Source organism: Myodes glareolus, chromosome 24 (genome assembly GCF_982192425.1).
Source record: "Myodes glareolus chromosome 24, mMyoGla1.1, whole genome shotgun sequence".
Classification (NCBI taxonomy): Eukaryota; Metazoa; Chordata; class Mammalia; order Rodentia; family Cricetidae; genus Myodes; species Myodes glareolus.
In genome coordinates, this window is record NC_142049.1 from 13,247,161 (window position 1) to 13,308,108 (window position 60,948).

The window sequence follows — 60,948 nt, forward strand, 5'->3', positions numbered from 1 at the left end:
GAAACAGAAAGATCAGGAGTTTGATGCCTTTGACATAACAGGTGTGAAGCCAGCCTAGGTGTCCTGAGCATGCCATGCCAGAAGCATAGATGAACAGATTTGTCTTTTCAGACAGGTGAACAGGCAGTGGAGTGGGCTGCAGCAGCAGGAGACTGGGCCAAGTTGGGGGTTAGATTTTCTGGTTTCTGATCTATGACAGAAGCATTGACAGAGGGTGGAGAAAGAAGCGAAAAGATGACACTACCTGCCTTAGTTACTGTCCCATTAGTGTGAAGAGACACCATAACCAGGGCAACCTGTAGAAGAAAACATTTAATTGAGGGCTTGCTTACAGTTTTAGAGGGTTAGTCCATGATCACTGAGAACGTAACATCCTGATTCCAGGCAGCAGGAAGAGAGAAAAGCTAGATTGGGTCTAGCTGGGGCTTTTGAAACCTCTCAAAGCCCATCCCCCAGTAACGCTTTTCTAACAAAGCCATACCTATCCAACGGGACCACATTCCTAATCCTTCCCAAACAGTTCCCCCCAACTAGAGGCTAAGCATTCACGCGTATGAGCCTATGGGGAACCATGTCATTCAAACCACCACACTAACCGTCAGTGTTTACTGAGTAGCTTCATGTCCCATGATGGCTTCTATAACTGAGCTCTACATAAAAACCCTGTAGAGTTCAAAGATTGGGACTTGACACCTAGGGTCTGATGCTTGCTAATCCCATGCCCTAAGAAAAGCCACACTCCTTTGGGAGCAGAAAGATGTGGCCCAGAAAAGTGAAAGTTTAGCTTTGGCTACTCTCCTCATGCCAATAACAGTTTCCTGTCTCTTCCAGTGGACAAGGTGTCTCTAACAAGCTAGGTGGCTAGCAGAACCCCCAAAGTGGAAAAACCACTGCAAATTTGAACTTGCTTTTGTGTTCAGAGGGTGTATGTGTTATATAAGGGGAGAACATCTACTTTTTTCTTAAGCATTATTTTTTTCATGGTGATCATTCTGATGCATACCCAGAAGTTTGGAGAGAGACTCTCCCATAGACTGGGCAGATCAGACCCAAGATCCCAGTGACGACTCCAAGCATGTACACTGGAGGGATGTTGGGAGAGGAGAGTGCCCGTGTGAAGGATGGTGTGCCACACAGCGGCTCTGCGCCTATCTGTCCCTGTCCTGTGCTTATGAATAATTTATTGAGCAGTCTGAATTTACTATGCAGACAGTTTTGTAATCTCTCTTCTTGTCTTTGTTCTATAAGCCTCTCATTCTTTTCCCTTGGTCTCAATCCTGAATTCTAAGCTTCATCATTACAGTGTACTTGATGCTGACCTCCCCTGGGCTCATCCTGGCTTCTGGGTGGAGGGGGACCTGCGAAACAAAAGATGAGGTTTCCTTTCCAATCACCCCTCCCATCCCTCCAGCCACTCTCTCCTTTTCTGTGTTGAGGATGTTTCCTTCTTTGTTTTCTGATGGTGATGGTGACTGCGTTCCCACCTTGGTAGTCTGGGTAACTGGCTCTATGATGCTAGCCTCTCTCTGGGACAGTTTGGGTACCATATAGAAGGCCTTTTGGAAGGGGCTTCTAATCTCAAAGTTCTGGGATAGAAGACCCTTTTTAGAACCCTGTCCTGGTATGACTTGGCCATTACCCTCTTGCGCTCTTAGCAGCTACAATTGCTCCACATGACATGCTTGCGCAAGACTAGGCCCATTCATGTTCCACCATGGAGAGCAGCTCATGAAGTTGTATAGGCAGTTTACAATTGTTGGGATGAACGGTCATGAGTTCTCACCCTTCCTGAAGGGTTTATGGGGAGTTAACATTGGCAATAGCACGAGAGACATCTTCAGTGGTGTGGCTTCCAGCAAGCTGCATTCCTGTAAACCATCCCCAAGATCCTTTAAGGAACCCAAATTAAGTTCACTGGTGTCCTCTAAGCTACATTTGAGTAGAATCATTTATTTGGTCTCTTATTGGTACCCTAACTGGATGGGCGAATAGATGCTCATTTTTCCGGGGCAAGACCAAGCAACGACCCACTCCAGCCTCGGGAGAAGGATGTCTCACATCACTTTCTCCTCTTTCTCTCATCACTTCCACCTGGATGGTCCATCGCAGAACCTCATGGCTGAGATCCTCTCACCTGCTGCCCATCTCAGCAGTGAGGCTCTGTCTTGATGACTTTTATTCCGTTCATCCTTCTCTACCAAATGCAAGTGTGCTTGACGCTTGGACCGTGAGGACCCAAACTGCCCTCTGTCACCCCACTGTTCATCTGTCACTTCCCCCCCAGACCTCTCTGGACTAACAGGCTCGGCGCTGCATTACCACTTGCTCAGCAAATGCAAACGTTTGACAAACAGTAATGTATTACTCCTTAATTTTTTGACTTGCCCAGTCACCTTTAATGATTTCCTTAGAATACATATTATTTTATGATTGGCATTGGCAAACCCTCGGAATGACTTAAATACTACCGAGAGCAAAGGTTCCATTAACCCCTCATATCCTCCCCTTTGCCCATGGTTCATACATTTTGGAAGGGAGGGGGTGAGGTAATGGTTGGGGCTCAGCTTCCTCTTAATCATCTCTAGAAGGAGGAAGTCAATTATTTGGAATGTACAAATCTGTTTCTCTGCAGTGTAATTTCTCAGTTGTAATAATAATAAAAAAGACCCACGCAACACCCCATCCTAATTATAGTAATTAAAGACTCACACTGTATCACTCTGCTGAGTTCAGAAATGTACAAGGCAGCCCATGAAGCACGAGCTATAGGTGCCCCCACCCTCTGCATCCCCTCTGAGCCACTGGGAGAGGCCTCAGCAATATGTTCACATGGTCCTATGTTTTTATGCAATTTGGTCAAATAATAATGTGTGTATTTTCATGAGCTTATTTTGACAAGTGTGCGTGTGTGTGTGTGTGTGTGTGTGTGTGAGGAGCCTAGAGGTTGCTGTCCAATGGTAGGTGGCTCTTCCTCAGTCACTTGACTTCTTATTTATTTTGAGACCGAGCCTTATTGTAACACATGCTAGCCTCAAATTCACTATGTAGTGGAGGATGATGATCTTGAACTTCTGATTCTTCTTTCCTCTCAGGTTCTGGGAAGGTAGGTTTGTGCTCTTATACTTGGTTTACAGGGTACTGGGGATTGAACGCCAGGCTTTGTGCATGTGAGGCAGGAGCTCTACCAGCTCAGCTGTATCCTGAGCCCTATACTTTGAGATAGGGTCTCCCACTGAAACCAAGCTCCTCAGTTGGGCTAGATCGGCTGGCCAGCAAGCTGTAAGAATCCCCTTGTCTTTGCCTCCTCCAGCCTGTGTTCTTGGTGGTAGGGTTACAGATATGTGCTGCCCAGCTTTACTGTGGGTACTAGGGATCCAAACTCTGGTCCTCATGGTTTCATAGCAAACACGTTAGCAACTGAGCTATCTTCCTAGCCTCATACACACACACACAAATAATTTATAATCACATTTTATTACCTCTTTGAACTCGGACCTCCCCGCTGTTATTTTCCCCAGAAAAGTTGGAATTGGTATGGCCAAAATACATCTGGAACTTGGAGTTGACCTAGAGAGCCATGCAATGCAGTCTGGGTCAATTGAGGCATTTACATGAATCACAGCCACTACCAGATGTGCCTGGCTCTCGGGACTCTCCTCTCACTGTCTGATTTATCTGTGCCATGTCATTATGGCCTGGGCTAGGGGTCTGGACCCCACGGCCATGTCCCACAGTGGCCAGCCCAGGGACTATGTAACTACTAGGGGACAAGCAAGCTTTGAAAGATGCTTGGTTTGTTTTCTACATCTATCCATAATATAAACTCAAAGATTTCCCCAAGTCAAAAAAACAACTGGTTTACATTTATAATCAAAGAAGCATTGAGTTGTGGTGGTTTGAAAGAAAATAGCCCCCAAAGGGAGTGGCACTATTAGGAGGTCTGCCTTTGTTGGAGAGGATATAGCCTTGTTGAAGGAAGTGTGTTACTGTGGAGGCGGGCTTTTGAGGTCTGCTATGTTCAGGATACTGACCAGTGTTTCAGACCTCTTCCTGTTGCCTGTGGGATCAAGACATAGCTCCTTCTCCAGCACCATGTCTGCCTGCATGTCCTGCCATGATAATGGACTAAACCTCTGAAACTGTAAGCCATCCAATTAAATGTTTTCTTTTGTAAGAGTTGCCATGGTCATAGTGTCTCTTCACAGACATAGAAAACTCTAAGACAATTTACAAAGATGAATTAGTCTCAGGAAACACTTGTCAATTTCCTCAATTCAAATCTCCACAGTTCTATGTGACGTTAATTACATTTTCTCACTGTCTTGACCAAAAGCCTACTACAAGCATCAAAGGAAAAAGGGTGTATAAAATACACACACACACACACACGTGTTTTATTATGTTTATTTTTATTCTATTATCACATTTAATACAACAATGGGTTTATTATGACATCTTCACACATGTATAGTATATATTTTGATCATATTCATCCCCTACTACGCTCTGGTATTCCCTTTCCCCTCATGCTGATCCCTTCCCTTTCCTAACTAACCCCTTAAGGACATACTTTGGCCAGGTGGTGGTGGTGGTGCACACCTTTAACCTCAGTACTCAGGAGGCAGAGGCAGGCAGATCTGACTTCAAGGTCAACTTGGTCTACAGAATGAGCTCCAGATAGTCAGGGCTACACAAACAAGCCCTGTCTGGAAAATCCAAATGAATGAATGAGTAAGGATACATTTTAGATCATGGTTTGGGGAAGGTAAGTTTCATCCTGGCAGGACAGACATGGCAGAGTTCGAGAGAGCAGGAGTGATAGGGTGTCTCCCATCTGAGCAGATCAGAAAGTGGAGAATGCGGAGTCTTCACACTCCACTGCCTCATTACCCCTCACCCCCATAACACCTGGTCACTACTCTGTTTCTGTCCATTCCTGGACGTTCCCATCCATGTCTTCCAGGTTATCCGAGCAGGTCTGGAACCATCCCAGCATGCTGAAGTGACGACTTCCTGTTTGGAGCTGCACCAGCTGAGAGCACACATGGTAGTGTGATTGCCTTTGACCCAGGACATCACTTTCCTGGGCTGGCCCTTCTCAAAAGCCTTAGCTGGGTCAGAAGTTTGGTTATGACTCTGCTGGCCCTGACTTCATTACTTAGAACCTGTAGTGACTATATAGTGGCTGTGTTCTGTTGTGTTCTACTGCAGGGCTGGGCCAGAGAGAGGCTCAGATGCTGATGCCAGCTGGGCTAGCATTCAGATGTCCTTGCGGCTACAGCTTTGGGGTACCGTAGGGAGTGCGAACTCTTGCCTCATGTGGTCCAAGGCTCCGGGTCAGTGTTTTCTACCTCAGGGCTGGTTGTGCACTTGGCCTTTGAGTGCAGGGCTGACAAATGAGTCAACAAATCTACTCGTGAATAAACGTCCCATGCTTTTGTGAGGCGGGGCTAGAGCTCCGGTAGAGGCCTCAAGACTAGGAAGGAGAGGAGCCATCTCCCTCCCTGACTTGAGGCAACCATGAGCCCATGCATTCTTGGAGTCTAAGGGAAAGACTTAGACTTTCAATGTCAGCAGGGAAGGATGGCAGCTGGGGGATCACGTATTTGATGAAAGACTGCATTTTTGCTGATAGGATTATGGTTACTTAATATGACATTAAAGAATATGGAATGCCTTCCTTAGGGAATGAAGTATTTCTTGATTCATAATAATGGTGATCGATGAACTAGACACCCAGAGTAAGCCTCAGATGTGAATTAAAATCAACGTGTTTGAGGGGGACTTGAGGAGAAAACCTCATGACTGCTTTGAAGATGAACACCCAGAAAGATGAGGAGTTGAGGGGAGGCTGGAGACATCATAAGGTGAACTGAGATTGGAGAAGTGAAGTAAATGACTACATGATGGTTAATCTTGTCAACTGGACCGGGTGTAGGATCACCTATGAGGTGGCCGTCTAGGTTTCTCTGTGAGGCTTTTCTAGAAAGATTTAACTGAGGAGTGCAGACCCACCTAGAATGTAGGCAGCACCACACACAGACTGAGGTGCCAGGTTGAATAAAAAGAAAATCAGCTGAGCAGCCATACCCATCTTTGTTTATTGAATGTGGACGCAATGTGACTAGCCACTCACACTCCTGACACATGCTTTCTCTCAAAGACCGGACTGTGTCCCCTCAAACTGTGACTCACTATCAGCTTCCTTATGCCTTTTCTGTCAGACTTTCCTGTCACAGAATCTAGACCTTTTCCTCTTCTCTCCTTCCCCCTCCTTGGGATAAAGTTACGTTAAGGACTGGGAAGGTCTCTGTCATGGAGGCTTGAAGGGAATATATAGAAAGGGGGTCAGGACCAGGAAGCACGCTGGTTATAGGAAGGGGCTGGGGGCAGTGCTCCCGGAGACTCTTTTCATTCCCAGGTGAGGTCAATGTATCTGCCTATTTCCTGTAGTGTTCTTTACTGAGACAAATGGGAGTGATTTAGAAACCCTTGAATAATTCCGTGAGGTTGTGGCAGGAAGCCCATTCCAGGGAAGGAAGACAAAGACAAGACTCGAAACTGGAGTGGAGTTATAACTCACATGGAAGCTATACACAGCCATTGTTATAAACCAATGTCAGACACCAATGTTTACAAGACGGCGATAGAAAATGGATGTCCAAGATGACAGTCTGAAGCGTACCTGAATACTGGAGACTATGCTGTTGACCAGCTGTTCAAAAACTTTACTAGGCTGAGGGACCATAAAAAACATGCTTACATTTTAATGAGAAAAGCGTTCAGGTTGATCGTAGGAGGAAGAATCGTTATCTATGGAACAGCTTTGCAGGGGCTGTTTCCGGGGATGAGAAGTACGGAATAAAGAGCCCCTTCTCAGGAGAACGTGCCTCTTCTGCAGCAGGAAACGAGACGCCTGGACCGTTCCTGGTTTGCCCATATGTGGTGATGCCGTACGGCTAACTCTTAGTGTCATTTGCCCCAGAGTCGACTTGATTCATCCAGCAGGGTTTTGGTCTCCCTTGTTCTAATCTAAACAGAGTCTTTTTTTCTAAGAGTCTTATTTAAGACATCGCCCTGAGCAATGGCCACATCTTCAGATGCTGTAACAGGGAATAGAGAGGAACTCTTATCTCATTCAATCTCCTATAGGGGCCTCATGAGAGAAAACTTTTTCTGAACTTATTGAATCAGAGCAGCCATAAAATGGTTCATAATCTCTCTCTAGCCACATGTTGATTCCAGCGCGCTTTTGGGGGCGTGCGGTGGCAGGCAGCTTTTAACAACTCGCGGCATTCGGTGACGGGGGTTAGTCCTGGTCATCATGTCTCACATGCACACATACGCTGTTCTGAGTCAGGGGCCTGAATGGGCCACAAAGGAAAAATAAGGGAATAGGGTGGTACAATCAAAGCTGGACCTTATGCTGAGCCGGAGCTTGTTAAGGGTTAACGACACCGGAGGTCCAGAGCATGGTAAGATGGCTTACAGTGTTTTTCTTAGAGGTCAGTCGATTCCAAACAGGCTTAGTACACAGTCTGTAAGCTGAGTGAGGGCACGGTTATAAATGATCTCAAAGCACATTATTAACCTGCTTACAGGTTAGGGGAAAGTTTGATTAGCAAAGCCAAACTTTAAACAGCGTTTCCCAGGTGGGAGCAAAAAAATCCCACATTCATAAAGCCTCTATCCTGAAGGCTTGTTTGAAGTTTCCCACATTGTGGACTTAGGGAATGGACGCTGAGCTATTCTTACACACACAGCCCGGAACAAGTGAACTAAGGAGAACCTGGGAAGAAGGCCCCGCCAGGGGTTCCCTTAGCCTTCAGTCTGTCACCCAGACACCGTGAGCCCATTTCCTTGAAGAGCTGTCAGTGCTAGTACACTGCAGAAAACCTAGACCTGAGAATTGCTTGCGGCGAAGGCTGAAGACTAACTGGGTCACCCCGAGGTGACCCAAGTGTTCTCTTTGGTTGAGGGTGCGCTATTTGTCAAATCTATTGTTACATAGCTGAGATCGCAGAACCTTTCGCTATACAGCAATTTTGACCGCGTTGCAAAAAATACAGAGTTAGGTAAAGTTACTTACATTACTTGGGGACGCTCAGGACTCACGCAGCGCCTATGACAGACCCTTCTCAGTGCTGCCCACCCACAGCGCTTAGAGAATGACACCGTCAGGACCCACCAGGACCACGTGAAGGCAGGAGGAAGGGGATGGATTCTTGAGCCAGCACTGCTGGCCTTTCCTGGTGGGTGGTTTCATTTCCCTCTCTTTTGGGCATAAACTAAGCAAGTTTTACAAGGCCCTTGCTAAGCTCAGACTGCCCGTTCCTACTTTCTGAGACACAGGCTGGGCCTGGTGACCCGGAGGTGTAACCTGCTTTGGCAGTTCTGTGATGTGAATCTCTTCCACATGTCTGGTGTCAGCCCTGCGGGGGAGAACCCAGCAATCTGATTCCTCCAGGAAGTCCACTGCTCTCTGTGGCTGCTAAAATTAGAACCAGACTGCAGGCCCAGATCAAGGCCGTTCCTCTCCCAGCCCCTCAGTGAACTAACGCATCTCCCTCCACCCTGCACGGTACAAATGTGCCGGTAATTACAGTTACATGGGGACCAGATGAGCTGGGGGCCCGCAGAAAGAAAGCAGAAACAGAGTTGAGTTTGCTGGAGACCCTGACTCTTCAGACAAAGAGACAGAGAAAGTGAAAGGAAGGGGACTTGGGGGGGGGGGTGGCTAGGGGAGGAAGAAAGGAAAAAGCAGTAAAAGAATTTAGTGCCCAGTGAGTTCCACAAAGACAAGCAGGTCCAGCCTTTGAAACAAAGAGAAAACCTCCTTCAAATAGGGGCTAGATTAGGACTTCGCTTTTAGTTTAGCACAGAGCGTAGGAGGCTTTTGTGGGGAAGCTGGGAGCAGAGCTGGGCTGGCCTTGAAAAATTTAGCCTGGCTGCAGATTAACCGTGGCCTTGAGTGATTTCCTTCCCTGGGCCTGGGCACACCTCAGATCTTTGTCGACACCACCCCAAGAGTGAGGGCAGAGGAAATGAGGTGGAGTCGAGGAGAGCCCTTCAGAGGCAGGCAGGAAGGTGGGAGGATTCTAGGGTCAGCTTTAGCTGAACATACTTACAAAAGATTTTCTTAAAAAAAAATGTATACGGGTCTCTCTCTCTCTCTCTCTCTCTCTCTCTCTCTCTCTCTCTCTCTCTGTGTGTGTGTGTGTGTGTGTGTGTGTCCATCCTTGCCCGTAAAGGCCAAACATAAGTTGGATCCCCTGGAGATAGAGTTAACAGGTGTTTGAACTGTTTGAAAGTCATTTCTCTGGCCCCTTGCAAAAGACTTTCTAGTCTGGCCTTAGACCAGGCTTGAGGAGCGGGGTCTCATTGCCTGGAGGGAGTGTTCCTTCCTGGTGGAAACCTAAGTGATCAGCCATCTATAGGCTTGGAGCAGAGGGTGGCACTCAATGAGTGTGTGGCTTGGGTCTTTCCTTTCTACTTGGCCGTGGGTTTTTAAGTGTCTTCTGAGCGGCCATTTCATCCTGGGCCTGTGCGGCTTTGGCTTTCGGCTGGTTCTGCTGCGACAGGGACGCACCTGCCCTGCTCGCTGCTGCAGATGCCCTCGGCAGTATCAGGGACAAAGTGACAGCAGCGCTGGATACGCAGCAGCTGCTGAGGAGGAGGCCCGTTTATTGGGATGAATTAAAACAAAACAAAAACTGGGATGGAGAAGATGGCCCAGTGGGCAGAGCACTTGTGTTGAGGGGCTGTCTGGTCTCTCAGACCTATAGAAAGTTGGGTGTGTGGTGACAAGCATTTGAAATCCTAGCGATGAGAACACAGACAGGATTTCCAAGGTGACCACCCACTCCAGCTGAAAGGCTGAGTTTTAGGCTTGGTGAGAGACCCTGTCTCAAAAAGTAAGGCGGAATACAGTGAGGGCAGGGGAGAGATGACCTAGTGGGTAAAACACTTGCCATGCGAGCATGAAGATTTGAACTCCAATCTTCAGATTCCACAGTAGGTAGTGCCAACATGTAATGCCCGTGCCCCTGCAGTGGGATGGGAAACAGACATGGGGGGATCCTGGGAAGCCGTGGTGACCAACAGACACCATCTCAGATAAGGTGGAAGGTGAAGACAATGTTCAGCATGGTCCTCTGCTCTGCATATGTACCCAGTATGCACATTCCATTCACACACGGACATGCACAGACATCATACACACCACTCACACATGAACAGGTACATACCCACACACTGCACAACAGGTACACACCTACATGCCACACTTGCACATGAACGGGTACACACCCATACATCACATTCACATACAAATAGGAGCACATCCGTATATCACACTCACACACAAACAGGTACACACTTACACATCACACTCACACGTGAATAGGTACACACCCATACATCACACTCACACATGAACAGGTACACACCTACACATCACACTCATACACGACCAGGTACACACACACACGCCACACTCGCACACGAACAGGTACACCCACACGCTGCGTGCACACAAAGACTTTCACTTCCCTGTGGTAAAGCCTGCCTGGAGATGCCGCTCACGCATTACCTCATGTTTGTTATATAAAGACCGACTTGATGAATTTCTCCTTGAAGACAGTGCCAGGAAAAATTTCTCTTTTCAGTGTGATTCCAAAGCTGTTGTACAATGAGAACTGTACGCGCCAGCGCATTTTCCTTTCATCCAGGAAAGCCAGAGATAAATCCTGCACTCAACTGTAGTAAACAAGTCCTCTCAGGTGCCTCGAGACACACGGTTCTGTTTTCACTCTAGATTATTCTTCTAGCTATGTTGGGTTTTTGATTTGGTATTTCCTGTTCCTCTTTTTTCTTTCTTTCTTTCTTTTTTTTTTTTAGACAGAGACTCACTGTGTACCTCTGGCTGTCCTGGAACTCTGGAACTCACTATGTAGACCAGTCTGGCTTTGAACTCACAGGGATCCTCCTGCCTCTGCTTCTAGTGTGCTGGGCTAAAGGTGCACACCCCCACACCCAGGAATAGCTGTTGCTATTCCTCCTTACTGCCATCCCTACCACAACCTTAGCCCAGGAAACGTGCCAGGCACTTGGGTGTGTAGTGAGGAGATGGCTCTGCCTGGGAATTACTCACGGTTGGTTTGTTGAGAGTTCAGGCTGGTGTGTAAAGAACTTCAGTGCAAGGTTAGTGCTAAAGACCAGATAACAGGGGTGGGTAAGACGGCTTAGTGCAGTAGTGCTCAACCTTCCTAACACTGTAACCCTTCAACTCAGTTCCTTATGTGGTGGTGACCCCTAGCCATAAAATTATTTTTCTTGTTATTTCATAACTTTCATAACAGTATTTTTGCTACTGTTAGGGATCATGGTGTAAATAATCTGTTTTCTGATGGTCTTTGGTGTGACCCCCTGTGAAAACGGGGTAGAGACCCCAAAGGGTTGAGAACATCTGGCTGAGCAGTTAAGCGCACTGGTGTCTCTTCCAGAGGACCAGAATTCAGTTCCTGGCTCCCACATGGTGGGTCACAAACATCTGTAACTCCAGGCCCAGTATACCTTCTGGCCTCCACAGACACCAGGCACTCCCATGGTGCACAGACAGACAAGCAAGCAAAACACTCATCCCTACGTAAAAAATAAAATAAATGGATTAATTATACAACCGAGAAAGGGGCTGAGGAGTCCAGTATGAAGAGGGGAATTCTGCAAAGACACGTCAGAATGGGGACAGCTTCTTGGAAAGAGACTTGAAGTTCTGCTAGGAAGGAGGAGAAAGATTTCAACAGCAGAGGTTCTCTAACAGATAGAGCAGTTCAGACGAGGGGGCTGGTAGGGGAACCAAGAATGCACCCTCTGCATTTGGGAACGAGCACTGGGAGTTGAGTTCCACAGGACAAGAAGTGTTTGGTGGCGGCTAAGAACTCTTTACCTCGTGTTGAACAAAGCCGTGGGGGGACAGGCATGATTCCTCTTTTTGGAATGGATAACCAGGCTACAGAACTGTTAAGTAACAGAACCAGGTCTCCCCTGGCAATCTTGTACTTGTGACTTGGAGGTTTGGGACTGGAGACACAGAGAAGGGGTTCTGTGACGCCAAGTATACAGAAGCTTCCTCTGGGAAATGGGAAGCAACACTTAAGATTTCTTTTTCCTTTCCTTTGCTGAATGGGTGGATGAGGGTGACAGAGGGGAGGAAGGGAGGAGCACCCTCCCACCCCCGCCCCCAGTACCATTTCAGACTGTTTCCCTTAACAACCCCACAGATGGATTTCCGTGCAGTCCGATTCCCTTCCCGGTTCCTTTTCTGCTTTCGAAGGGGAACAAAGAGGGAATGAGGGAGCAGTAGTGGTGTTTATCTTTCCAGCTCAGAACTTTCAATGACTGGAATCCCCCAGGGCTGGGGAAGGGAGGGCGTAGTCACTTCCTACTGTTGCCAAGGGTGGGAGATCAGCACCTCCCGCTGGGGCAGGGGGTGTGTGGCTTCCTCATAAATAGGAAATGTATCTCTCCGAATGGGAGTCATCAAGAACTTATCTACAGCAGCAGATACCCCGAGAGGAGCCCTGCCCCATCCTTTATTCCAAAGAGAGAAGCTTGCCAGAGGGGAGTGGAGGGGATCACTCAGGAGAACCAGCCCCAAGGGCTGTGCTGTCAAAGGAGGCTTCTTCCTGCCAGACTTCCCATGCTGGCCTCTGCCTCTCCTAGAACACTGGATGTGGGAATGGGAGGTGCATAGGTCCCTTGTAGGACTGAGAGCCATGGGACATTTTGGTCCATTCCTTGGTGTGAGTACAGAATTCTGTGTTGAATTTCTCCGCTCTCAGAAATTGTCTTCATATTTGAGCAGCAACCCCTTATTGACCCAACCGTTTTCCCAGTCTGGGCTCTAAATAAAAATGTCGAAGGTGGCCAAGTATTTATTTTGAAGGTTTAAATTTGCCTTTGTGTATTCCTTAGGTTCCCAGTTTTTTCTCCCATCTGACGCTAGTTCCCTTTTTCACTTCTCCAAACTTGAGGGCTGGTTGACCCAGTTCAAACTAGCCCGTCAGTGACTTGACAATCGTCTTATGTGCTTGAGGAAGTAGCTTGGGAAATGCTTAGATCCCGGAGCTTTATTTTGTGTCAGATCATGCTCATTTTGCCCATGGAACTTTTGATCCATCCAGACTTCCTTCTGCGGTGAGCCCAGGTTGTGATGGTAGCCCAAATACGTAACAGCGAAGAAGAAGCAGAAACAGGACTGGGTTAGAGGCAGAGACATTTCCTGTTCTATCAAATATTCTATCATGAATCTTTAGATAGTGCTGGTGGTGAGGGTGTGACATCTGGGGGGGGGGTCTCAGGTGAGGTTGGGGACTCTGGGCAGCAATGACTTGCTAGCTGGAGGTCATGTCTAGCTACACACTCATGATGTGGAAGAGCCAGGACCTACCAGTCTTTTAATAGATCCTGCTGGAACTGTCCCCAGATCTCTGTCTGTGCCTCTGCTTGTCCTTAGTTCTTCTGGCAGGGATGCTGTGCGATGCTGATTAATGAGCAATGGCACCCTTCGATGCTCAGCGTGGAGACAATGCCTGGACTTGTTCCAGGAATCTGAAGTATGCACCTGACCGACTGACCTCACCACGTTGTTGTAGGGCCTCGCCAAGGCTCCCTTCCTTGGCAAAAGGTTCTGTAGCTCTGCAGGCGCACTTGGGGGTGGCAAGAACCATCTGGAATACTGGGGCGAGACTGGCATCCCCTAGCTACTGAGTCTCATCCTGCTCCGGAACTGAGCCAACAAATGACTCTGCCACATGGCCGGAGAAATGTGCCAAGAAGCCCAGGTTTATTCAGCACAAGCAGTAAGGGGCCTAGGATATTTTCGCACAGGAAAGACTGACTGTGATCTCCTTGAGTTGCTGGGTTCGAACTGGGTCAGAGAAGGTGTTGAGCCAAGGCCAAGTTCAGGTTTTCTAGGCCAGTTCCCACACAAGATCTCTTTCAGGGAACTGAGAGGAAGGTGATCCACACTGTACAATAAAAACTCAATCTGAAAAACTGGGTCACAGAAATTTGATAGATTTTTTTTTCCGATTGCTGCTGAAGAGGGCAGGCTGGTGTCCTTGGGAGGAAGACACAAGGGACACTGGCATAGTTTACAGAGATCTCAAGACCCAAGGTTTAATTGGTAAGACGGGGGTGGGGTGTGGGGGTGGGACCAGAAATAAAGTTGGCGTAAGATCATTAAACTGGACAATAATTTGGTAAGGAAGCATTCTGTCTTTAGTGTGGAATACGGTGTGGAAATTCTATAAGCACAGAACACCCTGAAGTGATCTGGGTAGAGGCAGATAAAGGAAGGCCAACTAAGGCTTGCCAGGCCCAGGTGTTATTCCTTTGCGATCACTTTAAGAGCTAGCCACGCCCACCCCCCCAACCACTTCTGACCTCCACCGCCATCTTTGCCATCTTTCTCTCTCTCTTGTGTTTGTCTCCTGTCGTGTGTACATGTGTCTTTGTTTTTCTCTGTTTCTCTTATGTCTCTCTGTTTTCCTCTTCTTTAAGCAATAAATGTCTCCCTCTTTTTAAATTAATACTATGTCCTGTGAGCCTTTTATCCGCCATAACCGCCCGCCTGACTCCCCCGGCTGCATGGCGCTGCCACCCTGGAGATCTTGCAGGGACCCACAGCCATCCTTGTCGGACTAGAAGCTGCTCCGCGAGCTGACCAGGGCATCCCATCATCATATTCTTTTTAAAGAACAATACCAGGCACTAAGGAATTTGAAAGCTTAACCTTGTCAACCATGCAGAGGGATGATACTGGAGAATTAAGCCCCAGAGCAGTCCATCGGGATGATGAAGGCCGAGGCCACTTCTGAGTAAGGATAAGCGCTGTACTGCTCAGCTCCACTCATGGGCCTTTAGGCACTTAACCGTTGGAGTGCGCAAAGTAGACACCCTTACCAGCTCTATTTCCAGATACGAAAACAGAGGGATGGAGAGGAGAAAAACGTGTGGAAAGCCACCTAGCTGTCAAGCGATGGAGCTGGCTTTCAAATTCCCTTCCTCCGGTAAAGTATGGGCAGGTTCATAGTGAAGTAACGGACATTAGATGATGTTCTAGATAAGAAAGGTATCAGTAAATACTCTTGTGGGAAATGAAGGTTTGATTGTTGGATCAAATGCTAAAAGGGGCATCCGTTGGTGGGAGCTTTCAGTCTACTTTCCTTCCACAATTCTCAGTCTCCGGGTGGTGGAAGGAAGCTGGGTGGAAAGCAGACGTCCATGGTGGGACAGTGCGCATTGTCTCATAAAGCTAATACTGGTCTTGCGGGCTCAGACAGAAGCAATGAACCCCTGGAAATGCTGGCAGCTGCTTTGAAGACAGCAAGGATTCAGAACCTTTTAAATAGAAGATTCAGTTGAGCTGAGATGGAGTTCAAGATCATCGCATGCCAAAGTAGCCCCCATGGTTTGTTAGGAGTGGGAAGGGATGCTCATAGGGTGGAGATCAACTTGGCTTTTCAGAAGGGGTTTCTGATTGTGGCCTCTGGTGGACTTCATACTCTATCTTCCCCACCCCTGCTCAGCTGCTCCGGATTTCCCTCCCAAAGCAACCACCCTGAGACCCTTAGCTCTTCCTGCTGCGGTCGGCTAGGCAGTGGGCAGAGATCTAAAAACAGGAAATCTGAAGACACAGGCTGAGTTGGACTATCGGCATTTCCATGTGTTTGTCTATTTTTTTTGAGACAAAGTCTCTCTATATAACTAGCCTCGGCAATCCTAGAATTCTCTCTGAACCAGGCGGACCTCCAACTCATAGAGATCCCCCTGCCTCTGCCTCCTGAGGGCTGGGGTTTAAAGGCACGTGGCACCACAGCTTGCTATTTCCATCATCTTTTGTGACAGGGTGTTGATGGGTGTCTCCTGGTGACGAGGAGGGCACGCACTGAGACTTGGAACTTTCACACAAGTTCTGAAAGGCAGGGCAATGGGAGGGTGCTGTTTTATGGGCCTGGTAGGCATCAGAGTCCAGACTCTTGTGGACATTTTGAACACCTCTTGATCCACAGGCCAGGGATTAGGCTTTAACTCTGCTCCTGTCTGATGCACACACGTACATGACAGTTGGTGTGTGAGTCACACGGCGTGAATAACAATGGGGACAGGAGATGAGGTCAGATCGCCCTGACTTCAATAGTGGAGGGAGATAAGTGAGCGGAAGTCAGGAGCTACGAGGAAGACATTCTTTCCTTCAAGTGGAGCCTTGACTGTGCCAAGGATGCAAAATATCCAGGCAAAAAAACCAAAGCTCTCTTCTGGTCTTCAATGGAAGGTTCTAGAAGGAGGGTCACTGGTGCTCATGACCTGAGGAACAATAAACAAAAGAACTGGTTCTAAATGTCTTGGACCCCAGCCTTGTGTTTCCTACCCTTGAAGTCTGGTCAAATTACATGGGGAAGAATCATGTCGCTACACCCGAGAGTACCAGTTGTTGAGTCGGTGGCTTTTGAGACAGGATCTCGGAGTCGAATTCCAAGAACGCTTAAGTCTGGCTATGAAGACCAGGCAACTCAAGTGAGTGAAACAGGGGAGGATTCATGGCCCCACCAGAGGAGCTGGGAGGACACTACTGAAAAGTAAAAGGATGGGGACAGGTGTCTTGAGCACTCAGTTTCTCCTGGCGCCCAAAATGCTGCTGGCGCTGCCATGAAGCTCACAAGATAGATGCAATGGAACTTCTTTTCCTAGTTTAGGGCAGAACTCGGGACACCCATGGGACTTCCCTCAACTGCATGGAATTATTATCCTATCTTTGTGAGAACTTCAAATATGTAGTATATCTTTAATGTATGTGTGCACCTGTGTGTGTGTTCATGTGAATGTCTGTGCATGTCTCAGTGTGTATGTGCATATACTGGTCCTTATGTGGAGGTCAGAGGATAATCTCAACTGGTGGCCCTCAGATGCTCTCCGCCATTTTTTTTTGATAAGGTCTCTTATTGGCCCAGATTTTGCCAAAGAAGTGAGGCTAATGAGCCTGTCAACTTCCAGGCATTAATCTGCCTCCATATCCCATGTGAGCCGTCGTGTCATTATAGGCCTGTATCTCCCTTCCTGGATAGATCTATGGATCTGAACCTTAGATCCCTCATGCTTACGAAACTGACTCATCTTCCCAGCCATAAAAAGGTGATATAGCTAAAGCGGCCACTTACTGAGCATCCATAATTTCTGCCTTTGCTAGACTTGCCCAGCATCTCATTTGGCTGCATTGACAGTCTGAAGAGATAAGCATGTTGTTCAGATTTTACGAAGACCATTGAGACTTTGAGAGTCAAGCAACCTAAAGTCATAATGATGTGGACATGGGCCCAGCTTTGTGTAATGGTAGATGTTCAGTACCCCTCCCCTACCCTTCAGGGTCTCACTATGTAGCCCTGACTGGTGACCTGGAACTTGCTATCTAGGTGAGGTTGGCCTCTAGTTCCTTGAGATCTGCCGGCTTCCACCCCTGAGTGCCGGGATTAAGGGCATTGAACCTCACCTCCATACGCATTCTGGAATCTCAGTGCTTTAAACATTTTCTATTTTCTTTATTCATTTTATTACTTGTGTGTTTTGCTTGTATGTATATATGTGCATGCTTGGTGCACATGGAGGCAAGAAGCTCCCCGGAACTGGGCTTATGGATGGTTGTGTGAACCATTATGTAGGTGCTGAGAGCTGAACCAAGAACCCCAGTCCTAACTGACCCCAAAACTACTCTCTTTTCAAAGGCACACTGACCTTTGTCGGTTCTCTCTGCTCAGAGAATGCACATATAAGGAACTAAAGGTTCTTTCTTGCATCGGAGAGTAGTGGACCATCTCTGTCCTTTGCATTGTATCAGAGGAACAGGTTGCTCAGGACTGGACCTGTCTCCTCCCACTTCATACACAGAATTGTTTTTTCTGGGTACAGTAGAGTTTGGAGGTGAGGCTTTTGGGAAGTAATCATTTAGATAAGATCATGAAGGTAGAACCCCTTATTAGTGGTCTTCAAAGAGTCTGAAGAGACACCAGAACGTCCTCTCTGCCCAGTGAGAACATCCTTGTAAGTCGGCCATCTGCAAGTCAGAGAAAGCCCCTAAGAAATGGCTCTCCAAAGCCCCTTGACATCACACTTTCAGACTCCGGAACCTTGAGAAATAAATTGTTGTGGTCAACACTTTCTAGTCTGTGGCATTTTGTTACAGCAGCTGACAAGCACATAAGTTTATTTATTTACTGTCTTATGAAAATAAGCTTATTACCTTGAACAAATATTAAATATTTTAGAAAAGGAAAAAGATGTAGGAATGGCCCCAATTAGCAGTTTTTTAAAGGTCATCACCAACGCCAGTTTAGAGTTCTTTGGAATGTCACTCTGCAGGGAATCCGTTTGTAGAAAATCTTACACAAGAACACTGTCTTTCCAGTTTGTTTTTCACATGGTATGATGATGTCCTAGGGGTGCTGTGAAAAGTTTCCACAAACAGGTGTCTTAAAACAGCTCTGGGAACCAGAGTCTGAAAGCCAGCTGGGAAGAACTTGCTTGCCCTAGAGGCAGGCAGGAGGAGGAATCTGCTGCAAGCCTCTTCTCTGAATTTGGTGGCTGCTGGCATTCCCCAGGGCACTGTGGCTCACAGATGCATGGCCCCAATCTCTGTCTTCATCTTCTCCTGACACTTTCTCCAGGTGTCTGGGCCCAAATTTCTTCCTTCTGATAAAGACACCAGTCACTAGGAAGGGGCCTTTCTAGTGGGAACTTGCTTAAACTTCCCGAGTCTGTAATGTGGCCTCATTTGCTGTACCGGGGGATGTGGGTTTGAACATCCTTTAATCTACACATGTGGACTTCTCTTTATGTAAATGAATACAGGTTCCGTTGCTATTCCTTTCTGTACCTCTCTACTGTCAAGGGTCTTACTATGTAGCTTAGGCTGGCCTCAAACTCACCGTCCTCCTGCCTCAGCCTCCAAAGTTCTTGCATTACAGCAGTCTGACATTACATCAAGCTGTACTTAAATTTTTATCTATGTAGTGATTTTTCATTGAGAAGTGCCTCAAACACAGTTGGGAATCCAAAGTGGGTGTTTCTTACTTCACCTCTCTTCGCTATGACATTCTGCTGGGTACAGTGGTTGAGAGCGGGAACAGGCTGAAGGGGCCTCTTCTCTCCCATTCAGGGCTATAGTCTCCAAAGCATTGAGTCTGCCCATCAGTTCTCCAAGACCCTAGAGATTTCCTCACACACAGTCCATGGAGGTCTATTCAGTGAACTTGGTATTTATACAAAGAGAACGTCCAGAGAAACAAACAGGCTTGCCTTGGATACCACATCGATAGAAGACATTATCTGTCGGCTGCAGAAGGGATACACTTGCCTGGGAAACAAATGTGTAGGAGGGTGGGGGAGCGGTGGCTCTGGAGCTATGTGTTCTAGTGCTGTGGCCATGGAGCTAGGACCATCATCAGTGGGAATGTTTGTAAAGGTGACAGCTCTGGCGATTGATGTGTCCTGACCCAGGCATGGAAGGTAGGTGCTTCATGGGTCACAGTGGCTTGACTCCTCTGGGGCTCAGCATCCTTTTTAGACAGGACTGATAATGGAATGTTCAATCTGTCCATCCTTCCCAAACACGCCCAGCCCACAGGAAGGGAAGGGATCAATTTGTCAAATAAACTGAGTCACCACTCCACCCTCAGTCAGCTGGACAGAGTGTGCCTGTCCGTGGGCCAGGGCAGAGAGCTGGTTCTGCAGCCTGGGACATCGTCATAGGTGTTCAGAAGCCAAGAATAGAGCTGAGGAACCAATGGTCACTGAGTATTAATCACTTGTCTCATTGTTGTATCCAAACAAGAAACAAAAGGGAGGAAGGGCCGATTTGGGTTCATGGTTAGAAGGATTAGTTTATCAAGGAAGGCGTGACGGCAGGAGTGGCTCTCCATGGCGATGCTATTAGCACTAGATTGTTCACCTTCATCAAGACAGATCAGAAAGGTAGAGAGCTGGGAGTGGGGTGCTCACTTTCCCCTTTTATTCATCTCAGGACCCCTACCTAGTCCGTGGGATGGCACTGCCCACACGCCTGGGCAGTTCATCCCTCGTTTCGTCTCTTTCAAAGTATCCTTGGAGACACACTCCCTGGCTCCCTACGTGTTCCTAAATCCAATCAAGTTGACAGTGGAGTTAACCATCACACTGGCAATCCAAAGGATAGTAATTCATCTGGGACCTGTCTGTGACCCGAAGGTTCATCCTGAGCCTTGGATTTTAGGGGGAGAAATAATCCTGTCAATCAAGCCACAGTACTGGGGAGATGAAGATCCATCTGCCACCACCACTCATGACCCAGGACAGGCATTTGAAGATTTACCTGGACTTGGGTAGACAGGGACTCGGAGGCTAGAACAGGCAAAAGATCAAGTTCATGAAGAAACTGCCCCAGGGTTTGGTGGGTGGGTATCTCCACACATTTAGTGAACAAAAGCTATGACTGGACCTGTAGGAAGGGAGTATTCATTGTAATGCAGATGGTCCTGAAGGACCTGCAAAGGAAGAGGATGCTGAGTAGTTCTGGGTGTAATATGCGCTTTGAAACACCTGCTGTGGACCATGCCATGGTTCCACAAATAATATCCATGGGACAAACTGTGCAAATGGGGCTCACACAAGTCCCCTGTACGTTGCTAGGAGAGCATTGCCCAGGGCACGCATGGATTTGCAGAGAAAATACAAAATGCCAGGCAGTGAAGGCTGAATCCAGTCTAGAGACGTGGAGGGAGCTGGCCTTTGAAGATAGCTTTGAGGGATGAGAATAAGTTACAGGAAGCAGGGTGCTGAATAAGTAAAAATCTCCCAGGAGAAACAGTCAGGCCGATGACAGCCTCCGACACTTGGCTCTTAGCACACAGCATGAAACGGTATTTACAGGAAAAGAAACTGAGGCAATCACAATTAAATAGTCACTTAGTAAATGTGGTTTTCGGTTTTGATTTTGGTTTGCTCTTTTGAGACTAGGTCTTGACCTCACTAAAAAACAAGCCAAAGAGCCAAGGGTGACCTTGGGATTCTGGTTACCTTGCCTCCACTTCCCCTCTACTGGGATTATGGGTGTAAGCCATTACAGCCAGTTTTCTGTGGTGCTGGAGATCAGACAGAGGGCTCCGCACACACGGGGTCAGCAATCTATCAACCACTCTACATTTCTAGCCCTTTAGAAATCTTTGCTATCCGGTTGACTTTTCATCTGAGTGTTCCTTATGGAAAGGTAAGGTGCACGATTAATTTCGGGAGCCCCTTTGGAAAGAGAGACTTGCAAACTGTAGTCTCCTTTAAAAATTATTGGCATATATTAATTATGCATTAAACATTATAACGGGTCTCCTGATGACATTTTCAAACATGCTTATACTGAAATCATATTCATCTTCCACTATTGTGTCCCTCTCCTGTCTTACTGATCCCTTTCTTCTTCCCAACTTTGTCCCTGACCAACTTTCATGTCCTTTTCTGGGGATACGGTGACCCAGTGAGTTTCACTGAGGTTTCTAATAGGAATGCACATGTGGGTTTACTTACAGGCGTGTGGGCATCTCAACAGTGGCTACATTACTGGATACCACATCTTTCCTGCCTCCCAGCAACCATTTATTACTTTAGATCTTTAGGGAAGCTCCGGAGAGGCCTATTGAGCCCCACTGCCTTAGCAGCTGCTAGCTGCTTATATAGAGCCTCAGGGAGAGGAGGGGCCTTGTCAGCCCCTCCAACTGGGATCCCCAGAACAGAGTCCCGAGGCTTTCCTTACTCCTGACTGCACTGGTATTTTCTTCAGGCCTTACACACTATGTCTAGGACTTGCCACAAGAGGGCACAATTGCCCAAGTATGAAATCCGTTTACTCCCAAAGAAGAATCAGAAAGGACCTGGTCCGGCTCAGCTGACTTTGGGATGAGACCACACCAAGGAGCCTCCAACACAGACATTCGAAAACTGCAAGCATCTGCCAGGTGAGGTTCCTGGCCAGCTGTGAGAACCCTCGCACCTGGGCTTGCTCTGAGGCAATGCCTTCATAACGGCAAGCAGAAACAGCTGCTAAGCCAACATGCCTCACACACCTCCTGACACAGATTGCAATAACCAGAAGATGAAGGTTTTAGTGTATCTCATTTTACACTCGAAGAAACTGAGTTATGGGGTGTTGCGTGACGTCTCCCAAGGTCACAAAACAGGTCAGTGGTAAGTTCTTCCCCTTGAGTCGAGGATACCTGACTCAGTCTATGATTTAAGTCATAGCCATATAATGTAAAAATGCTTCACATCTCTTGTCCTGGCAACACCAGACTGAAAACCTCATACGGATGTGCCCGAGGTCAGTGGCTGCTATGCAAATAGAAAGCCAGATTTTCCTGTTCTCTTGTCTCTCCCTTTCACTTGAGATGGGTTTCAGCTCTAGCTCCCATGCTGCCTTGGGTATTTCCCAGAACTTCTCTGTGCTCGTCTCTTTTTGTCTGTGAAATAAAAGTAAGCCGTAGCTTTTTTTTTTTTTATTAGACTTAGGGAAAAGCAGGCTGTTTGGGGAACTGAGTCTGTGCTACACCCTTGTGAAGCCAGTCCCACAGAGCCCACTGCTCTGAAAGCATTACCAGTGGAGGCATGGCATGCAAAACACTTTAGAAATACTGTTTCTAAATAATAATGATGATGATGATGATGATAGTATCAATATTAATAATAGAGGGTAGGAGAGAAATGGAATCAAACATCTCTACTACATTCTGCATTTGACTATCCATGTATAAAATACTTATATTTTGGCAAAGCCATAAAGACTAGATTTTTTTTTTTTTGATCGGGGAGGTGGGATGAATGGGCTGGTGGCAGTGTCTGTGAAACTGGAGTTCGCTGAGGGTGAAAACTCTGTGTTGCATGCATGTAGATGGATTTTTCTATACCACCTGATCTCACCATCGTTCAGTCCCAGAGAAACACAGAGGCTTATATTAATTATAAACTGTTTGGCCTATTAACTCAGGTTTATTATTAACTAGCTCTTACAACTTAAATTAATCCGTAATTCTTGTCTATGTTTAGCCACGTGGCTTGGTACCTTTTCTCAGGAAGGCATCCTCATCTTACTTCCTCTGCATCTGGCTGGTGACTGCGTCTCTGTCTTTCCTCTTCCTAGAATTCTTGTTCTGGTCACCCCACCTATACTTCCTGCCTGGCTACTGGCTGTTGGAGACCAGCTTCAACAAAAATACCACTTACCAGGTATTGGTAACGGGGTATGGGGATCAGAAAGGTAGTAAAGAGGATGAAGACACGAGTGAAAATAATAAACCAGAAAACATAGCACAATAGCGGGAGTTCCAGTGAATACTGAAATCCTCCCGTGGTTCGTTTTCCGTACACTTTTATACCCCATTACCACGGGGGGGGGGGGGGGACAAAAGACTGTTTTAACATGATTCAAAGGGCAACTCAGTTACTTGCTTTAGTACTTGAAGACATCAAGTCATTAGCTTTCTGTTCAGGCAGTGAACCCACCCTAGACCAAGTATCCTGAAGGCAGCCACTCCCAAGGTCAAGCCTTCTATTTCAAAAGAAGGAGCAGATGTATGCTTGAATTTCCTGACTATTGGTCAGGGTGGAGCGGATCTACTTGTATGGGCCATCTTAATGTCCAAAACACCAAGTAACCACACCCTAGGTCAGGGTGTGTAGCCACGCTTGTTGTCAACAACTTTGAACAAGTTAAAACTCCCTGACCTTCAGACATGGTAGAAATAGGCTCACATTTTTGGGCCTCCACAACTGTTCAATTAGAGTGTTATGAAACCAATATGAGTGACAATTTTTTACAGTGTACAAGAGCATTATCCCATAGCAAGTCACCCTAGCCCGCATCACCCATTGGGAGAGGCACGTGGCTTTCCGCAGCTCAGTCCCACTCTTGAGGGCCCCAGAGGTTCAGAGTGGCCCATGTGGTGATCCTGTGTTACAGGACCTGATGACTCTTCCCTGTGAGGAGGACGTTTCTGTCCCAGCTCCTCATTTGAGTCAAACTATAACCCTGCTCCCTTTCTTTATCTGCTTGTCACATTGCAGTTTTCGTTTGCCTTGCTTCTGCTTGCCAAGGGGCGGGAGGCATGAAGTCTGAAATAAACTTTCAGTGATTTAGAAGATACCTTCCCCCTGTAGCTACAGGGCCTCTCTGGTCTGGGATCCCAGAAGACAGGGCCTGAAGCTCCACCTTCACGCTGGCTGTAAACTGGAGTCCTCCCAAGACCATCTGGGAGTCTCCAGCAGACTTCTGCCTTCTTGGTTCCCCTGCTCCGGGGCTCAACTACTTCTGCAGTGTCTTCCTCCAAAGTGAAAAACATGTTTTTTGTTTTTATTTTTTTTCTGTTCTCCTGGCCAAGGGACATTTGGCTTCATCTAGTCCTTCTAATCCTTGCTTCCAAACCCATCCCTGAAACTGCCCTTGGATTTCTAACGCTGTTGGGGTATGGAGAAGAATAAAAGGTTCCTTTTCCCAGGGCCCACTCTGGGATCCCAGAAGACAGGGCCTGAAGCGCCACCTGGACATACAGTGGGGAAGGTGAGGGACTGAAAAGCAGAACATTTCTTCTGGGGTCAAGCCCTTCAGGGTGTTCAGAGTGGGCCATCCGATGGCTCACTGATGAGGGGCCAAAGGGTGAGTGCAAGACAGTCAAGTTCTGGTCGAAAGAGTCCAAGTGAACATAGCTGTTACTGGGGATGAATGCTAGGCTCTGCTGGGAAGGGGTCATGCCTGGCTCGGGAGAGATATATGGTAGTCATGTGGGGTTCTTGCCTGTAGGAATCTCGGGAAAACCAGATGGAGACATAAAAACCTGGAAGCCTCTTTTCTGCTGTGTCAGCATGACGTGTTCTTGGTTGAGGGTGGGAAGAGATGCCCTGGTTGGAGGAGACATTACGGGAAATGATGTCACTCCATTGAGTAGGTTCATTTCTGGTGCCTCGCCTTCTGTATCAAAGGACTCTTCTGTGGGGGAGTCAACTTCCGTTTAGCACTGCCTTCCCTGTACCCACCCCCACCCCCAGGCTGCCCTCACTGCAGAAGGGCTCCCTCCTCCTAACTCTCCACAAAGACAGAGGCCAAGAGTCTCTTCTTACTTAGCTCCACTTCCCCAGGGCAAGGCACAGAATATTTAGTCTCCGCTAACTGCTCACTGGTATGGATCCCCCCATGACATAGTTGGGGTCCCGCATCTGGTGATGGTAACTTGATTCTTTTCTCATCCACTTCCACTTCTCCATCCCCACAGACACAGCCGCCCTTCTTCCTGGCTGTCTCCTAACAGGCTTCCTGGCCTGCCTGCTTTAAATCCCTACAGCCGACTGTAGCCATGGTAGACTTTCCCAGCTGGATTCTACTGCCCTGTTTCAGTTTCTTTTGAGAAATTTCATCCCATGAATAGATAGAAGAGTATCCACAGGCCTTGCCTTGATGCCAAAGGCCTTTTTACCTTTTTCTCTCTGCTCCTTTATTATTTTATTTATTCTGCCCTGCATGAATTTCTAGTCTCTATTTCTTTGCCTGGAAGCATTTTTTTGTTATTCCTGCTTCTTGGTGTCCAAATCTTATTTCTTTTTATATTATTGTGCACTTTGAGCCTCAAGTCACTTGAGTTGGAGTTATAATTTGAATATAAACTGTCCCCTATTAGGCTAATGTGTTGAAAGCTTGGTCCCCAGGTTAGTAGTCACTGTTGTTATTTTGAGACTTAGCTCAAAATAACAACTTAGAAGTTAGGGGACCTAGTCAGAGGATGCATGTCACTAGCTGTCCCCAGGGAACACATACCTTGTCTGAGGCTCTTTCCCATCTGTTTCCTGTCCTTCATGAGATGAAGAACCCTGTCTCACTACGTCTTCCTCTTTTGCCGTGATGTTCTGCCTCAACACAGGCCTAACAGTCATGGGGCTAAGGCATAGGACAAACCTCTGATAATGTGAACCGAAATAAAACTTCTCCCCCTTCTCTGTCCCAGTACAATGCAAACTCTAAATTTATTGAACAGTTGTAGGTCATCCCATGGGCCCTGAGGATGGATACCTAGGATCTAGCACCGAGTTCCTCACAGCAGAGCTTCCAAGCCTCTGTTCTGACTCCAGCAGGGCAAATACATTATCCTTGTGTGCTGGACCTTTCAGCTTAGGTGTGATGGAGTAGCTGGTGCTGTCATAAATCGCATGCACATGAGTGTGCACTGTCCCTGTGAGCTGGTCCTGCCCAGCATGTCAGTGATATGCCAGTTAGCCTAATGGACTACACTGGAGTAGTGCTCATGATGACATCTGTTTCCTCTTTAATTTGTGTCATAGTGCAAGGCTGGGTGTGGTGGAGGCACACCTGCCATCCCAGGACTTTGGATGTTCATGCAGGAGGATTCTAAGTTCTAGTTTGGGGCCCCATGAAGAGTTGTGATTCTCCAAAGGGAAGTCTGGGGGCTGGGGGATTTGGCTCAGTTGGTTGAGTGCTTCCTAGCATTTATATTAGCCCTGCATCCAATGCCCAGCTCTGCACAAACACGTGTGGTGTGTGCCTGGAATCCTGGAACCTGAGGTAAAAGCAGAAGTATTGGAAGTTCAAGGTCATCCTTGTGTGCACCGTGAGGCCAGTCTGAACTACTCCAGAGTTTGTATCAAAAACATTTTTTTCTAATATAGTCAGTTCTTAAAAATATTGATGTGACAAATTGACCCTGAAGAAACAGATTTCATGTTGAAGTGAACTTGGACTGTGTTGCTTGCTTGAAGCTCTGTCATATTTCCAGGGTATGCCTTGAACCCAAGACTCTGGGGAGCCCTATGATCAAGAATTCTTAATTCCCACCTTAAGTTCAGTTGGTAGTCAAATTCTTTCTCCTTTATATATATATTAACACATCGCAGGTGTTGACGGTACAGCAACCTCCCACTTCGACCTATGAGGAGAACTCTGTGGTCCAGAGACAGCTGTGCTTATACAGCTAGTGGAAAAGCTGTCCTGCTGTCCTACCTGGCTCTCTCAGCGTGACCCTGGACTGATGTGCATGCCATTCACATCCAGGGGGGAATTTGCATAATCTGTTTGTAGTGCATGTTGCCTGCTTCTCTTTCCCAGCGTCTGAACTTTGTCCCACGTCTCTTTCCTGAACATCATTCTTTTCAAGTGTTTCTCTGGCTTCCCTTTTTTATCTACCAGATGTCTTATGAGTAAGTAATAAAGGACTCCAATCAAAGTTTCCTATGCCTCACCAAATCACACACACACAAAAATAGCCAATACTTTTTTTTAAAGTATACAACTGTTTTATGTCAAAAGCACAGTAGTAAAGTTGAGGGTATGGTGAGGGGGACCAGGTTTGTTATGAAAGTTAGGTTTAGTTAGCCACACAGGGTCATTGATGAGTGAATACATATAGGTTTAAGTCTTGGTTTTGAGGGTTTTAAAGGAAATTTTTGGATAATTATATATAAACTAAATATTTTATGATCTTAAAAAAGGCTTGAGAGACTTTGTCTTGTCCAAGTGATTGGCAGACCCCTTTGGGTGACTCCCACAGAAACAATGCCATGTGTTTGTTCTATAAGACAGCTTCCTGATAGAGAGTAATCATGTAAGAATCAAGGCTCCTGGAGTCGGTTTTAAAATGTGATCCTTTAATGACCTTTCAGGCAGTTTCGGATGCCTCATCGCCTTCCAGGTCCAGAGGACTCAGGTCCCATTCTTCTGAACGGTAATTCAAGTCCTACGGTTTCAGTCCTTACTTTATAGGCTGTTGTCTGTGAGAGAGGTGTCCAGCCCCAATGCCCTCACTGGCTCCTTGTCTAATGCTCAACTTTGTGGGGAGCGTGGAAACACGTAAGAGGAACAACACCGAAGTTAGTCAGAAATCTGCATCTAGAGCCTTTGCTTTGGGATAAGTGCAATTGTTCCGCAAGCATGTGTGCATGCGTGTGTGTTTTGAGACAGGGTCTCTCTGGATAGCCCTAATTTGCTAAGTAGATTGAACTTATTTCTGACTCAGATCTGACTGCCTGTACTTCCCAATAGAGATTTAAAATCCTTTTAAATCTTTTTACTTTTAACTAGGTGTTGTATATGTGGATGTGTGTGTAGGTGTGTGCACCTGAAGCACCATGCCTAATAGAGGCCAGAGGCATGAGATTCCTTAGTACAGAGGTACAGACAGATGGGAGCTGTTTTACATGGATGCTGAGAACTAAGCTCAGGTGCTGAGCCATCTTTCTGGCAACCCCCATGCCTGCCTTTTTGAGTTAACTCTTAAGTAGCTCAGGCTGGTCTCAAACTCACTTTGTCTTTGAGGATGACCTTGAACTACTGATCCTTCTGCCTCCACATGGTGAGTGGTGGAATTACAGGCATGTGCCAACATAACCTGGCTAGAGCAAGGATGCTTCTGAGGGCTGTATTATCATTAAGGGATTGCCTCACCATGGAAACATCAGTGCTGGGTCTCCAAGCCGGGATCTTAAAGTTCCTCCATATCTGCTATTGGCCCTCCTCCAGGTCCTGTTAGTGTTATTGTCCTTAGCGGATCCCGATCCCCAATGATTTTCATGCTTTTCAATACCAACTGTGGTGAATCTGGACATGATTGACTGGTGAGGGATAACGACTATTGACTTGTGGTTTTAGGAAAAAAAAATCATTCGCACCTTTGTTTCCAGGTCATTTTACATCAGTTCCTCTCCAACATCCGCAATGGCTTTGAACGCTTTGGGTGATAGTGGCCAGAAGACCACAAGAGCAAATTAAACAGTCTGGAGATGTTCTAGTGTGAGCTGCAGGAGACTGCTGACACAGGGGACCCCCCTCCCCACTGCTTCATAGTACCCTGTAATACACAGGAGGCATTCCTTCTAAAATAGAGGTAAAAGCACCCTACAGTAAACAGTAAGCCGGTAACATAGTCATTTAGCATCACTCAGCCTTATATGCTATCCATAATCGTGTGTGCTTTGCTTTTGATCAGCAGCCAGCACACAGGTTTTTCTCGAATACCCCAGCATCACAGACACATGTGAGTGGTACTGTGTGCTTTGATGGTACTGTGGCGACGTCACCAGGCAACTGCTTGCTTTCAGATTATCATGATCCCTGTGAGCAGTCACACTGTCTATTCCTCATCATACGCAGCAAGCTGGCTTTAGCAGTTTGAACATGCTCAGGTGCACTGCTAGCTTCACTGAGTCTGTTTCCAGTTCATCAAATACCCCGAGTGACACATGTCTGATCCAATGTAACGTCCGACTCAGCGCCTTTGGAATCTTAAAATGTGTATCTTAGAATGCGGTGTGGTGGTGGAGGGGACAGAGCCAGTGGAACCGCAGAGGAGCAGAATGGTCCGATTTGTGTCCTTGGCTGCAACTTCCAAGCTCAGGTCCTCCCAGGTCTCCCAGGAACCCTCTTCCCCCAAGTTTGCCCAGCTGTCACCCTCACAGCCCACCGGGCAGCATTGAGTCATCCACAAGCCCTCCAGTCCCGTCTCCATCATTTCTTCAGTGGCTTGTGCGTGTTACAATCTCCTGAAGCAATTTGTTTTCCGAATCTGGCTGTCCTGTTAAGTTGGGTTTGGCCCACACCTTCCATTTCTTGTCTGCACTGGGAGGCGATTGGACACTGGGGAATTAATAGATGCATTCAGTCAGCAGCCAGCACCAGGAGGGTCTACCTAACTGCTTGTTCCTCCTGCTCATAAGACAATATCCTCTTGAAGACATGTAACATGAGGGCCGGCTTGTTGGGGTATCTGTCCCGCCCAGTACCCCACAGCAGGCAGGCCCCAAAGAAAATCACGCACAAGACTCCATAAGATTATAAACTGATTGGCCCATTAGGTCAGGCTTCTTGTTAACTCTTATAACTTATATTAACCCATTATTCTCATCTATGTTAGCCATAATGGCTCCGTACCTTTCTCAGCTGGGCAAGTTACATGCTGCCTCTTCAGTGGTCTGCGCAGGAGTGGCTGAGGAACCTCCCTGCTTCCCAGGATTCTCCTGTTCTCATTGCATCACCTCTACTTCCTGTCTGGTTTTCCCGCCTATACTGCCTGCCTGGCCAATCAGCGTTTTATTAAAATATGATTGACAGAATACAGACAATTCTCCCGCATCAAAGACATGCTGGCGACAGCAAACTTTGGCTTTACCAAGAGTGCCTGCAAATCACAGGCTTGCCCTTGCATTTGGACATGGGAGCGGAGGGTTGCTATGAAATCCATGAAAATTATGGACTACCCAAGAAAAATAAAAATATGTTAACACAGTGGTTTCTTCCCTTGGAAGCTGTGAATTTTGAGTAACGCCCCCTCCTTGTGTGTGTGTGTCCAGTGTCTACAGTGATGTGCTGCTTTGTGAAATTGATGCTGACAATGATTAGGGGAATAGACTGGAGTTGGACCACATTTTCACAGGAAAGCTAGGGCACCCCCTTTTCAGAGTGCTTCAACTTAGAACCCAATTTAAAAAACAAAAAGCATTTTTATGCCAATTGTAGTGTGTACGTCCGTTATCCTAACACTAGGAGGCAGTCAGGAAGATTTCCAGTTCAAGACCGGACTGATACATAAAGAGTTCAAGACCAGCCTGGGGTATATATCCAGACACTTACTTAAAAATCCAACCCAAGAAAGCCGACATAAAAAGTTTCAAGACCTTTCTTCCTCCTAGGGAGCATTTGAAATTTTGTCCTGTGGGGTTTCCCAATCAGTTTTGCGGTGTTCCTCTTTGAAGACCGTGGCAGTGATGGGAGGAAGCAGGGTGAGGTGGTCTAAGGCGGAACCAGCGCACCTGATGTGCTGTCACTTATTGGCTAGCTAAGAGGACCTTGACCAACCGGGAGCTGCCTCGTCGTCATGGCAACGAGACACGCTAACGCTAGTGTCCTGGGAAGCTGGCTTTCTGACTGAGCAGCGACGATGGCGCAGAACTTGTATGGTCCTGGAGTCCGGATGGGCAACTGGAACGAAGACGTCTTTCTGGAGGAGGTGCGCAGGGTGCCGCCGCGTTGCCAGGATCCCAGATCCTGCCCTGCACGCTCCCTCTGTGCTGCTCTGAGCACGTAGCCTCTTCTCACCCAGCCTCACCGTGTCCCCCACTCCTCTTTGAGGAACCCGAGGTAGCACATCTGCTCTGCTCTCTGAGCACCCGCTTCGCGGTTCCTGAACCCACAGCAGGCACAGATAGCTTCCTTCTGGGTTCTCCGCCTTCGCCAGCTTTGTGGCACCCCTAGGTGTTGGGAAGGTTCTGGGGTTACGAGTGTATGGCGAAAACTAGGCTTTCGACATACTGACCACACAGTCAGGAGGACCCCGGTAGAGACTGCCGGCCTCCAAATACCACTCCTGATTGTCTGTGGACGGGGTAAGCATAGGGACCCTCTCTTTTTCTTCTCCATGCATTTTTCGTCGCAGGTTTTCTAAGCACTCCTCCGTGACACGCTGAGGACATTTCTGCCATCCTCGTCACGATCACATTTCCCTTTGTGTTCTCAAACTGTCTTTGAACTTGAGATGCTTCTGAAGGAAAAATCTACCAGGACTTGTGCTCTACAACAGCCCTGCCCTGGACTCCCCTTGTCCCTGTCTTTGCATCCCCAGGAGCGCATGAGGGACTTCCTAGAGAAGAGGGAGAAGGGAGAACTTCTTATACAGAGGAACAGAAGGCTGAAAAAGAATCTCTTGAGATCGGTAATCTCAAATTTCTCAAATTCCAACGCCAGTTTCAAACTGCTGTCAAACTAAGTGTGAGTTAAGCAAGGAAAACATCTATAAACAACTAGCCATTTGGAAAATTAAAAAAATTAATCTGAAAAGTAGTTTTTTTAAGTTCTCCAATATCTTAGAAACATAAAGGAAAGTCTCTTCTTAATTATGTTTGCAACTAGAGGAATGGATTAATGCTTGCCCAAATAAAGTGCCTTCTAGTTGCCGCTCGAGAATGTTGGGTTGAGAGAATTGATAATGGAATTATCAATTCCAGCGGCTTCGCTTGATCTTGTTTAGGGTCATTGGGAACTTGCTTGACCGTGTGGAAGGGAAGGACACTAAGGAGGGAAAGAAGGGAGGGCCTTATTGAAATGGTGCCAGTCTGAGAAAGAAAGGAGGTACCCTCGGGAGGGACCTAGGTCTCAGCATCTTAGGAATTGGTTGGCTTATTGGAAAATTCCTTTTAAAACTGTAGATGGAGCTTTCGGTATCGCAAGATGGCTTTGTCCACTACGGTGATAAAGTGATCCTCGTGAACCCTAACCACGCCCGGGGGGAGGAGGCTGGCGTGTTTTTGGAAGGAGACCTGTGCCTGTGTGTGAGTCCGGATGAAATTAAAGCACAGCTATGCGATGAGTTGGAAATACCCTGTGCTGTGAGTGCTGTCCAGACCACCGTCCCGACGGGCAGGAACACCTTCACCATTTTGAGGTAGGGACTCTCATTCAGGGCATTGCAGTATCTGCTTGGATTTGTAGCTTAAAGATCCGAGATGAGACACTAGTCAGTGTTTCCCTCATATGTGTGAGGACCTGAGCTGGATTCTTAGAAACCCCATTTAAAAAAGCTTAGTGTGGTGACCCTTACTTTTGTAATTCCAGCACTGGGCAGGAAGAGACATGCAGATCTCTGAGCCTTACTCGTCAGCCAGCCTAGCTTACTTATTGAATTTCAGGCCAAATGAGACCCTTTATTTTTAAAAGGTGAACAGCATCTGAGGAATACCACTGTGCACACACACAAATACACACAAACACACAGATACACAGATGGACACACACACATGGACATGGACATTAACACCAACACGGACACACACACACACACACACACACACACACACACACTGAGATCAGGTAATAATGGCTGCAAGCAAAGGTTATGGGAACATTTTCTGACGTCTCATCTTGTTTGCTTACTTGAGAAACATTGCTGAGGGCCCTTATATGCCTGCCGCTGAAGACAACAGGTTAATTAGCTATTTGTGTTCAGTTCAAAACGTTTGCTTCATGGTGGTCAGATCCAGAGAATTGAACTTACATTCTGCCTGGAAGTAAAGGAAAAATTTCCAAACCATGTTGCAGGATGCTTTGTGCTCACAAGATAGTTTCCATGGTTCTTGCTAGCTTCGCAACAAAAATAAGTCATGTAATAAAAGGCTACACGAGATGGGTTTTCCTCTTTTCAAATCAGTCGTCTACCAAAATTGACCCGAGGTTTTAGAAATGATTAATGAGACCCTTAGAGACATACAATCACAACTCAAACTACCATTTTGACTTTGAAGACTGTGGCACTTCTTCAGTGACAAGGGCAGAGCCTTGTACCCTCCTGCACCCTTCATTTAATTTGTCTTAAGTACAGATGGCTTGCGGTAAAACAACTTAAAGTCGAGGACCAGTTCTGTCCCTGGAAGATGATGGGGGAAGATTGTATTACATGCCCGCAGAGGTACAGCCTTGGCTCGGCTTAAAAACGTCAGTGCACATGATCAGAAGTTCTTGTCATACGTTGACATGGCATGCTTAGTCTACTCCAAGCAAAGGCTACAGAGCGGGGAGGCTCTGGGTTTGATCTGTGGGGCAGAGCAGGTAATAGCGAGCTCATGCTAGCTGAATGTTGAGGCTAAAACGAAAGAACTTTTATAGCTGGCTATGGTGGTTTACAGCTGTAATACCAGCACTCCCAGGAGGCCGAGGCAGGAGGATTCCTCCAAGTTCTATGTCAGCCTGGGCTTCAATGTCAGACTGTCTCAAAACACCAAAAAAACAAAATCGTGCATTTCTCAACTAAAGACATGAATAGAAAAATACAAGAAAAAAATCTTACAGTTGGTGATTGAGAGTATTTTAAGTAATGTTGCAAAAGTGGATATTGGGATCCAGCACGGTGATTCTTATCAGGGTCTCTTGATAACATCTCCGATCTCTGAGGTCTTTGCCTGACAAGCCAAACAGACCAGAGAGCAACGTTTGTTATTTGTGTATGGTGTGTGAATAGATGTGATAAGAAACACGAGGGAATGATGGGAAGGCACAGCCCTCACTCTGTCCCCTTGCTCTAACCCTCCAGCGATAGCACAGACAGGAGTGCTGTGGGCCAAGTCCTTAGATATGGGCAGAGCTTCTGCCTCGGGATAGCCGCCGGCCTGGAATGCAAGATGGTGAGTCTTCCTGTGCGTGTTCCTCTCGTCGGTCCTTGTTTACCAAGACGGCCAAGGGCTACCTCCAGAGGGACTGTGCAGATGGGGGCCCCATTTCTGCTGTCACTGTGGATTCAGTCTGTGGGGTCCAGAGGGCATGGTGTACCCGATTCTTTCCTCTTAGCTTTGTCAATAACAAAACAAATAAGCAAACAGCATCCTTGTCCTTAAAAGCTAAGGAGTGAAGAGAGAAAAGTCTTTTTTTTTGGTAATGCAGCTATCAAAAGGCCAAAATTTATGCCACGTCAAATACTAAATGAAATGAACAGGTTAACTGACCTTTGCCGTATGCCACCAATACCAGCAAAGATATACATTGCTTAGACTAATCTTGAACTTCTGGACTCAGAGTGATCCTCATGTCTCAGTGTCCTGTCTAATATCTGGGACTGTAGGCATGGACCCTTGTGTCCAGCTCTGGCATTTTAAGCTTTTGATTAGCAATTATTTTTTTTTCTAAGAAGTAATAAGGACAAGATGAGCTTGCGGAAGTCAGGAAGCTTAAGTCTCTGAGAATCTCCTTTACTTTGGAGATAATGAAGTATAATAGGCCAGGGGCCATGGCACACACCTATAAACTCAGCCCTTGGGAGGTGGAGGCTGGAGGATTGCTGTGAGTCTGAGACTCACCTGGGCCATAGAGTGAGACCGATCTGTACAGAACCAAACAGACAATAGAAAGAACCAGATAAACTTACACTTGAGTTTCCCATGCAAGCTCTGTAATAGGGATTTGTGTAAAGTAAACATTTGAGTCGGTGACTCAAAGTTGGAGCACTGTGCCAGGCAATGCCGCAATTGCTTCACACATGCTGACTCAATTGTTTTCACGTGTATCCCTGACATAAGAACACCGGGAACTAGGCATTCAACTCCTAAACGGCAGAGCTTAGAACCATGGGCATTGTTATGGTTTGAGTGTGGAAAGTCCCCTCCCCACCCCATAGGCTCCAGTGTTTGGACACTGAGTTCCCCAGTGCTCTTTTGGGAGTTGGGGACCAGCTGCAGGAAGTGATTGGCAGTGGGGGAAAGACCTTATAGCTCCTTCTGGTTCGGGCCCAATCTTTCCGCTCCTTGGTCGGTTGAGATGTAATCAGTGGCCCCATCGGCACAGCCTCAGCTGTCCCTGATGCCAAGCCTTCCCCACCACGAGAGACTAATTCCTGAAACTGTGAGCCCCAGTAAGCCCTTTCCACTGCAAACTGTGTCTTATCAGGGTTTGGGGACAGCAAATGAGACAAAGGAAACGAGCAAGAAATCCCAGTGTTGTCTGACACGACATCAGTCCTTTTGGTACCACTGAGCCAAACGACGGTGCCAGTCAAACTATGCCATGCATAGAGGTGTCCATCTGCAGCCTGAGTTTAGAAACAGAAATGAAGCATGTAAGTCGTTGAGGCAGGGGCATAGCACCCAGAGATGTGCACACCGTCATCTGTCTTCTTTGACTGGTGCGTTCCTATGTGTCTTCCTCAAAACACACAACTCGGCTGTGACCATAATGAGCACCCAGCTTCTTTCTACTTCGGTGTTTTCAAAGCGCTCCTTAACAGTTACGTTTAAGGAGTGCCTAACGTATTATAGTGCGCCCGTGTCAGAGTGACCCAGTCCTTAGTCTATCTTCGGGCAGGCTCCTTTGCTTTCTTCTTCTTGTGGTCTTGAACTAGCGATCTTCTTGCCTTAGCCTTCTGAGTTCTGTGATTCCACGTTTGTGTGCCACCATGCCTAACTGAGTTTGCTATCCTAGTTTCTGTCACGTATAGGTTTTATGTGTGTAGGTGGGGATTTACTTATTTACTTATTTAGCTTAAAGCTCACGCCCCTCAAACCCCGGTTAGTGAGTCTTTCTCCAGAATAGATTTTTTTTTTCTTTTGGCCTAGCATTACTGATATCAAGAATGCGAATACAAACAGAAGTATTGAAAGCTGGATATAGTAACACACACCTATATTTTCAGCACTTGGAGTGCTGAAGCAGGGGGATTGCCACAAATCCCAGGTCAGCCTGTGTTTCAGAGTGAGATCCTGTTTTGTTTTTTTTTTTTGTTTTTTTGTTTTTTTTTTTTTTTTAGGGTAACACGAAACCAGTTCTTTAATTGATTGGGCCAATCTGTACCCTCAGCAACAGTAAATGCAGAACGCATTAAGCGTGGCAAACAGCATAATCTAAATCTTTGCTTAACTTATGGACAAACAGGAAAGGATATGTAGATGTTGCAGTACCCGGTTCAGTTCCTGTACGTCTGCCCTTCCCCCTGCTACATCCTCAGTTTTCCTCCCTGTCTTTGCCATCTTTATTCTTTCCCCCTGGGAACCATGTGGTCTTTGTCTCTGTATTGACGGGGGTTTACCTCTCTGCCCTTTGGATGGATGATTAAATTTTGCATATTTGTTACTGCTATTCCACCCCCCATTTTAAGTTGTAGTTATTTTAATTCTATTTTTGAGATACATCTATCAGTTTTCCTTTGAAACTATTTCTTTGTGTGGGCGTGGGAGGGGCGTGTGCACGTGCACGTGTGTGCCTGTGTGCCCAGGATACCATTTAGAGGTCAGTTTTCACTTTTTGCCTTGTTTGAGACAGGGTCTTATTCATGGAGTCCTCTCCTTAGCCCCTACATTGCTTTTAAGGTTTAGTCTGTTAGAGATAAGTATTATCTTATCTTATAAGTATTTAGTCTGATGAGGAAGATAGGTATTACTTTCTAGATGTTTACAGTTGGACATTTGTTTACTTTTATTCTTTAATACACTTGAGATTTATTTTGGCAAAAGGTTTGGCCCCCAAGTTCCCCAAATGATCATCCATCTCACGTGTTAGCTCTCGAATAATTCTTCCTCCTGACACACGGTGCTTCTTTAGGCATATATTAAACTACCCTATGCACCGCATGCTTTTCCTGAACGTTCTATTTTGAGCCACTGCAGTCGTCGATTTTTACTCTAGACAGTGTTGTAATTATACAGCGCCGTAATGCACGTTGACAGATCTTTGTTCCTCTCCTTTCTCTCCCTTTGTCTGGGTTACATTAGGAATTAATCTTTGAGCTAAATGCAATGATTATCTTCTCCAGTCCCTCGGCCTGTGCAGGGGAAAGCCACTTTGTGTTTGGCTGGCACTGTAAACCTAAGTGCTTTATTTAGTCACAGCTTTGGAGGTTTGACTCTTGTAAGGTGTCTCTCAAATTCTCTCAGGAAGGCATGTCAGCTCTTGGTCAGGTTTTATGACTCGCCTCACACGGTTGGAGCATTGGTCTTGATAGTGTTGTTCCCTCCTGTTGGCGTTTGAATGTCCCTTCAGCAAAACTCCTTTCTATTCAGGTCCAGTTCATTCTCTCTCTCCATAGTACACATCTGCCATCTTTTCATTCTCAAGGCCAGCCATGGTCTGGGCCTCATCGGTCTGACCGGTCTTCTGAGGAACACCTCTAAGCATAGGAGATCCTCTCTCTAGGCCTCATATCCCACTGATGCCACCTTGAGAATCAGTCACATGGGGGACAGTCAACATCCAGAGGGTAGCAAGATACTGCTCTTTTTTTTAATTTTTTTTATGATTTATTTATCTTTTTATTTTTATGTGCATTGGTGTGAAGGTGTCAGATCCCCTGGAACTGGAACTGGATTTTCAGACAGTTGTGAGCTGACATGTGGGTGCTGGGAATTGAACCCGGGTCCTCTGGAAGAGCAGTCTTCTTAACCTCTGAGCCATTTCTCCAGCCCCCAAGGTACTGCTCTTATTCACAGCCCGTCACCCCTCTCGCAGGCAGAGGATTATAACTTGCTCATGCCTTCCTCTTTGTACCTCAAGCACAGCTTAGTAGATAATAAAGCATGCACAAAGGGCCAAGGAAATGGCTCAATGGCTAAGAGCACGTGTTGCTTTTGTAGAAAACCCAGGTTCATTTCTCAGCATGCACACGGTGGCTCACAACCAGTCCCAGAGGATCTGAAGCCTCCTTCTGACCCCAGCGCAGGCACCAGATGTACACACGACACATATACGTACATGTTGACGAAACACTTGTTTATAAATAAAATCTGATTTTTTTAACACACTAAAACCTTATTAAAAGACAGAGAAACCACCTTCATGTTCAAGGTGAAGGCGAACAAGCAAAGAGCTAACAAAGAGAACATTCTGAACTCCCAGCAGGATGGGATGGCTCTTGACAAGGGTAGCCGTGTATCTAAGCTCCATTCCCAATGGGAACAAGGACTCCAGATGGTCAGGGTCACTAGAAAGTCACGAGCCAGTGCCGGCTGTGATGAGCCCAGGCTGAAGAGCACTTCATCTCAGGTGCCTGGTTTCGGTAATGTTATTTATAGCACGGAGGATACAGACCCAGGTCCCATGTTTTGAAAGAGAAGGGGAGCAGGAAATGGAGTATGGAAAAATGTTTTATTTTCTGTTGCTGAGACACAACACCACGACCAAGGCGACAGGGAAAAAAAGTATTTAATTTGGAGGTTCATAGTTCCAGAGTGAGTGTTAAGAGTCCGTGACCATCCTGGCAGGCGGAATTGGCATCAGATAGGTAGAGATGGTGCTGGAAGAGGAGTTGAGGGCTCATATCTGCTCTTTAAGTAGGAAGCAGAAAGAGGAATGGTATGGACTTCTGAAACCTTGAAGCCTACCCCTGGTGTGAGGCATCTCTTCCAATAAGGTCACACACACCTCCTAACCCTTTCCAAACAGTCCACCAACTGGGACCCATGTATTCAAGCATAAGAGCTTGGGGACCATTCTCCTTCAAACCATCACAGGAAAGAGAAGAGGGGGTACAGGGGAAGGAGGAAGGGAAAGAGGGGGAAAATGCTATTCTGACAATATATTTCTAAGGAAGGGGAAAGTTGTGTTTTCTTACAGGAGAGGGGAGGAAACAGGGTTCTAGAAGCTGCTTTCGTGCCTACTTACTGCACAGTCTCTCTGGTCGCCCATTCCCCGGCTTTCTCCGTAGCGGTGACTCTGCCCATGTGCCGTTTCCAGCTCTATTTATCGAGTGACCACAGGACCCTTCTGAAGTCCTCTAAGAAGTCCTGGCTCCAGGAGGTGACTCTGACAGATGAGAACTCCCATCTGAACTGCTGGCAGGCTACCTTTCTCGACCCCCAGCTGCGCCTGGAATATGAAGGCTTCCCAGTTAGGGTGAGCTTGGCGTGAAGGCCACCGGGCCTGGGGTCTGTGAGAGGAAGGGCTGGGGCTCACACCTGGCCTTCAGGCGGAGGCTCACCGCCACTCTAACCGCAGGAAGATAGCTTCTTTTTCTTTCGTTTGTAACTTAACTGTGGACAGCGCCGGGTTGTTCTGAGGCAGCGCTTTGAATTCCTGTCTCTGAACCCTGGCTGCAGATTAGAATCACTGCACAAAGAGTACAAAAGACCCAGGGTCCCTGGGCACTCCCAACACAGCTCTGTAGAGATCCCTGCATGCAATGCTTTTGGCAACCTAATCTGTATAAGCTTCCCTCCCTCCTCCTCTTCCTCCTCCTCTCCCTTCCTCCCTTCCTCCATTAACCCCATCCTCTTCCTCTGTTTTCTCTCTTTCTCTTCCCCTCTTCTTTTCTTTTCTCCTTTCTCTCCTCCCCTCCTTTCCCTCTCTCCTTTTTTCCTCTATCTCTGCCCCCTCTCTTTCCTCCTCTCCCCCTCCATTCGCTTCTCTTCTGCTCTCCTTTATTTCCTTCCTTCCCCTCTCCCTCCCTTTATCTCCTTCCCTCCTCCCTTCTCCCTCCCCACTCCTTTCTTTCCTCACTCTGTAGCCTTGGCTGGCCCAAGACTCTCCTTCTTTCCAAGTATCCAAACAGTACCACTTTGCTTGACTTAAGTTCTCATCTCGAAAGATCCTGGGAAGCCGAGGGAAGGGACGGAGGCAGCAAGCAGCTACCGACTACCGAGGCAGGCACAATCCCTGATCACTCTTGTTTTGGATTCTGGACCAAGTGTGATGGAGCATGAGACATGATCCTTTTGGGAGGTTGCTATGGGCACAGAGCAAGCTTGATGCCTCTGCGTCTCCAACCCAAGGCTTTGCTACATATCCAAGGGGGCATCTGTTATAGGAGAGGGAGGGTTTTTAGGACTCACTGCCAGCATCCGAGCATCTGGCATCAGCAGTTTTATAGGATTGCCCGTGGGAGGGGCTACAGTCCCAGGTTCCTCTGAATCTGCCCCACACAGTGGGTCCATTTCTTCAAAGCTCTGGCAGGGGACCCCAGTTCCTGGAGGCTCCCTCCAAGTTTACAGGGTGGAGGATGGTTACCTTATCCACAGTGAAGGAAGCTTGGCAGAATTTTCTGGGCAGCCATCCTCTCCTTGCTTGGCATTCCTAAGACGGCATTAGGAACTGCTGAATATATGCGTGTGTGTGTGTGTGTGTGTGTGTGTGTGTGTGTGTACTTAACAGCACCAGCCACGTTTCACGTTGTCAAAAATCTTCTTACATATGACTTTGAATAATTATTCCACCCTGTAGATATCTACCATGGTGCATTTCATGAAGGCCATTGTGGTTCCCCAGCCTTGTAGGTTATATATACAATACATTGATATGAATATGTTAATATTCTCTAGACTTTTGCTTCCAGGAAATTGTACAGAATGCTGATGGTACTCTTTTCCTATCCTGTAAAGGCAAATGAAAAGCTTGTCATCTACCATCGTCACACAAACCGAGCCTTGGCAGCCCATCGGCATCTCCCCTTAAGGTACCATACTGCGGGTGTAAGAGAACGCCATAGTGGGCTCGGGTCGTGCACGTAAAAGCAGAGATGTTTGGCTAGATGTCTGTGTCTAGTCATGTGAAGTAAAGGTTTTTAGGTGATGAATTTAACACGGACCACATTGTTCATAAAAATTATTTAAAAGTAAAGGTCAGTTTTCATTTTCGTTTAGTGTTAAGCATACCAGACAAGTCAAATATGTGAAAATCCTTGTTAATGCTCAACGTTATTTGAATATTTCTGCTCTGTGATACAAAGATAAGCACTCAGTTGGCATGTCAAATACCTTTTTTTGTCAAATGACAGATTTTATTTTATAATTCAGAAAGGGGTTACTAAGTTTATGAAGACAGTCAAAAGACAAAATTTAGTTTAAATTTGGGGTGGGCCATATATTTATCACCTGAAATCTTGATTGGTCTAAATTTAAAATCCAAAAGACTTGATTTTGCAAATACTTATTTTTATTTATTTATTTGAGACAGGGTTTCTCTTTGTAGTTTTGGATCCTGTCCTGGACCTAGCCCTGTAGACCAGGCTGGCCTCGACCTCACAGAGATTCGTCTGCCTCTGTCTCCCGAGTGCTGGGATTAAAGGCATGCGCCACCACTGCCTGGCACAAATACTTCTTTTTAACATTAAAGAAACTTAATGTATTATATTTGAGAAAAACTTTGTCAGAGATACCTACACGGCCCACACATCATCTATTGACTGGAATTGTAACTGATAACTTTTAAATGTCATAATTTTGAATTATGGTGCTGAAATTCTGCCTTGTGTAGAACTTTGATGCTGCTATCTAGTAAAGTCTTCCCTGATGGGAGGATGTTGGCTATAAACATCCTCATGTGCCTAAACCTCCGAGAACAGGGGGGAAAATATTCCTGCAAACGTACATTTTAGGGGCTCTACTGGGCTTTACAGAGTGGTCTGGCCAAAGAGGAATGATTTCCTAGGAGGGATGAACACAGTCGTTCAGTTTCTGATTGGAATCCATTCTTTTTTGTTCCAGGACCTATTTTGGGAAGGAAGTTGAGGTTGCAGCTCACACACATCTGGATTCACACAAGGTTGAAAAACCCAAGAACCACTGGATGCTGGTTACTGGGAATCCCAGAAACAAGGCGACCACCATGCTGGACCTCCCCAAACCTCCCACAGATGACACCCGTGCTGTGGAGCAGGCCATGGGCATCAGCACATAGTGACACACACCAGGCACACATGGGGCCTCTTGGGCCCTGTTCTCAGCAACTGTAGGTCTTAAAGAGAAATGAACAATCTTGGTTGTGTCCCACGCAGTTTTTCAATAGGGTGCAGAACGCCAGGAACACGGTAGTAAAATAAATATCATATTAAACTTATTGAGTTAGTGATGGGGGCCTAGCTGAAAGGAGTAAGTGGTGTCTGAAAACAATAGTATTTGAAGTTAGATCAGCTTTTGCTGATATCCTAATTGTGGCGAGCTCAGTACCCCCACTCAGAGCCCCTTGCTTAGCAGGCCCTGCAAAGCCTATGCTCCTTCCCAAAGCTGTGTTTATGTAATAAAGAATGTCAGAAGTTCATGGATGTTTTGGCATTGCCGTTTCTCCCCCAATTTTCTTCCGTGTGGAACAATGTGTAATTCTGAGCTGTGGCTTTGCCTTGAGATTAAAATCCCCTACCTCTGCACCCCGAGTTCTGGGATTACAGCCATTGCATCACTGTGTTCTGAAAAACATTCTATTTTTGTCTCAGCCTCCAACCAGGGATGTCAGGTCCTCTGCTCAACAGGGGATCTATGATCTTATAATGACTCGCACACTGCAGAATCCCTTTACTGCTAGTGAATTTTTGAAACTGACTCAATCATGATGTCAGCCATGGGGTAACGAAGGTCCCAGCAATGGGGCTGGAGAGACGGCTGAGTGGTTAAATGTGAATTCTGCTCTTCCAGAGGATCCGAGTTCAGATCCTCAGCACCCATGTCAGGTGGCTGACAACTTCCTGTAACTCCAGCTCCAGGAGGACTGGTGCCCTCTTCTGGCCTGCTCAGGAATTGCCCTCATACGCACCCCCCCCCAACATACTAATACACACACACACACACACACACACACAAAAGAAAAAGTCTGGGCAGAATGAATGTATATGCTTCTGTTTATTTGTTCAACTACTCATTCTGCTTTTGATGTATGTAAGATATTATAATAGGATAAATAGCTCTCCCCAAACAAACACATTGAGTTGTAGAAAGTAGGTTACAGTAGGTTTTATGTAGGTGAACTTGGGCTCGCGCATGCTTCAAGAAGCAGGCATTGGCACCAAAGGCTGACTAGCCTGTCTCTGTGCTGGAGAAGATACCTTGGGGGAACAATTATAGTCATTATTGTCAGAACCCTAAATAGACATCTTGACTCAACACTGGGTTCAACCTGGACAATGAGTTTCACCAGGGACTCTCAGTTCATGGGTTTTGAGAGAAGCCCCATAGACAAGGACCTAGACAAGAAAGTAACAGTTTCTTGAGGTGGCCAGAAAAGGCCTTTGTCAGCAGGTGCCAACCTGGCTATGTACGTGAGCACCCAAAGACCTTTAGCAACAGCCGTGTCCAGGCTGTGCTTCCTTCTACCAAACCAGAGCTTCTGGGGTGGGTCTTTAAAGTGTGCATGCTTGGGCACATCTTAGGAGAGCCTCATTTGGTTTACTTGGGGTAGAGTTCCAATTTCCATATTAAGATATTAAACTTTAAAGCTTGTTTTTAAAAAATATTTTTATTTTATGTGTATGGGTGTTTATATGTCTGTCTGTGCATCACATGCATGCATTACCCATGAAGGACAGAAGAGAGAGTATCAGATTCCCTGGTATGGGAGTTAAAGACTGTTGTTGGCAACCAGGTGAGGACTGGGAATGGAACCTCTTGAAGAGCAGAAAGTGCTCTTTAATCCCGAGTCATCTCTGCAGCCGACAGAATCAGTATTTTAAAAAAGCTTGCTAGTTTATTTTAAGATAGAGTCACTGTCTTGGGAGAGGAGGGTAACATATGCTTATAGGTCTCCAAGGGCAAAAGCCAGACAGGTAGAGTTGTTCCACCTGCCTATCTGGGGAAGACATTCTGTATAATAGCCAAACCCATCTGCAAACATAGTAGTCAATTCTGGCTCATTTTCACTCCCATCACAAGGGCATCTTAATCCCTACCGCAATTCGTGTGTGTGTGTGTGTGTGTGTGTGTGTGTGTGTGTGTGTAAGAGAAAATCCTGGGCTTGGAGGGACAGCTCAGTAATAGACTTGACTAGCATACAGAGATCCTTGTGTGGTTTTTTTTTTTAAGATTTATTTATTTATGTACACAGTATTCTGCCTGCATATATGCTTGCAGGCCAGAAGAGGGCACCAGATCTCATTACTGATGGTTATGAGCCACCATGTGGTTGCTGGGAATTGAACTCAGGACCTTTGGAAGAGCAGGCAGTGCTCTTAACCACTGAGTCATCTCTCCAGCCCCCGAGATCCTTGTGTTTGAATGCCCAGAACTGGGGAATGGTGGATACAAATGAATCCTGTGCCTCTCATGCCTGTCACTAAAAGAACAGGTGAACTTCAGAACTGAGCTTGTTACCTGGCTCACCCAATCCTCAGGATTGCCTGTTCAACATCTTACATCATGAAGGACCTTTATTGTTAAACATCGAAATGGTCCTGTACCACGATCTATACGATATTACGCCTACAGCTCCCCGGGGCACTACAGGTCCGGGTTGTGAGCCGGGAACTAAGCTGGAGACTTCAACATACAAAGGCACACAAACGGAGAGAGACAGAGACATGGGTCACTCTTATTACAAGAGTGCCAACTTTATTGTGCTCAGGGGAAGCTTTAATAGGGCTCTGGCCGCACCCCAGCTCTCGGGATCTTTCAGCTGCAGACCCACCAGCGTGTCATCAGGGTCTCGTGTTCAGAGCAGCTGCAAGCATAGAAAAACAAGCCTCTCACAGGGAATTCAGGGTCCGGGGCTCCACAGCCCTCAACAGCTCTCAACACTTTATGCCATTTTTTATGCCATTCATTTGCCATTTGCCACCCCTCTCTGGTGTTATATGTGCAGCATTATTCGTGGCAAGCCCACACAGCTCCAAGCAGCAGGGCTGGGGTTTTCCTTCCAGACTCTGCTTCTAGACCAAGGGCTCTTCTATAGCATCCTTGATTGTTTGGGTTTGGGCAGTTCTTTGTCACAGGGCTGTCCTGGGTCTTATTTGTCAGCAGTCCTGGACTTCACGCCCTACATGATAGTGGCAATCTTCCAAAGACACCACAAAGACCGTGAGGAGACCAGGACAGGCTGCTCCAGGCTACCCTACGCCACTGTGTGTTGTATGCAACAGCAACTTACAGGATGAGTATTGTCCTAAGCTTCATGTATCAAGCAGTGGAGCTTGAATTTTTAGCCTGAAGGTGATGCCGTTTCGGAAAGAGGTTGCAGAGGTAGGTGTATGATGTCACTTTAGAAAGACTGCTGTGGAGGGATCGGGATGAATTCAGGCAGTGTTAGGAAGCATGGAGAGAAGGCATAGGCTGGAGAGGACTCGGAGAAAGACAGGGCTTCACAATTTGGTGGATAAAGAAGGAGGAGGAAGAGGAGGAGGGAGAGGTGATAGAGAAGGACCCCATTGCTAAGAACCAAGCACAGATGGGCAAGTGTTTAGGGAAGGTGAGGTGGTTGCCTGGAGAGAGTAGGCCCAAGGTAGAGGCTGCTTCCCTTCAGACGGGGTGTCTGTCATCTGCTAGGCTGGCAATCCTCCCATCCTTCCTTGGTCACTGGTAGCAAATCCAAGTTCAGGACTGAGTGGAACCTTAGCAGTATGTTCCTCCGGCAGTAGGAACATAGGATAATCCCAGAGATGAGATTTGGTCACTTTCTAGCTCCAAGTCCTCCCTCCCCACCCCAGGGCTGCAGGAAGAAATGATGCGGGTAAACATCGCTCTGTAAGTTCATCTGTTTCTACCTGCAGATGGAGGGGAAGGTGGGGAGGGAGAGGAAGGGGGCGGGAAGAAAGGAGGGCCTCAAGGTCACCTGGAGGAGGAGGAGGAGGAGGAGGTCATCTTTGCCTCTGGGATCACAAGTGTGAGAAAGAGGCCCAAGGCCTGAAGACCTGAAGTGCAGATTGCAGATCTGATTGGTGGGTTTCTGGGGAGTGGGTTTGTTTTTTTTTTTTTAACTTTTATTCCTTCACCAAAGGCAAAATTAGAAACACCTTTTCCACTATTAAATTCATCATCTAGAGTTTTTTTTTTTAAGAAATAACCATGTAGTTCCACTTACATATTTGATGGTCATACAATATAAATTGTTATTGTCCATGAGAGCCTGACTGGGTTACTAGGCCTAGGAGAACCCGTGTCTAGCAAACAGTTGGTCACTAAACTCTTTTAGCAAATCAAAAGGAAACAACACACATCCTGCTTGAAGACTAGAGAGGAAGGTTTGAACTGGATTATAAAAAACAAAAACAAAAATCCAGACCAAACAAACAAACACGCTCAAGGATCAAAGAAGCTTTTCTAAACCGCATTCTAAGGAAAACCGCGTGAGCAGCATCCCTGGCCTGGCAGGCAGAAGACAGAGCCTGCAGGGGCCAATGGCCTCACCTGGCAATGTACGGAAGGGGAAAGAGCCTCAGCCAGGGAAGGGATTCACAAGTTCAGGGAAGCCAGAGGCGGGTCCTCCAAGATGCAGTTACTTGGCGGTAGGGCCTGTTCAGCTTGTAACTGCTAAGTACTTTGAAGAGCAGAACCAGGAATCAGGAGTGGATTGCAGACAGGCATCGCACCCGATTTGGCATGCAGTTGCCAACGATGGCCACTAGAGGTCAATATTAATAACGTTAAGTCAATTCCAAGAAAGGGCTCAGTTAGGTTTAATGTCAAATAATGTGGGATTTCCCAGCTTCAAAAATGAATGTTTTAAGAGGGAAAGAATTATGAAAAGCGCCCTGTTAAGAGACTATGGGAGGTCAGGGCACCTCTTTGCCATAGTCTGTAATGTCACCCATCCCTATCATCATCTGTGTAGACTGGGAAAGGTTATGCAAGATTGCCCGCCATCTACCACCAGCAACTCCCAGTGCTGTCTGGTCTTGGGGTGATCTTGCTTATCTTGCATGCTGCCTTCTGACGCTAATTTTATTTATTTTTACTTTAGTGTTTTTTAAAAATATATTTTAGAGTGTTTTGCCTGTACGTGTGTATGTGCTCCACGTGTGTGCCATGCCCTCAGAGGCCAGAACAGGACATCAATCAAATCCCTTTAAACTGAGTTCCAGATGGTCATTAGCTGGGTGGTACCGAGACTGAATCCACATCTTCTGCAAGTGCATAAGTGCCGTGGATGGCTGGACCATCTCTCTAGTCCTGCAAAATCGAGGTTTTAGTATTTGTTTCTCTTCTGCATCATTATGTAGAGGCTTCTTAGAGAAGCGGCAAGTATGCACGCACTGTGTGCGTGCTTTTGCCATCTGTTGAACCCATTCAGCACGTGGCTCGGCTCATATTGTTGTCGCTCACTGCCGTTGCCTCATTATGTAGTAAATGGACGCTTAGGATGTGGGGAGACTTGCCTGGCACCGCATGTGAACTGGTGTTTTTCACCGCCAACTTCCACTGTGGATGAAAATGCTGTTTCTTTGCCCACCTGCTATGCTGGACTGTAGGCTCTCTGAAGGCAGGGAATGGAGGACCCTGTCTGTCCTCTGTGTGGAGCATTATTGCTGAGGCCATCACCAAACATTTATTGACCACTAGCTGTGTACTGGGCCTTTTGTAGTGTGAACACGGCAAGCCGTGTAATCCTCACAGCCCACGAGATAGGTACCAGCATTATCGGAAATTTACAGGACAGGGAATCCACAGGATAGGTTAGCAGAGTCTGTGTCACATGAGCGGTAAGGAGGGGAGTTCGGTAGCCTGGACTTCAGCTCAGAGCACTCAATCCTCTAACTCGGTTGCCTCTTAGACAGCCTGAGATCGACCGGACGACTAATACCTGGACCCGGAAATGCCGAGGTGTATTCTAGGATGTGTCTCTGGATATGCGTTCAAGTTCTGCCCTGAGACCTGCTGCAAATGTGCCCTGCTCCTGACAGAGGACGAAGCAAGACGCTGTGCCCAGTCGGCACAGTGGAATTGTGGGTATGGGCGGTAATTCTGAACGAAAGCTCAAAGGGATGCTCCGATCCTCCATGCTCACTCATGTGGGAGGTGAGCAGTGTTCACACGGAGCTGTTTGAGGGGAGCTGGAGCTTGATATCATCAGAGCTGGTGGGAAGACCCATGCCTGCAGGGCAATGGACTGGTGAGAAGGAGGCAGCGGGAGGGAGGCTGAAGGACAAGCTCAGCTTTAAGTCTGCTGGGGTTGGGGTGGGGGTGCAGCAGAGACTACCGGTGAAGCGGTCATGGAGTAGGGCGGAGACCTGAGCACTGATCCTGTCAGGAACACCTGGCGGTACCAGAAGTGCCATTTGTGACAACGGAGATGAACCTAGAAGGCTGTGCTAGGGGAGATCTCGCATGTGAAGTCTCGAAGAAGCAGAGGAGAGCAGGGCAGTTCCCAGGGACTCAGGGCATGAGTGCAGACGTGCTCTGAGCGCGGACACAAGCTCCCAAGGAGCCGGGGAGCAAGCCCTATACGTGCTCCGAGGTTCATTTTTAATTTTCAATTAATTAATTAATTGATGCTTGGTTTTTCAAGGCAGGGTTTCTCTTTGGAAAAGACTGGCAGAGCTACAGACCATGAAAGGCATCAATTTGTTTCTCTCTATATTTTTTGTTACACACACACACACACACACACACACAGTTTTATATAGTTGGAAATATCCTTGGCTTGGGAATGCTGCAATGAAAGCCCTTGGCTCTCCAGCATTCACCTGTAACTTGTAATTTTTCTTGAATGGCACCGTGATAGTATGTATGTATTTATTTATTTTTTGAGACACCTCACAATAAAGCCCCAGTAGTTATTTTCTAAAGGAAAAAAGAAACATAATACCAAGCAGAATTTTGATTTGTTAAAGAACAAACTCAAGCATTTAATTTCTCCCGTGCCTTCTGCAGCTTAGCAGACCCGCTCCCCATGCACTCCAAATAATCCTGTGTCTTTTTGTTGGTGGCTCATTTCGGACTCCGTGAAGCCTTGTGTAGCTTGGTGAGTCTTAGACTGTTAATGGCCGCTTACATAACTCAAAACACTTGGGCGTGTGGCTGCTTTTAAAACCATTAGTGGAAAAATTTGGAAAATAATGCTGACAATATTTAATTATAATTAATCATGCAATTCCTTGAATTATAATGAAAGGATGGACTTTCTTTTTTCTTTTAATCATTAGCATATGCTAACTGGTTAACTGCCCAAATTAGTGAGCTTCACCATGAAATTTCCGTGCATGCGTTTACCTCGTTAAAGTGTGTCCACATTTCCATTCCTATCTTCCAGTGCATTCTCTCCTCTCCTCCGAACCTCCAAGACCTTTTCAGTTCCAGTCTCTCAACTTTGAGGTTACCACCCATCCCCCCATACATATGAGAAAAGAAAAAAAAACCAGTCTTTTTGTGTTTCTGAGATTTCTATTAACATAATGGTCTCCAGTCCCATGTGTCTTCAAGTAAATGGAATAATTTCATTCTCTTTGTCTTCTGAGGCAGGGTCTTCTCGCTGTATCTTAGGCTGGCTTTGAACTCGTGCCTCAGGTTCCTAAGTGCTGGTAGGCAGCAGGCATCACATCTGGCTCATTCTTCCTTACTAGCGATACACTGTTGTGTATATAGACTGTACCTTGTTTTGTATCCCTTTATTTTAATCTTCTGTGTATGGGCGTTTTTTGTTGGGAGCTGTAGCTCCCTGGCCCCCGACTTTCTTTGCCTGCCTGAGAGCCTTTGCCTGCTGCAGTGAACCGAGCAAAACACCTGTGCCTGCTGCTGCTCTGAGCACGAGACCCTGATGGCAGGCTGATGGGGCCTGCAACTGATAGATCCCGAGAGCTGGGTGTGGCTAAGATCCCCGTATAAGCTGCCCCTGAGCACAATAAAGAGAGCATTGTCATTCTTGTATCAAGGATGACCCGTGTCCCTGCGTCTCTGTCTCTGTCTCTGTGCTTTTAAGTCTCAAGTCTGGTTCCCAGCAGGAGTACCAACCTGTAGCGGCAGGGGAGCTACAGGCGTAGTACCGTATAGATCATAGTACACGTGTATACGTAGTACCGTATAGATCATAGTACACGTGTATACGTAGTACCGTATAGATCATAGTACACGTGTATACGTAGTACCGTATAGATCATAGTACACATGTAGAACAGGATCCCTTGGTTTTTTTTACACGTTTTGCCATGCATGTCTTAGCACCACATGTGTGTGTCTGTTGCCCACGGAGATCTGACGAGGGTGTCGGACGGTTTTGAGCTGCTGGGAATCAAATCCAAGTCCTCTGGAAGAGCAGCTAGTGCTCTTAACTATGGAATCATCTCTCCACCCCCTTCCTTCCTCCCCCTCCCTCCTCCTCTCCCCCTCCCTTCCTTCCTTTCAGTGGTTCTGTTTTACATCTTGTCTTTGAGTAAGTCTCCGCTGTATAGCTGGGTTGGCCTGAAATTCATTGCATAGTCAATACTATGTAAAGTGTTCTCCTCCTGTCTTCGCCATTCACCTATTTAAGTGCACCTAGGCTGACACCATGGTGTGGCCGTGTGATGACCGCAGCAATAGCTATCAGTGTTCAGATGTCCCTGTTCTATGCTGACTTTGGTTCCTTCCAGTGCATCCTTAGAGGGCGTACTGTCCTGTTCATGTGGTAGCTATATTGTTTTTTTTCTAAATCTTAAATAAGCTTATTTTAACTTTTATTCTTCTCTCTTGTATTACATCCTGACTACAGTTGCCTCTCCTCTACCCTAGATCAACTCCTCTTCTGTTTCCCTTCCAAAAAAGAAAAAAAAAAAAGCAGGCTTCCCATGGATATTCACTGAACATGGACTAATGGGATGCAATAAGGCTGGGCACAAACTGTCCTATCCAAGCTGGATGTGGGAAAAGGGCCCTAAGTGCAGAGGAAAGAGTCAGACAGCCCTCTATTCCCACTGCTAGGAGTCCCACAAGAACATTGTCATGGTAGAGTTTCTATGGCTGTGAAGAAACATCATGACCAAAACTCAAGTTGGGGAGGAAAGGGTGTATTTGGCTTACACCTCAGCATTGCTGTTCATCACTGAAGGAAGTCAGCACAGGAACTGAAACAGGGCAGGATCCTGGAGGCAGGAGCTGATGCAGAGGTCATGGAGGGTGCTGCTTACTGGCTTGCTTCCCCTGACTTGCTCAGCCCATGTTACAGAACCCAGGACCTGCAGCCCAGGGATGGCACCACCCACCGTGGGCTGGGCCCTCCTGCATTGATCACTAGATGATGAAACGCTTCCTCCTTGAGATCCAGCTGGAAGGCATTTCCTCAGCTGAGGGTCCTTCCTCTAGCGTGTGTCAAGCTGACGCACAAAACCAGCCGGTACAAACACCGAGCTACACAACCATAAGGTATACACATATACGCAGAGGCCTTAGCTCAGCCCCATATGGGGCTGTGTTTGTTGCTTTAATCTCTGCGAGCCCCTTTGGGTTCTGCTTAGTTGATTGTCTAGGCGGTGTTCCCCTGGTGTCCTTGACCCCTCTGGCTCTGGTGGTGACACTGTTTTAGGAGGAAGTTCTGTGTTGTTTGCACAGTAGCTGCCGACATGCTCACTAGAAGAGTATAAAGTAGAAAAGTTCCTCCACCCCACATCCCCACGAACTTATTTTTCAAATAGCCATTCCCAGGCAGGGTGAGGTGGGGTTTAATGTTCTCATTTTCATTTTCCTGATCGCCAAAGATACTGAGCATCACTTTAAATATTTATTTTATCTCCTAAAAAAATGAGAGACTGATGCAGGATGTGTGTATGAAACTGTGAAAGAATAAATATGGTTTTTAAAAGATGAGCCCTCTGAAAGAGTATTCTAGAAGCATTTAATATTCAGCCTGAGTGGTGTCTCTCAAGTTGTCACATTGTGCATCTTATATAAAATATTTGTAATATTTGTCAATTAAGTCTTTTTCTACCTGTTTTATGGCTTGGGGGGGTTGAATCCCAGACCTCTTGTCAGCTGTGAGCTGAGCTACATTCATAGCCTCCTTGTGATTTAAATATCTTTTAATACTTTAACCAATCCTTAAAAAAAGAATATATGTGCTGTTTGGGTGTATCTTGAAACTCAGTTTCCCTGTAGAAACTCGGGCTTAGATCGATAGTTTCTAGAGGCAGCCTGCCCACTAAAACGGGACGGCCAGAAGTCGTCTGGAGACTTATCCCGATCAACATTGAGGAAATACTCAGTTCTGGTGAAGAAGTCATTCGAGTTGCCCTGTGTGTCTGGCGGCAGACCTTGGGCTGTATTTTAGGCCACTGAGATGCCGGCAGCTCCTGCAGGCTTCCTGAGCACCCGGGTGTGTATTCACCGGGGTAGGTGATGTACCAGACTGGCCCACCCAGGGTCCCTCCAGAATCCCACACTGCGCATGCGATGCCGTGAATGCTCAGCGTACGGAGTTGCTCAGTGCATGGACGTCCTCCCTTCTCCCCACTCTAGAGGGACAGAGATGGTGCCTCAAGTGGCTGTCCTCACTGTTGGGCAACCCCCTCCCCCTTCCCTCCTTGCGTAGTCTCTGTGGTGTATTATTGTTGGCTGAAGGGAACAAGGTTGAACATCTGCCAAACACCTGTCTTGTCTCCTGAATGTGCTTCCAAACAGACGGGCAGGAAGCAGCACCACCCTTGCTGAGCTGCCAGGGTCCAGAGCTTGCCTGGCTTGCTTGGGGGCTGGAGGGATGGGGAGGAAGGAGTTCAGATATGATCTCTTTCAGGGCAGGATGAGAGAGTAGCAGAAGAGGTCTCTGGGTTCTGCATCCTTCCATACTTCCCTGGCTTCCTCTGGGAGGGCAGTATTGTAGGGTATGTACACCAGCAGGAGAGAGTGGCTGCCGGCAGTGGATGCAGATGGGAGAGGTTGGAGGCCGGCTGGGGCAAGAAAAAAGGTGAAAGTGACCTTGACCCCTTATATGGGAGGTGATCAGAAGCAAGGGAGAAAGGCGTTAATAAAAAGCACCTTACTAAGAAGGAGACACTGAGGGTAGCTGGCACTACCTTACTGTGAAATCTGAGGGGCAGGATGTGCCAGCCTGCGGTGGATGTGTTTCTCCAAGTCTCACTTGTGGGACTGCTTGGGGATTGTCAGCTTCCTGCTTTTTATTCCTTGTTACACAGTTGGATGAAGAGAAAGTCTTCAAGGAGGGTAGGGTCTCAGGAGTTTTCAGGAGGCAGACCCAATGGGGATCTGCCCGGCATGGACAATCCACCTCTCTTCAACTCTCTTTTTCATTGGCTAGTACACCTTTTTACTCTCCTGCCTGTCTCCCTGTTTAGCTCAAGGTGGAGCATGCAAGGAATGAATTTCCAAGATGGTTGTCCCCTCAGTAAAGTGACTTTTGACTACTTTATGCTCCGAAACACTTCAACATAGACTTACTCTAGCAATTAAAATATAATGTTTAGACTGGAATTGTAGCTCCTAGGTAGCTGGTGCAGGAGGATCATGACATTGAATTCTGTCTGGGAGACATACGATGCTGTCTCAGTTTTTTTTTTTTCTAAACTCAGTGTTGAATTTGAGCTTGGTCTCAGCCCCTGCTGTATCTGCTCCCACATCTCACCCACTGCGGTTTCTGATGTTTTGGAGTTGGAGCTTGGGGGAAGGAGAAGAGATCAGGATATCCGGTAAGTTCTCTGATCATGGTATTTCGCAGAAGACTATCCTCTGTGTTCTCTGGTCTTTGCACATGGCCAAGCTGACTATTTTGAATGTTTGAGTGAGTTGCTTGGAATCATCCCTTTCTGTATGGACTTAATTGAGCGTTTGTTGTTGTGGGCTGTCACTTTAACTGACAAAGATGTGCTACATTTGTTTGTTCTGCGTTTAAAAATGTATCACATTTGGTTAATTGTGTTAACCAGTGTAAAGATTTTACATTTGTTTATATTGCATTTGTTTATGCAAAAATATGTTACCTTACCTATCTGAGGGACCTGGTTGGTCTAATAAAAACCTGAGGTAGGCGGGGCTGGCATGTAGAGAGAAAAAGTAGTGGGAAGAATCTAGGCAAGCAAGACAGACAGAAACAGAGAGAACGAGAGAGAAGAGGGAGAAGAAAACAAGGGAGAAAGAGAGCGAGACGCCCTGGGCCAGTCAATCAGGCAGTCATTAGCCAGCCAGACACAGGGGTAGGACATACAGAATGAAGGAAAGGTAAAAAGCCCCAGGCAAAACACAGATGAAGAGGAACAATTTAAATGAACTTGTGAGAGTTCGTGGGACAAGCATAAGCTAAGACTGAACATTCATAACTAATATGAAGTCTCAGAGTCTTTCTTTGGGAGATGGTTGGTGGCCCAAAAGGAAGCCTGCTATAGCTTGCTGTCAAAAGTGACTGAATGTCATGTCCAGCCATTTGCCCTTTCTTCTTCTTGCAGCCCTGTGCTTCTGTGCTCTGCCCACCCAGGTCTCCTACCTTCCCAAGACCACCCACCACCTAAGCTCCAGACAGTATGGCCTTGCGTGTTTGGTCTATAGGAAATGGCCAAGGAGTCTTTGATCCGCTCAATTCCCAATGCAGTTACTTCATTTTCTTGCTTGTTTCTTTTTTCTTTTTTTGCCACCGAAGTGGCACCTCAATCATCCCTTCTTTCTTTCTCTCTTTAGTCTTTCCACTGGGAGTGAGCACCAGCCCTGTGTCTCCTCATGAAACAAAAGCTGAGAAGGTAAGCCAGTTACACTGCTAAGTGCTTCTTTGGTGCCCCTTTGATGTAGCTTGAGGTAGAGGGGCATACCTCACTCTTTCTGGAGGAGGCACAGAGACATAGTCAGCCACTACCAGCGTTCTCTTGACACCTTGGCTCGCCTCTAATTACTGACTTACATAAACGCAATTAACAGCAACCAGGATTATCTTTTGCCACCTCCTTCCAAGTGTTCCCTAGGAGGCTGTCAGGTACAGGTAACCAATTTACATGATCCCAGAATTCCTTCCTTGTTGTTATATTACCTGACACGGTAGAGAGACACACAGGGTTGCTGTGGCTCCCCTCCCCTCCCCTCCTAGCTCTCCTTGAAGCAGAGAATCCATCCACAGCGACTTAGTCCAAGGTCCTCTTCTTCCAGAGAGCAGCCCCACAAGGTACTGGTAAATACTTTCTTACGGTTCCCTATTTGGCCTAGCTTCACTTTGGTCCTCAGTGGTGTTGGGGCTGCCTTCAAGGTTAAACCACTTTGTCCCTGTAGCAGGGGCCTCCTCTAGGAAGCGCTCAGCCAAACCTTCTCCGATAAGCAGTAACTTTCGGGTCTCGGAAATGGAGATCAGCCCACTTTGGGGAAGTCTCGGGCTGTTTCTAATCTTGCCGGAGCTTGGGTTTACTTTACCTGGGCTGTTGCCAGGCTGCATAGGCAGGATCCCATTGAGACTGCGTCTGAGAGGTGAATCCAGCTTGGACATCAAGATCAATAGATTACAATGTTTTTTTTTTTTCCTTCTTTCACGAATTCCTTATTCTGCTCATTACCCGGTGGGACCAGCGCTAGGCTCCAGTCTCTCTGCCCCTGAGATCAAAGGAGTTTTTCTTTAGTTTATTGATTACATCATGAAATTGACCCTCTGGACCTGGGTTTGACAAGTCAGGTAAACGTGGTGTCAGAAAATCAGCGACAGGACCGAAGAAGCTTAACTCCTATGTATGTCCTAAGGTTAGTGGTTTCCATTACTTCCCTGCTTCACTGGACTCTCTCTTGTCTCTTTTCTCTTCTGCCAGCAGTGAGAGACTTGGCCAATCTAGGAAAAGAATGGAAACAGAAATGCAAAGAAGTATATACTCAAATAAGTTACCAAGTCCAAATGTTTCAAAGAACCAAAAGGAGTGTGAAGACTGGGGCTGGGGAGGACCCTTGAGTGGAACTGGTAAGTTTCATAGAGTGGAGACCACTCAAGCAGGAGAAGGACACACATGCACACACACATGCACATGTACACACACACACACACACACACACACACACACGCACACGCACACCATATGATCCTGGAGGTCCATCCACTCAGAGAAAGTAGATTGCAGAGGGTCAGATTTAAGGATCATACTACCAAAGCAACTGTTACCTGTTGACTTGTAGTGTTCTGATTAAAAAAGGAATCAATGGCCCTGTGGAAAACAGAGGAAAATGAGGTAAGCTTTGCCAATTTTCAGTGCCTCATGGTGTTGACTGGCCCCAGCTAGCCACTGCTGCGCTCACATCAGACTTTATGTGGATATTCAGTGTCTAGTGTGAAGCCAGTAAATGCTGGGATCAATTTGTGACTGGTGGGTGAGTATGGTTTATGCGCACAAAACTTACATTGAAAAGTTTAAATTAATTAAAAGCTAATTGTGTGGATGTGTATATGTCTGAGTGCAAGTTTGTGCATTTAAGTATGGTGTTGTTGGAGGCAAAAGGAGGGAGTCCGGTCTCTTGGAGCTGGAGTTACAGATGGGTGCTGGGAACTGCACTTGAGGCCTCTGCAATAGCAACCAGGCTCTACACGCTGGAGTCAGCTCTCCAGCCCCTCATAGTGGAATTTTATTCCTGGTGTAGCCGTGCTGAGAGGTGGCGGGATCTTTAAGTAGTGTTTGGGTCCATAATGCCACTCTCGCAGAACCGATAAATATTTTTCATAGAAACCTTTCCTCTCTGTCTTCCTTATTCTTCGACAATCTCACACATCTATAATTTGTTTATGTAGACCATTATTCCCACGTCCCCTTCCCACACTCATCGAACCACTGAGTTTAATTAGCGTTGCTTGCATGAGCCCTGAGTGGTAGGATATTTACTGGAGCATGGGCCGTTCACCAATGGCTACACCCTAGTAAAATTCTCCATGCTTTCTTTCTGCTTTGGAATTACATTGAGATGTCAGAAACACAAGGTGGGGACGGCCTGGTTTCCTGAGTCACCTCTTTGGAAGGATTGACTAATACAATAAACATCACATCTATGTCATAATTGAAAGAATCAGCTTCTACTTATATATTATTTTTTATATTAAGTAATAGAATTTTTTACTTAAATTGTGACTATTTTGCTACATTATATAAGATAATCTGAGAAGATAATTCAATCTATCTATCTATCTGTCTGTCTGTCCGTCTGTCCGTCCGTCCGTCCATCCATCCATCCATCCATCCATCCATCTATCTATCTATCTATAGTATTTAATTTTTTTCTAGACAGGGTTTTCCTGTGTATCCTTGGCTATCCTGGAACTCATTCTGTAGACCAGGCTGGCCTTGAACTCACAGAGATGCACCTGGCTTCCGCCTCCCAAGTGCTGGAATTAAAGGCATGTGCCACAACCACCCGGCATGAGAAGATCATTTTAATAACCTCATACTATTCCATTGGATTGACTTACCACTTGTGCGCCACGCTTTGGAATGCTTTGTGGGAAAGACAAGCCCACTCTTCCCTCTGGGGAGGAAAACAGCATATTTCTTCTCTGAAATGTATCACAACATCTTGTTTCTCCCCTTTGATCCAGTTCGGTGTTAGCAGGTTTATCCTTAGGATGTGATAAGCAAAAAGTTACCAAGAAAGCTCTCTTTATAGGATCCAAATTGGACATCATGTACATGACGACGGGTTAGATAAATGACAGTGGGCTTCCTGGCATCGCCTGTTTGTTGGCGTGGCTCGTTTAGTGTATCTCCAGGATCTGGAATCTGAGGGTGAGAACGTGGCTGGGAGAATGGATTTCTCGTCTCCCTGCTGACTGGCTGCCTCTGATTTTGGAGGAGGCCGGCCAAGATTTCTCCCCTCCTAATTTCCTTGGCAGTCTTTGACCCTGGCTGCAAAGAGTGTTCAGATGGCCTCCTGGACATCAGACAGCTACAGCCCAACATTTGGTTACATAAAGAGCGAGTGAATCATGAACACATGGATTATATTTCTGTTCAAATACACAGCAATTCTGAATAATGGGAAATGGACTCTGGGCTGTACAAATTAGCACTAGGTTGGGGACATGGGTGAAGTCACCAAACAGATTTACCAATTTGCTATGTCCTCTGCGCACCCCAAAACATTTCTCCTTAGATCCTTAGGAACGGAACCCATTTAATTCAACAGGCTGCTGAAAGCTAGTTTTTCTGCCAAAGTAGTCAGGAGGCCAAAGGCATTATTTTTGCCAAAGGTTCTTGGTTCTTGAAGTTTATTTTCTTTTTCTCTTTCTTTTTCCTCTTCTCTCTCTCTCTCCTTCTCTCTTTCTCCTCCCTCCCTTTCTTCCTCCCCCCTTCTTCCCTCACTCCCTTTCTTCTTCTATTTCAAATAAAGCATGAAAACATAACATGCATAATGGACTCTCCCTTTTATTAGTTTCTGTATTGGAGCTTTTAATTTTCTTTTTCTTTGTTCTGAGGTACAGTCTCATGAGGTAGCCTGGGCTTACCTCAAGCTTGCTATGTAACTGAGGCCGGTCCTCCAGAATTCCTGGTCCTCCTGCTCCACCTCCCAAGTACTGGGATGTCCACGACCTCACCACACTTTTTCCTCTGGCCAGATACTATATTGCTTCTTTTATTGTGGCCCATTGAGTGCTGGCATTTCTAAGGTCCATTACTACTCCTACTATATATATATATATATTAACATATATTGCTTTTTGAGACAGGTTCTCTCTGTTACATAGCTCTGACTGTCCTGGAACTCACTATGTAGATCAAGCTGACCTCAGACTCCTTGAACTGATAGAGATCCACCTGCCCCTGCCTCCCAATTAAAGGCATATATCACCATGCCTGGCTATGATCGATATGCTAACTTCCTAGTCCTAGTTCAGGTCTCTCTCCTCATGTCCAGTTCCTGCGTCTGCGCACACACTGGGTATCTCTGTTCTCTATGGCTCACAGATGTCCTGAACTCTGTCAAATCAAAGTCACCATGGTCCTTCTCCTCTGGGATAGTCTCCCTGTCATTAGCATCTTAGTAACTAGAATTCAGCCACTCAATCATGACACTATATTAGCGCAGAAACACTTGGCTTCCTGCTGTATATCAGACACTGTGTTGTTTAAGGAGACGTGAAGTCTAGGGCAGCGGTCTTGCTCTCCGTGTCTTCACAGTCCAGAGGAGACGCAGGACATGCAGGTGGATAGGAAAAGCATGGCACCAGGAATATGCAGAGCCTTACACAGCATGGGAAAGGGGCATGATCACCCTGGTGTGTGTGTGTGGGGCAATGAAAGGCGGTTTCAGGGTAGCAATCCCTGAGTGAGGAAAAGTGCAGGCAGAGGCAGGTCACAGAAGCGTGCAGGACGGAGGACAGCGAGCTGGAAGCAATGAGTCCAGAGGCAGGATGGCAAGAGCCTGGATATGGATTGTGGCTGCTACAGGGACTTGCTAAAGGCGGTGGCCTTGGATCTGTCAGGCAAGTTTGGATGTCCTGAAAGTTAAATTTGTTCTTTGACCACTTCACACGTGAACTTACTGCATGCTGACCACTCTCACCCCCACCTTCTCCCATCGCTCTGCTAGCCCTGTCTAGCCCACCTTCCCTACAAATCCTTTTTCACGTGTTCATGTTAATTAATTTAGTTTGTGACCCACCGAGTTCAACCAGGATTGTCTGTGTGAGCATGACTTTGGAGCTGGGTGGGCAAAGCAATAGATATACATGGATGACAATGGCACCTCCTTCTTCTAGAATCTATCAATAGCTAACTACTCGTCAGTAAGGGACCTATAAGCCTCTCCCTTTCTATGATTGACTGTTGACAGGGCGAGCCCCAGTGAAAGCAACTGAAGCCAGTGCGAATTAATGATTGCATTGGTTGCATGAGCTGAGAGGATGCCATTTTGCTGTCTTTCATCTGCCGTCTGGAGACATGCTCTCTGCCTTCTCTTGTGCACTGGTCCCTGAGTCTTAGGGGATTACGCAATACCTCATTTGGAGCTGAGTCCTCAACCATCACTTTTTCTCACTCTCTTGGGCGGCCATGAGTCTCTGGATTCACTGCTGTTCACTGCAAAGAGAGCCTTTTCTAAGCTGAGGATAGCTTTTGAATACGAGTATAAATATTGAGATATAGAAGGCAGTTTGAGGCTGTGTCGGTTTATTTAAACAGCAATAGCAAAGTCCCCACTTGGGCCTATGGCCTCCCTGGACATTGGTTATTAACAAGGATTGCAGTACCAGACATGGGTTCCCTCCTGAGGAGCAGGGCTCAGATTTAGTTATAGAATGTTAGCTACCTCAACATCTGTGCTCCTATTGTACAGGTGAGTCAATTTTACTTGGCAGTTCAGTTTATTTTGGTTGGTAAGGCTCACAGCTGGGTAAGACCACTGACACCCTTTCTCCGTTAGGAACCTGCAGAACGTCTTCTAGCACTTTGAAAGAGAGCTAGCGGGAACTTCGCAGCTCAGTTCTAGCTCGCTTTCTCTGCATCTTACAACCAAGGTGTGTGGTGTCTTCAGCAATATGTCCTTATCCTCTAGTTCTGGTGGGTAACCAGGAAAAGTGACAAAACACGTTGTCTTTGGGGCCTTTGGAGCCTTCCTGACCAAGGATCAGGTGTCTTTGCTTAGCAACCCACTTCTAGGAGCAGCCATATCTAGCCACATGAGGTGATTCCCTTCACTCTTATTATTTTTTTTAACTTGGGTTATAAAATAGCAGATTTCTGTATGGCATTTTTATATCTTTCATTTTCATTAATTGTCCCCAAACATCCTCATCTCTCCAACCCCTCCGCCTTCCCCCTTGCAATCTTTCCACTCCTTGTTTTCCCATCTTCCCTGTTCTGTTCTCCCTCC

General features: G+C 46.7%; 1 protein-coding gene and 1 long non-coding RNA gene across 2 annotated transcripts; one reads left to right on the forward strand and one right to left on the reverse strand.

The window, feature by feature from the left end:
* The first annotated feature begins 30,918 nt into the window (after nt 1–30,918).
* Nucleotides 30,919–42,562, forward strand: Cfap161 (cilia and flagella associated protein 161). Its single transcript, XM_048435354.3, has 7 exons — nt 30,919–31,073; nt 31,686–31,775; nt 32,269–32,504; nt 34,146–34,236; nt 39,266–39,424; nt 40,906–40,979; nt 42,010–42,562. Exons 1-7 carry the CDS (start codon nt 31,005–31,007, stop codon nt 42,200–42,202), a joined length of 912 nt encoding a protein of 303 aa, XP_048291311.2. The 5' UTR covers nt 30,919–31,004; the 3' UTR covers nt 42,203–42,562.
* A 9,456-nt stretch (nt 42,563–52,018) lies between these two features.
* Nucleotides 52,019–60,176, reverse strand: LOC148117963 (uncharacterized). The gene is made up of 4 exons (XR_015736301.1): nt 60,075–60,176; nt 57,551–57,697; nt 56,258–56,300; nt 52,019–55,933 (listed from the first exon to the last, which is right to left on the reverse strand). It is a non-coding gene; the product is annotated as an uncharacterized LOC148117963 (long non-coding RNA).
* Between the last annotated feature and the right edge of the window lie 772 nt (nt 60,177–60,948).

Coding starts and splice junctions, on each gene's coding strand:
- Cfap161 (XM_048435354.3), top strand. CDS start 31,005: ATGGCGCAGAACTTGTATGGTCCTGGAGTCCGGATGGGCAACTGGAAC. Junction 32,505..34,145: donor AACACCTTCACCATTTTGAG/GTAGGGACTCTC, acceptor CTAACCCTCCAG/CGATAGCACAGACAGGAGTG. Junction 40,980..42,009: donor CATCGGCATCTCCCCTTAAG/GTACCATACTGC, acceptor TTTTTGTTCCAG/GACCTATTTTGGGAAGGAAG.